The sequence below is a fragment of the Entelurus aequoreus genome, linkage group LG02, assembly GCF_033978785.1.
Source record: "Entelurus aequoreus isolate RoL-2023_Sb linkage group LG02, RoL_Eaeq_v1.1, whole genome shotgun sequence".
In the NCBI taxonomy this organism is placed as follows: domain Eukaryota; kingdom Metazoa; phylum Chordata; class Actinopteri; order Syngnathiformes; family Syngnathidae; genus Entelurus; species Entelurus aequoreus.
In genome coordinates, this window is record NC_084732.1 from 46925361 (window position 1) to 46997449 (window position 72089).

At 40.1% G+C, this 72089-nt stretch overlaps 1 protein-coding gene across 1 annotated transcript; it reads left to right on the top strand.

Annotated features, from left to right (window-relative positions):
• Positions 1–10538: 10538 nt before the first annotated feature.
• Positions 10539–41227, top strand: crispld2 (cysteine-rich secretory protein LCCL domain containing 2). Its single transcript, XM_062028078.1, has 15 exons — positions 10539–10658; positions 15022–15335; positions 17760–17878; positions 21813–21945; positions 24666–24781; positions 25115–25215; positions 27593–27772; positions 27862–27922; positions 29286–29352; positions 29430–29563; positions 29642–29685; positions 29765–29837; positions 29937–30012; positions 34059–34189; positions 39722–41227. Exons 2-15 carry the CDS (start codon positions 15084–15086, stop codon positions 39771–39773), a joined length of 1539 nt encoding a protein of 512 aa, XP_061884062.1. The 5' UTR covers positions 10539–10658; positions 15022–15083; the 3' UTR covers positions 39774–41227.
• Positions 41228–72089: the final 30862 nt, after the last annotated feature.

Genomic DNA, 72089 nt, shown 5'->3' on the forward strand with positions numbered 1-72089 from the left:
TTACACATACAAACTGTAGCACACAAAAAAGCACATTTAATAAAAAAAACATTATTATGGTCTTACCTTTACTTATAAATGAAGTCCATGCGCCGCTGTTGTGCTGGATTAATGCACCCCCGCCGTAGAATGCACCCTCTGACGGGAGTGTTATATCAACTAAAGCCCACACTTAAACTTTCCACTTGCAAGATTGAATCTATTTAAAAAAGTTATTTAATAAGAAGCCAAAAAGTGCAAAAACAATAATGTTCGTATTGGAGGAGTTGTGAATGAATGAAATATGAAATCCGTGCTGCAGTCTGCAGGTGTACCTAATGTTGTGGCCCTGCAGTCATTCACAACTCCTCCAACACAAACATGATTGTTTTTGCACTTTTTGGCTTCTTATTAAATAACTTTTTTAAATAGATTCAATCTTGCAAGTGGAAAGTTTAAGTGTGGGCTTTAGTTGATACAACGCTCCCGTCAGGGGGTGCATTCTACGGCGGGGGTGCATTCTCTACCACCAGGAGGCGGGATTACTGCGAGCCTCAGCCAGTGCGTCTTCGCAGCAGTTTTATGATTGCTCAGCACAAGAAATACTTACACACATACAGTTGTTGACAAAATACACTGTACATTATATACCTCAGCTAACTAAACTATGGAAATATATAATATAGTTCATATAACAATACGGTCCCACTGCACAGCAGGCCAGCAGTTAGCCGAGTCCGCAATCCATGTTGAGGCACAACGCAGTGACGTGCCTCAACATGGCTGCTGACCACCGCACCGTCTCTTCTCAGTATTTGAACGGAAAATGTGAAAATTCAGCGATTTTGAATAAAAATAATCTAAAACTGGTAAAGTTAAATGGAAAATAACTTTATAGTATAATCACTGGATACATATAACAATTTAATTAATTTTTTTTCTTTTTACATTTTTTTTCTTTCCATGATGGCATGTGAGGCGCCGCCTCACCTGCCTCCCCTGACTGCACGTCACTGTATTACAGTGGCCAAACATATTAAACATACTTGTTAAATAAAACCTCTGCCTTGATTTTAATGAATACTTATGCCTTCTATGCTACTTTTAATTTTGGTCATTATGGTGGTACTTGGAGAGCCACATTTTTTCTCAGGAGGTACTTGGTAAAAAATAAGTTTGAGATTCACTGCTGTATAATAAACAAACATAACAAGGAGGTGTTGGATCAACTTTCTATGTAATAACATACTAGCTGAACTATCCTCATATTCAGCCACTCTGCCGACATGCACACTTACTGTCACTAGTCATGTGGTGCACTCACAGTTTGAAATCACAAAACTCTTTAAATTTAACAGCCTGATTAGGAAGAAAAAATAGATCCACTTTATAGAGGTGTCAAAAAAAATCCATTATTATCCAATAAAAAAAAAAAAAAAAATCTAAAATCTAATTTGAAAAAATCTGTCCTGTCCAGCGACTCCGGAAAATCATATTGTAGATGTTGATGCCTAGATTTAGTCTGTGAATACTTCCATACTTGCCAACCCTCCCGTTTTTAGCGGGAGAATCCCGGTATTCAGCGCCTCTCCCGACAACCTCCCGGCAGAGATTTTCTCCCGACAAACTCCCGGTATTCAGCCGGAGCTGGAGGCCACGCCCCCTCCAGCTCAATGCGGATCTGAGTGGGGACAGCCTGTTCTCACGTCCGCTTTCCCACAATATAAACAGCTTGCCTGCCCAATGACGTCATAACATCTAGGGCTTTTAGAGAGTAGAGTGCACAACTGCGGCTGCGCACACAACAAGGAGACGAGGCAGAAGAACGAGGAAATTACAAACATGGCGACGCCGTCGACGAGCAAGATGAAGAAATATGCTTGCAAGTTCCAAAACGAATGGAAACAAGAATTTCAGTTCATCCAGGACAGTTCGAAGGGGAAGGTGTATGTTGCCTGTAAATTTTGCAAAACAGACTTCTCCATTGAACACGAAAATGATATACTCATCATGAACGGAGAAGTTAAACAGGGACAATGTTGCCATCTAGTGGATAGCCACCAGAACACTGAAATTCAAGTATTTATTTTATTTATAATGTATAATAAAAAAAAAATAAAATAAAAAAAAAATAAACAAAAAAAAAAAAAAAAAAATTATATATATATATATATATATATATATATATATATATATATATATATATATATATATATATATATATATATATATATATATATAGCTAGAATTAACTGAAAGTCAAGTATTTTATATATATATATATATATATATATATATATATATATATATATATATATATATATATATATATATATATATATATATATATATATATATATATATATATATATATATATATATATATATATGAAATACTCGAGTTGGTGAATTCTAGCTGTAAATAACCACGCCCCCAACCACACACCCCCGCCCCCTACCCCCCACCTCCCGATATTGGAGGTCTCAAGGTTGGCAAGTATGATACTTCTCTTGTTGCCTTATTTGTATTTGACTTTATTAAATGTTTATCACAGCTGTTTAACACAGCTGTTTATTTATTTCATGGAGGAATGTAGTTAAGTAAAGAACTGGCGACCAATGTTATTAAAAAAAGTTTGGATTTTGAATCGAGAATCATTTTGAATCGAGAATCAAATTGAATCATGTGGTGCCCAAATATTCACAGCCCAACCACTTTACCTTGTTGGTTAAAGGCCTACTGAAACCCACTACTACCGACCACGCAGTCTGATAGTTTATATATCAATGATGAAATCTTAACATTGCAACACATGCCAATACGGCCGGGTTAACTTATAAAGTGCAATTTTAAATTTCCCGGGGAACTTCCGGTTCAAAACGCCTTTGAGGATGACGTATGCGCGTGACGTCAATCGTATATAACGGAAGTATTCGGACTCCATTGAATCCAATACAAAATAGCTGTCTTCATCTCATTCTGGATGTATTCTGGACATCTGTGTTGGTGAATCTGTTGCAATTAGTTCATTGCATTATGGAGAAAGAAGCTGAGCAAGCAAAGAAGAAAGTCGGTGCGAAGCGGAGTATTTTGCGAGGGAAGTCAGCAACACAACACAGTCGGTGTTTCATTGTTTACATTCCCGAAAGATGCAGTCAAGATCGAAGAACTCGGACAACAGAGACTCTTACCAGGAGGACTTTGACTTCGTTAACAGACGCAGACGCGATACTGTGAGTACGCTTCCAAACATTTGATCGCTTGCTATAACTAGCTTGAGCTAGTAGCTAGTAGCTAGTAGCTAGGAGCTAGGAGCTAGGAGCTAGCATAACAAACACCTAGGTGTTTGTTATGCGGGATTAATTTGTGGCATATTAAATATAAGTCTGGTTGTGTTGTGGCTAATAGAGTATATATATATGTCTTGTGTTTATTTACTGTTGTAGTCATTCCCAGCTGAATATCAGTTCCCACCCGCGCGCTTCCAAACATTTAATTGCTTGCCCGTACGTGCGTGTCATGTACGTAACTTTGGTTAAATATATAAGCTTTATGAACCTTGGGTTAGGTGAACGGTTCTTTGGGCTGAGTGAGTGTGTGTGTTGTGCAGGTGTTTGAATTGTATTGGCTGGTTACATATACGGGATCCCGTCCCTATTACTCGCTCGAGCTATAACTAGCTCGAGCTAGTAGCTAGTAGCTAGGAGCTAGCATAAAAAACACCTAGGTGTTTTTATGTGGGATTAATTTGTGGCATATTAAATATAAGCCTGGTCGTGTTGTGGCTAATAGAGTATATATATGTCTTGTGTTTATTTACTGTTTTAGTCATTTCCAGCTGAATATCAGGTCACCCCCGGCTCTCACAGCATCTTCCCAGCATCTGAATCGCTTCCACTCCCCACTAGTCCTCAGAGGTGTGGACTCGAGTCACATGACTTGGACTCGAGTCAGACTCGAGTCATGAATTTGATGACTTTGGACTCGACTTGACAAAATGTAAAGAGACTTGCAACTCGACTTAGACTTTAACATCAATGACTTGTGACTTCACTTGGACTTGAGCCTTTTGACTTGACATGACTTGCTACTTTCCCCAAAACCCAAAGATTAAAAAGTTATTTGGGAGCGCGCCGCTCCGTATTTTTCCTTTTCTTCGTCTGTGTCTATCAGCGTGTTGTTCCTGTCAGCTGGTGTGCGCTCAGTACAACAGCCAATCAAATTACATCTACGCTATTTTCATCCCACAGCTCTCATCCAATCAAATTGCAGGACAACCAAAGAAGAAGAATTGTCAAACAATGCGGCAGTGAGAAACAATTATGCCAAAGTTAATTTCGTTCGGGTATTAAAACTACGACTCGGTCAACAAAAAACGAATAGCCCTATGCAAATCATGCAGTTGGAATATTATAGACGGAGACGTAACAACTTCCAATTTCGTTCGACATTTGAAGATGCACAAAGAAGGGTAAGTTTTGAATGTAAGCTAACGTTTATTGGCTAAGTAACGTGACTTTTATTTGCTGTGTAGTTAAATCGGTGAGGCTGTAAACTCACTGCTAACGTTATAACCATAGACATCTTATAAGGGTACGCAGCATCGCGCGCTACTGCCTACAGGCGCAGACGAGACGCGGGGCCGCCATCTTGGAGTGGTGATCCGCTCCACTAGTGCAATTCATTTGGCAGGAGCAATGAACTGTCAGCGCATTTAATTCATTTTACCTCACTGAATACCACTGATTTTCACGCGCTTTTTTGTTATATGTGTAGCTATGATAAAGGACACATGTTTTGGCGTGTTTTATTATTCATAGTTTGCTTAACAGTAATATAATATTCTTATACGCTATACGTGACCAGACGTCCGAGATCAAAACTGGGAATATAATCCCAGAGAAAGGGGAAAAAAACGGTCAGCTATTTTTAAATTGAAGAAATAATATGATTAGGTTATATATACATGCGTATATCCTACATAAACAATGTATGAATACATTAGATATCTATATATCTTATAGACTGTATCTCTGTTGCTGCAGCAGCAGAGAGTTTATTCTGTCTTGACACTTTGTATTGATATTTTGTATTACATTCTTCCCTTAAATGATAATGTTTACAGTGATTGTTTTATATGTATTTTTTATGTATGTCGCTTTGGATAAAAGCGTCTGCCAAATACTTCAACATAAACATATATAAACACCTGTAAGTCTTTATATCAGCTAAAACCACCAATCTGTTTCACTGGATTCAGAATAAAACCAAATTCTGTCTTACCCAACAATGTTAGTATTTGAATATTGTTACTTGAAGACTTATTCCTGGTTACAATTATACTGTTAAGAAAGTATTGTCTTATATTTTGCCTAAAATGAGAATGCATCATAATCAGTGGCGGCTGGTGAATTTTGTTTTAGGTGGGGCTGAAAGTTTGTAAACCAAACCCATGTAGGGGGGTCATCCTCCCCCAGAAGATTTCTTTGTGATTTTCACATACAAATATTAAAGATCTTTGCTCCTTCTCAACTCTGTGGTAATATTATTTTCATAAAATACAACCAATAGTACATTAATGTTAAATCTTACTTGTGAAAAGTAATCACCCGATTTCTATTTTCAACAGTCCGCTCATTTGAGTTGGAAAACGCTGAACACCATCTTTGTTTTCTACCTGTCAACTGTCAGTTTAGGCTGCTCGCCGGCTCCTCATCACCACTTCAAGATGGCGGCCAAATTGCTCGTGTCACAGCAGCCAATGCTGCGTCTACTTATAAGATGTCTATGGTTATAACGTCATTGTAAACACGGCAATATGTTGTTTCCACTGCAGTTCGCTACCTTATTCATACTTTTTGTCAAGTGATTTTTTTTAAGCAGGGTTGCATGAGGTACCTATACTTAACGTTACGTTAGTCAATGTATCACACACAGTAACGTAACGTTAGACGGCGATCAGCAGCACCGCGTATTTTAGCCACCTACAAAAACACAAACATAGTCAAATAAAGGTCAGTTAAAATGTATACTATATTAAGAATATGTGAACGTATTGCATAGGGCCCTGACATCTAAAAAGTACAACTCTGTTCATTGTTTTGTTCATGTTTTTGTTATGTTTTTCATATGTACGCACACATCAACACACATACAGTATGAGATGAGATCAATGAGATAAGGTAAGAACATGATAGAAACTGCTGTGGAACTACCGGTAGTTACAATGCAATGTGCCAAGGAAATACAATGTTAACACTTTTGTGCAAATAAGTACAGTTGCACTTGTTTTTTCAAATGTGTTTATTCTGTAAAGGAATGAGTTAAATGTTTAAAATGACTGGATAATAGTGCTATTATGAACTGCAATGTCAGCACTATTTTTTTTCCTGCAATTTCAAATGCACTTGTTTTAATAAATAAATACAGCGTTTTAAAAGCATACACAATCTGTGTAAATATATTAGTCTGTGGTTAAAAGGACTTGAAAGGACTCGAAATTCAAAATGCAGGACTTGGGACTTGACTTGAGACTTTCCAGTCTTGACTTTGGACTTGACTCGGGACTTGCCTGTCTTGACTCTGGACTTGACTCGAGACTTGAGGGCAAAGACTTGAGACTTACTTGTGACTTGCAAAGCAATGACTTGGTCCCACCTCTGCTAGTCCTTCACTTGCACTTTACTCATCCACAAATCTTTCTTCATCCTCGCTCAAATTAATGGGGAAATCGTCGCTTTCTCGGTCCGAATCTCTCTCACTTCATGCGGCCATCATTGTAAACAATAGAGAACTTTGCGTATATGTTCATTTGACTACGTCACGCTACTTCCGGTAGGGGCATGTCTTTTTTTATCAGATACCAAAAGTTGCGATCTTTATCGTCGTTGTTCTATACTAAATCCTTTCAGCAAAAATATGGCAATATCGCGAAATGATCAAGTATGACACATAGAATAGATCTGCTATCCCCGTTTAAATAAAAGAATTTCATTTCAGTAGGCCTTTAATCTTCTTTTGTGTGCATTGGTAGGGAGGGGTGTCGACAACGCTGTGGTTACGTTCTGAATTTTTCAAACCACACATTGCTTGTCCATTGCTTTAATTGGACTCATATTGAGCTAGCAAAACTAGAACATGATGTAAAAAGGCAAAATAAACCCCACTTAAAAAGCTCACAAAGTAACACAGTAGTTAACAACAGCATTGCAGTGCTGACTGAAGGAGCACTAAAGATCGATCAGCCCGCCAACAATGGATGTGCTGCCGGTCACAAAATGGCACCACTGCACACAATGAGTGGATAAAACGTTCGTACACTGAGACAAAGTTTGGGCAACAATGCATATTTTTATTTGGTTTGTGGTTCGTAAATCAACAAGTTTGTACAACAAGGGGTTCTTAAATCGAGGTATCACTGTGTATTTTTTTTTTTATACCGCACATCATTTAATGTGACCAGCCGTTTAATTCAATGTGGTCTTCCACATCATTTAATTGGCCCACCACATCATTTAATGTGACCAGCCATGTCATTCAACGTGGTCTTCCACATCATTTAAGGTGGCCAACCACATCATTTAATGTGACCAGCCGTATAATTCAATGTGGTCTTCCACATAATTTAATGTGGCCCACCACATCATTTTATGTGACCAGCCATGTCATTCAACGTGGTCTTCTACATCATTTAAGGTGACCCACCACGCCATTAAAGTGGTCTTACACATCATTTAAGGTGGCCCACCACATCCTTTAATGTGACCAGCCATGTCATTCAACGTGGCCTTCCACATCATTTAATCTGGCCCACCCCATCATTTAATGTGACCAGCCATATCATTCAACGTAGTCTTCCACGTCATTTAATGGCCCACCACGTCATTAAAGTGGTCTTCCACATCATTTAAGGTGGCCCACCACGTCATTTAATGTGACCAGCCGATTAATTCAATGTGGTCTTCCACATCATTTAAGTTGGCCCACGATATCATTTAATATGACCAGCCGTTTAATTCAATGTGGTCTTCCACATCAATTAAAGTGGCCCACCACATGTGACCAGCCATATCATTCAATGTGGCCCACCACATCATTTAATGTGACCAGCCGTTTAAGTCAATGTGGTCTTCCATATCATTTAATGTGGCCAGCCGTTTAATTCAATGTGGTCTTTCACATCATTTAAGGTGGCCCACCCCATCATTTAATGTGACCAGCCATATCATTCAACGTAGTCTTCCACATCATTTAAGCTGGCCCACCACATCATTAAAGTGGTCTTCCACATCATTTAATGTGGCCCACCACATCATTTAATGTGACCAGCCGTTTAATTCAATGTGGTCTTCCACATCATTTAATGTGGCCCACCATATCATTTAATATGACCAGCCGTTTAATTCAATGTGGTCTTCCACATCAATTAAATTGGCCCACCACATGTGACCAGCCATATCATTCAATGTGGTCTTTCACATCATTTAAGGTGGCCCACCACATCATTTAATGTGACCAGCCGTTTAAGTCAATGTGGTCTTCCATATCATTTAAGGTGGCCAGCCGTTTAATTCAATGTGGTCTTTCACATCATTTAAGGTGGCCCACCACATCATTTAATGTGACCAGCCGTTTAATTCAATGTGGTCTTCCACATCATTTAAGGTGGCCCACCACATGTGACCAGCCGTTTAATTCAATGTGGTCTTCCACATCATTTAAGGTGGCCCACCACATCATTTAATGTGACCAGCCGTTTAATTCAATGTGGTCTTCCACATTATTTAATGTGGCCCTCCCCGTCATTTAATGTGACCAGCCATGTCATTCAACGTGGTCTTCCACATCATTTAAATTGGCCCACCACATGTGACCAGTCATGTCATTCAACGTGGTCTGCAACATCATTTAAGGTGGCCCACCACATCATTTAATGTGACCAGCCGTTTAATTCAATGTGGTCTTCCACATCATTTTAGGTGGCCCTCCCCATCATTTAATGTGACCAGCCATATCATTCAGGGCAGCCATATCTGCGATGTGGCCCTCAATGAAACTAAGTTTGACACCCCTGTTTTAAATAATGCCATATTGGAATGTAAACCCAAAATAATAAAGAGTACTAAACCAGTAGTGTTTGAAGTAATGACATAACTGGATGCGACTTTAAGGTTTTACTACTTATGTATAAAATACTCAACGGTCTAGCTCCATTTCATCTTGCTGATTGTATTGTACCATATGTCCCCGTCATAAATCTGCGTTCTATAGGGGGCTGTAGAGCGTTTTCTATTCGGGCTCCAATACTCTGGAATGCCCTACCAGTAACGGTTAGAGATGCTACCTCAGTAGAAGCATTTAAGTCCCATTTTAAAACTCAATTGTATACTTTAGCCTTTAACCTCTAAAGGCTTAGTGGCCACATGCGTGGACAGGACTTTTTAGCTCTTATTTCCAAAATTGTGTACACTACTGAATTGGGGTCTTATGCCGCTTATGTGGACACTTATACTGCTATCTGGTGGTGTCAGAAGAGTATAACATATAATGGAATTTGGAAAAAAAAGTGTACAAATAAAAATTAGCATGTCACTAAACATGAAGTACACATTTGTGTACGTATGGACTAAGTACATCATATCAAAAGATGATTTTTAGTTTTTATTCTAATTAGGGTCCAATAAGCCCAAATAGCAAAGAGAAATAAAAAAAAAAGTATGTAAACAAACAGCTTGGGCTTTAAGAGGTTAAATAGACCCCTCTTTTAGACCAGTTGATCTGCAGTCTCTTTTCTGCTCTGCCCCCCCTCTCTTGAGTGGAGAGGTTATCAGGTGACCACAGACGAGGCGCTAGCTGTTCAAAGTCGGGACCGGGGGTGGACCGCTCATCTGTGCATCAGTTGGGGACGTCTCCATTCAAGATGATCTCCTGCTGGCCCCACTATGGATTGGACTCTCACACTATTAACTAGATCCACTCGACATCGCCCCCACATCTGCGGTCCCCTCCAAGGTTTCTCGTTGTTCCCATTGGGTTGAGGTTTTTTTTTGCCCTGATGCGGGATCTAAGCCGAGGATGTCGTTGTGGCTTGTGCAGCCCTTTGAGACATCTGTGATTAAGGGCTATATTAATAAACTTTGATTGATCGATTGATTGATCGTGTCCATTAGTACATGACCATATTTCAATGGATCATCATGTCTAAATGTTTGTCCCCTAATGACACATAGTAAATACTTCATGTTTATCTTTTTGTTCAGACTCCTCCAATATGACTTTCACCACAACAGAATTGAGAGAGAAGAGCATTTTTGACAAACTTCTTTGGAGATATCTGAGTCAGTGCTGCTGGACTCATTTTTTAGCGTGGTGATTAACATTAGTTGTAGTTTTCCTCCTGACGTGAGGCTGCTCCTGCTGCTGGTGTGCAGTCTGAGCCAGGAACATTTCAGGGAGGCTGGCGCGGGGGAGTGGGGAGATTTTTTTTTTTTCCCCACCCCTCCTCTGATCCTGAGGGGTCCTATCTCTATATAAGGCTTTTGGAGCTGCTCAAGGACTGAAGACCCACGCTCCTGCATATAGCCAACTTTTAGTAGATCTTCACACACACACGCACGCACGCACACGGGAATACAAGACAACTCTCCAGCAAGTGGATACTGACCAGGAACAATCAGAGGTGAGCGAGAACACTTTTTTCAGCTGTTTTGAGTAAACCTCTCGTTCTCCTTCTGCATTTGGTGCATCCTCAAGTTGATGCTCAATAATAAAGAATTGATAATGATGCTCTTCTTCAATGACTTTATTATAACATACCGTACTAGCTTATACTATAATATAAGATGCAGGAATGTTGCTTAGTGTAAGCATCTCTGATAAAAGTGATTGACAGGTGGTGGCTCACTTCTCGCCACCTTAGTCAGCTGGGGAAAAGACCCCGGCTTCCTTTAACCACGACACCTCCATGGTTGCAAATATTAAGAGGCTGCTAAAACCTACCCCAGCTAAATCAGGGTTATCATATTATTTTAGTAATTATTATCTGGGAGGCGCAAAAAGTTACCAAACATGGTTCCTTGCCTGATAAAGCGCAGCCATGCTTCATTATGTGGAAATGAATTATGTATTTATTTTTCAATTCAAAAACATGTTAAACGTCTCTGAAAAAGGTTGGATAAAATAATAATAATAAAAAAAAAAAAGGTAACACTTTAGTATGGGGAACATATTCTAGACTTAATTTAGAGTTATTTGGACACTAGGAGAACATATAACGGTTAGGGTTAGGGTTAATAATAAGCAATAATTCTGACGTTATTGAGGGAAGACTCTTAGTTAATGGCTTACTGGATGTATAATGAGGCCATGCAGAATAAGGTATTAATAAGTACTTAATAATGACTAATTAAGAGCCAATATGTTACTCATTTGCATGTTAATAAGCTACTAATTAATGGTGAATATGTTCCCCATACTAAAGTGTTACCAAAAAAAACAAAACGCTCTGCTTCTACCAACTCCTTTTCAGACATGTGGAATTGTGCAAGTGATATTCTTTATTGTACTTTTGTAAATCATGTTAAAAAAAAAGACTAAACCACTCGAGCAAACCTTCCTGAAAATGAGTGCAATCTACAAGAGGTCGGAATCTTTGTGTCAATTTGTCACTTTAACACGATTCTCGTAATATTTTATTGGCTATATAAATTGGAAGAAAACCTTATGAAAAATGATAACATGCTACAATAGCTCCTCTTGGGTGCTCAATAATTGTTTATTTTTTTAATCGAAAAATGGATTCTTAAAAAAAATAAATTGCCAAAACCAAATATTTTAATCGATTCTTGAAAATGATGAATCGATTTAAGTTCGTAATTATTAAAAGTGAATCGATTATTTTGAACATCTTTACAATCTACTCACGTCTTCACATTTGTGTAGCGTTGAGGTGAAGCGAAGGTCTTCTCATGGCCAGTTGTGGCTCCAGCTCGTCCGTGCCTGTCACTGGGGTCTAAAACTCAGGAGAGTGTGAGAAAGGCCCAAACAGAGAAGCTGCTCGAGGTTGAGTGTGAAGAAAGAGGGCAGCAGGAGCGACGGTGCAGGCAGGGTGTGGTGCCTGGCTCAGCTGCCCCGCTGGAAGCCCGTGCCCTGTCAGTGTTGGCACTCTGTGTTGGCGCAGCAGCTGATGCCAAACCTCAAGCTGACGTTTTTTTTTTGCAGCCTGAGGGAAAGTGAAGGTGAAGGGATACAAGGATTGAAGCAAAGAAGTGTGAGTCTTGTTTATTTTGTGATGTCTCGTCCTGCATGAACTCTCTACGCCATTGTTTACCACCACAACCGCCTTGACTCTGTTTTATTGATCATTATTATCCCAGACTGAATTTAATGATGGCGGTGTCTCTCCAGGATCATGTGAGCAACATGAAGAAAACCTCTGACTCACTTGAGAGGTCATGTATGTCATATACACCTTGAATATGAGATTACCTTTTTTCTATAGGGAAAAATATATTCCGAAGAGTTGGTAGGGCACAATGGGTCACAGTATTAGGTACACCTTCACATATGACCTCGGAATATTAGAAATATATTAATCAAACATTATGTGTTTTTATTGTTTAACATTATCATTGACATGTGCAGGTGTATCTAATGTTGTGTCCAGTGTGTATACAATGTCCAAATGAATTTAATGGTATTGAAAATGACTGTTTTGTTGTGTATTTATTAACACTGTGAGGACGTTCAATTTTATTTATCTTTAAAGATTTTGAAGGGTGTAAAAACATTTTGGATTCATATTTTTTTGCTCAGATGTCTCAATAAATTTCAGTCCAAAACAAATATCAATTATGTAATGTCTTTTTCTTTTAACTTTGACCCCTTTGAAAGGCCTTTTGATGAGATATGTCACATTATTATTAAATTAGGAAAACCACCCATGATATACAATTTTATACTAATTGAAAATGGTTTCATTTTTTTTCATTTATATTTTTATTCATCATTTTATTATTTCTAACCTAATTTGATCCAAAGGCCTTCAAAGGGTTAAAATGAAGTATGTTTTTAGGCTGAAGTTGATTGAGTGAAAAATGAATCTGAAATGTAATCTAAAATGTCCAAAAAATGAAGGTCTTTTATGTCCTGTTTGGCTTTGGGTTATTGTTGAATAACTGCGAGTGTATCGTACACCTGTGAAAGAATTGGACATTGAAATGTAAAAATCTTACATGGAAAAAAAACCCTCTCATGAAAATTGATGTATAATGATTTAAAAAAAATATGGCCCAAAATACAGCAAACATTTACTGAAAGGACAAACAAGTCAGCCTTTGTCCCCTGAGGGTTGAAAAAAAAAAAAAAAGTTATTTATCTTCACTAGGGAAGTGATTGTTGGATGAGGTGATCAATTTCCGAGTAATAGTGTAGGAGAAAACCAATGATAGGTTAGTAGTGATTTATGCACTGTAAAAGTTTACCAGGAATTCGCAGTACTCACAATAAAACATTGTAATCAAAATTTACTGTAATACTAAAACAAATGACTGTAAAAAATATGATACTCTTATATTTCACAGCAATTAACTGTTAATTCACACTAAGATTTACAGTACTGTATTTTCCGGACTATAAGTCGCTACTTTTTTTTCCACGCTTTGAACCATGCGGCTTATAAAACGGTGCGGCTTATTTATGGATTTAATTCCGCTACAGCCATAATCTTTTGTATTCAACAAATAGTTTTCATAAAACACACAGAGAGACACTGAAAAGGTGTGGTAAACCAAGTCATACTTACTAAACCGTCACGTTTGGTAGGAGTGTTTTCATGCATAGTTGTACGTGAATTGATTAACGTACAATTCACGTACACATTAACGTACACATTAACGTCATATTAAAGTTGAAAAACGTATTCGGGTGTTACCATTTAGTGGTCAATTGTACGGAATATGTACTGTACTGTGCAATCTACTAATAAAAGTTTCAATCAATCAATCAATCAACGTGCAATCGTAATGTAATCAAGCTTGGATCGTTAGCATTAGCTAAAATGCTAACATGTTTACGAGTGTCTATATTAGTATTATTAACTTACAATGGTATTCTTATTGTATTGTTTCATTTTCACTAATTCCTCAGTAAATTCACCAAAATGTCACTGCGGAGTTATAGAATCTGTTTAGCTGATTGGAGAGTTAGCTTCCACAGCTAGCGGGTCCATTACGATGACTTCTGTTTTGTTTGATCAGCCGTTATACTGCCGTGTGACAGGCAACAATTAAGGTATGCAAATAAATATTTACATAACTCATGAATAACTAATTTCACACCGTATCTGAGGCTTACAGTCTGGTGTGGCTAACACATGGAAAAGAAATGTATTCTAAAATTTAAAATAAAGCTTTATTTGTCCCCGGGGGACAACATCGCTCAGTGGCCTAGTGGTTAGAGTGTCCGCCCTGAGATCGGTAGGTCGTGGGTTCAAACCCCGGCCGAATCATACCAAAGACTATAAAAATGGGACCCATTACCACTCAGCATCGAGGGTTGGAATTGGGGGTTAAATCACCAAAAATGATTCCCGGGCGCGGGTACCACTGCTGCTCACTGCTCCCCTCACCTCCCAGGGGGTGAAGGTGATGGGTCAAATGCAGAGGATAATCTCACCCCACCAAGTGTGTGTGTGTGACAATCATTAGTACTTTAACTTTAACTTGAATTTGTTAGTTGTAACAGTTCAGTCCTGTGAAATATACAATTTAATGCAATTATTAGCCAGTAATGTGCTGTGAATTTACAATGAACATGTTTACAGTGTGATATCATAAGCAACACAACAAAGGTGATGGTGTTGCTATCTTCATTTCTGCTTCATGCAAAATTATTGGAATGCCATCTGTATTTGAACCCATGACTCATATTACATTGTGACATAATTGACAATAACTGGACGTGACACTACATCACATCTATGTGTAATCTCTCAATTGTTGTAAAAAAAAGGAAGTCACTGATGAAACGTTTTCTCCCTGCAGGTTACGTGCGGCCCACCTCTCCTCCTCTCATCTACACACAAGTCAAGCCTGACGTGTCAACGATGGCCTTCATCCCTCTCCTCTGCCTCCTGCTGCTCTCCTGGCTGGGCCCAGCAACGTCTCTCTTCCTGCCCGACTCCAAGGAACTCCGGCAGCTGCTGAGCCGCTACCAGGAAGAAGTAGGCCAGAACAGCACCGGCGGCGGCGGCAGAAGCAGGCGTGCCATCCGCTGGTCCGACCGGGAGGAGGTCCTCCAGCTGCACAACAAGCTCAGGGCCTCGGTCTACCCGAGTGCTTCCAACATGGAGCACATGGTGAGTGGGTGTTTCAAATGCACATGACATTGATTTCAACATGTCAGCAGAAAAGTACAATAATAAAGCACTGCAATAATAAAAGAGATTATTACCCAGCTACTTTTCTATAATAAAGCTGACTTTGTGCCTGTTTCATGCTGGAGAAGACCAGCCAGGGAGGGGAGGGGAGCATGCATGGCACAAGTGGGCAATTATTGTTGTTGGGACTCCCTGAAGGTTAGGCAGTGTGTTAGTGTTAGTGTGTGTGTGCGACCACCAAAAGGCTGGAAATTTACTGCTGGGCCGTCATCTCTGCTTTCCACGCAGTTTAGTTGATTTGTGGTGGACTTTGACCAGAAGCGCATTAGAAGGTTTTTGTTTTACGGCTATTCAAGTCAGCTGAACCACATCTGGACCGTACTGATTCTCGGTGGATGTTGAATACACAGAGGAACCTCGATTTATGAATTTAGCTGATTCTTGAACAGGGTTCGTAAATAGAAAAGTTCAGACATTGAAGCAGATTTTTACATAGGAAACGATGTAAACATGAATAATGGCTTGCAGCCACGACAAAAGTCCCCATTTTAGTAAAAGTGTGTACACTTAATACAATACTGTATAAAGTGTTAAATATTACTCTACGTCAAACAAAAATAACAAGGTGATGATGGATCAACGTTTCTATTTACCGTATTTTCTGGGTTCAGAGTACACTGGTATTCAAGCCGCAACCACCAAATTTGAGAAGAAAAATATATTTTTACATATTTTAACCGCTCTGGACTATTAGCTGGAGATATATACCGGCACGAAAGATTTTGTAAATGTTTATTTACATGTCTTAATCCAAATGGCGCCTGTAACATGGCAGTAAAACGATTGATCAAACAAAACAGTCATCGTCATGGACCCACTAGCGCCGGAATCTCGCCCTCTAATCAGCTAAACAGACCCAATAACTCCATGGTGACGTTTTGGTGAATTTACAAAAATGATACAATAAATAAAGAATGCCATTGTAGGTTAGTACTAACTCAAACACTTGTAAACGTGTTAGCACATTCGCTAATGTTAACAACGCTAGATTAATTACATTACAATAGCACGTACAAATATGCATTAAAACACTCAGGACGGTTTCGTAAGTTTAAACATTTTTAGTTATATTGTAAAACTTACAAACGTTGCTTAGATTGATAAAGGAAGAATCATTTTCAGCAAAAACATTATGGTTATACTTCCGGTCCAAGGTACGAAACAGGAAGTACATTTTCAACCCACAGCACCTGCAGTGAGCAAACTTGTTCAAAAAATGGCGCCATAACATAAACAATAACACATCTTTTCAGAGTCTCTGCCAGTGTAATATGAAAACTATTGGATGAATAAAAAACATTTTGGCCGCTAGCAAAGAAAAATCCATAAATTAGTTGTACCGTATCATAGGCCGCAGGTTTCAAAGCGTAGGAAAAAAGTAGCGGCTTATAGTCTGGAAAATACGGTGAAAACAAAGTCAATAAACTGAACTGTCCTTATTTATAGTCACACTGCTTACACTCACACACACAGTCACTAGCCCTGTGGTGCACTCAGTTTGAAATCACAAACTCCCTAACTTTAACAGCCAGGTTGCTACAATTATTAGGAACAACAAATGAAATCCACTTTACCTTGTTGGTTAATCTTCTTGGTGTGCAGCGGAAAAAAGGAGAAGGAGGAAGCGACGCAGTGTTGACAACGCTGTGGATACTTCCAAAATGTTTGAAACCACACATCACTTGTCCATTTCGGCTAGCGAAACTAGAAAAATGCTGTAAAAAGGCTTAAAAGCCCACAAAGTAGCAATTAGCACAGTAGTTAACGCCAGCACTAGACATCAATCAGCTCGCCTAAAATGAATGTGCTGCCTGGTTCAAAATGGCTGCTCTGCAGGCATACAATGGGTGGATGAAATGTTTGAACACGAGACAAGGTTCATACAACAGAGCATATTTTTATTCGGTCTGTTGTTTGCAAGTACGTATAGGAGGGGTTCGTAGATTGAAGTCCCGCCTTAAAACCTCTAAAGGCCTTATTTGGCCACCTTTTAGGTCTTATTTCCAAAATTGTGTACACTACTGAATTGGGGTCTTATGCCGACATGTGGACAGTTATACTGCTATCTGGTGGTGTCAGAAGAGTATAACATACAATGGAATTTGGTAAAAAAGTGTAAAAATAAGAATTAGCATGTTACTACACATGAAGTACACGTTTGTGTACTTATGGACTAAGTACATCATATCAAAATAGGATTTTTAGTTTTTATTCTAATTAGGGTCCAATAAGCCCAAATAGCAAAGAGAAATAAAAAAAGAATGTAAACAAACAGCTTGGGCCTTAAGAGGGTATAGTATACTGTGTATTTGCCTGCTCTAAAGTGTTTGGTGATGTCCACAGGTGTGGGACGATGAGCTGGAGAGGTCCGCCACTCACTGGGCCGAGGTGTGTCATTGGGATCACGGACCTCAGGACCTGCTCATGTCCATCGGACAGAACCTGGGAGTTCACTGGGGCAGGTAAGACGGCTCTGAGATGTTGCATGTTTTAATATAAAATACAATTATTCAAATATATTTAGTAACTACAGAAGCATAGACTCCCACCAAGGGTGAACTTTTAACAAAAGTGAACTGTTTGGTTTGTAGGCCATTTTGATCCTACATTGAGCTCCTACATTTACACCACTGCAACTTAAAAACAAAATGAAAAATAAATAAATATAAAAAGTAATCAAAAATATGTAGTGTACACATGGTCCTTGTAAGCAAAAGTAGATTTTCCTTGGTCTACCCCCCAAAAGGTTAATTGCAAATTGGTTAGTGCTAGTTAATAGAACTATGAGAATGTAAAATGGTTATGTAAATATAAAGGGACAAAGAGCAGACATCAAAAAAAGCCAAACGATATTTCATTAGTAGGATCAGCACTAAAATGCACAGCTTTCAATGTCCTGAAAGGTAACAAACGTGTAAAGGGAGAAAAAAAATGTGGATCAGCAGCCTAATTACAATTTGCATCAAAATGTTGTGAGGTAATGGATTTTTTCCCCCACACCTTCACAATACATTTCAAGAAACAACAATGAAAAGTTCCTGAGGTAACATACATAGGGCCTGATCTACTAAAGGTTTGCATGTACTTAAACGTGCAAATTTGATAGCACACGCAAAGCTGATATAGTTAGATCCTGCAAACAGGATCGCGTCTCTCAAGAGAGCAAAATTAGGAGCACAATCGATTTAACGTGCCTGTCTTCATGCATATGCAGAATATATTCTGATCATCAGAACACCCACAATGCTGGGAGGAGAAAATGCAAATACAGTCATTCAGCAAGCGCAATGTGATTTTTCAATGCTGAAACTGTTCAGCAGGCGCTGCTTTGTGTCTTTATTTAGCACGTTTGAAAGTTACGTGCAAACTGACACAGTTACGCACACGGCTGTGAGAAAGGAGGCCATTGCGCGGCAAAAACAGCTTGACAGAGAATTTTTTATCCTACATGTGTGTCAAGATATGAAGACTGTCAGAAATAAAACATATTAGAAATATCGTCTATTCTGCAATACCATTTTATATTCTTATAGGTGCTGGATGACTTAAGGCGCTGTTTGAAACAAACTAAAATGGTGCGTTTTGGTGTGTGCTGGTGTTTATTTCTAATGGTGTTTGTTTTTTCATATAGGAAATATATTATTATGATATATCTCCTCCATGAAAAAATATGCATATTTTTGCGCTTGGAACATTCCCGACGCATGAATGCATTGCGGTGTTGTGTTGTGCGTCTAGAAAATAGTTTGTGTTGTTTATATTGAGATTCTATATTGCGGAAAAGATGTTACATATTATACTGGAGATGTGTGCTGCTTGTTCAACATAGCAAAGGGGTTAAGGAGCATAAAAATTAATGTGGAGAATAATGAGTGTTTCCATGTGCACATAATGCCAGGAGTATATGCAAAAACCTAATTGAATTTTACACTTGTTATCAATTGTACACACAGTCTCACAGTCATAGTACACACAATTGTATAGTTTGTACATGTTGGTTAGCGCGTGGTATTTTAATCTTAGTACATCAGGCCCTAAATGTACTATTATGTATATGCTATCAAATAAGGCAAATAATGTGATCGTATATTTATTGCAAAGTAGCCAATTTCAATTAATCAACAGGATTGATTCAAATTAATAATTTCATTGAATTATCACACACTTTTGACAGTCAAATCTATTTAAAATAATCCTCAACAATATTATAAGGCTGACAAAATGGTTCATAATCTTATTAACCAATTAATTGTTTATCTTTTCAACAAACAGTTTGGTGAAGGCCCTTTTCTGTTGTGGTTTGGTGTGGAAGAACAAGTATTATCCCCCAGAGGACATGAGAAAATATGGCGTTCGCCATTCCTATACTAGTCCGTCCCAAAAGTGCTTGTTTAGTGGGGCTCGGGGCTTTTAAGCTCTTCCACCCCAAATTCACCCAAGCAGCCCTTTATGAACCTTGCATTGGACACTGGGAACAGAAATACCTTCTCTAAAACACCCTTTAGTACAGGGGTGGGCAATTAATTTTTACCGGGGGCCGCATGAGCAACACGAGCACTGCTGGAGGGCCACATCGACAATATTTCAATTAAATTTTGCTCAATATTATTTTTGATATATACCGTAAGATAAATAATAATAATAATAATAATAATAATAATTAATAATAATAGTAATACTTCAACATAGTGTGTGTAACGGCATTCCATGACTAATATAAATAAATTAACATTAATAATAAATGACAGTAAAATAAGCACACGTATGACTGAGGAGTCATAGTGTAACTTTGTGTGGTGTTTGAGTTGTCCGACTTTTTGTGTGGCCATAAACGCACCAGTGGTTTAGTGCTATGCGTGTTGGTGACAGATGACAAGTTGGTTTTGGCCTGGTTTGTACGGCAGAAAATTACTAGTTTTTCGAGATAGAAGTGTTTTACTTATGTTTTTGGTGTGGTTATGTCCGAATATAAACAGTTTTGCTCAATAAAGTGATCGATATAATTCCTGTCCTCGAAGCATCTCGATAGACGTTACAATAATTGAACGGTGTTCAATTGAACGGTGTTGACGAACACCGTTAGGGCCGCTTGTTGTCACTGTCACTCAAAGTTGCATTGCAAAATTACATAGAATAAATATGTTTATTTTGTTTAGAATTCAGATGGGATTTGATTTGGTGCGCGGCATATATTTGCTGCGCGCAGCAGATGCTTGAGCAGTGCGCAATTGCGCAGGCACGCACCTTAGAGGGAACGTTGCTTTGCAGTCCATGTCTTGTTGGAAACACGCCATTCTTCATCAACTTTTCTCTTTTTAGCGTCTCGGGTGTAAACCGTGCATCACTTGTCGCTGCATGTGCACCTTCACTCACAGGTTACACACGGACATACGCCCATAAATAATACTTTTCAAAATAAAAGCAGCACAGTTGTATTGCGCGCACGACATAGATGTTTTTTCAACTTTATTTTGTTATTTTATGATTGCAGCTGTTCACATTCACTCACAATCACGCACACGCATACGTCCACACGGAAGTAATACAAATAACGATTTTCAAAACAAAAGCAACACCGTTGTATTGCACACTCGACATAGATACTTTTTAAAATGTATTTTGTAATTTATAATTGGCCTCACGCGGGCCGGACAGGGACGCACAAAGGGCCGGATGCGGCCCGCGGGCCGCAGAATGCCCAGGTCTGCTTTAGTAGGACTACAGAACACAAATGGTGAGCCGGCAGTCCTAGATTAGGTCTAACATCAGTGACGTTTAACCTCAAAAATGTTCACGGTAACACACATCTTGTAGGAAGTCCTCCAAGAAAAAGAACATTTTCCCTCCATATCCCCTCCTTGTAATGTCCCAATACTTGCGTCCATACTTGTGTAAAGGTTGACTTTGTAATGAATGAATGTTTGTGTGTGTGTGTGTGTGCGCACACAGTAGGCATGACAGTGTGTTGCTATGACACCAGGTGCCCTTCCAGGAATCTGCTCTCATTCTCACAGAGCCGAGCATCCCTCCCCCCTTCATCCCCCCATCTTTTCTTCCTGTGCCAGCTCACCCAGTGTGAAGTCCCTTCTTTCCGCTCCCTTTGCACTCCCCCATCAAGCTCAGCACATTTCAATACCGTAAAAAGACATGTTTATATTGCGACCTCGCACTGGTTTGTCAGGCGGAGGGCTTGTGTTTAGTTTTGCTTTGATTCTTTGTTGTTTTTCTCAACCTAAATTTAATTTCCCATGTCTGTAAAGGGGAATAAAAGCATAATGAGGCTCATGTGGTGTTTCTAATGTCTGGCCAGGGCACCTGGCAGACCCCTCATATGATACCCCCTACATCCTGGCCCCTGATGGTGCTTGACTGAACCTAATGTTTGTGTGCGTGTAGATACCGCTCCCCCGCCTCACACATCCAGGCCTGGTACGATGAGGTGAAAGACTACACCTATCCTTACCCCCAGGAGTGCAACCCCTGGTGTCCTGATCGTTGTTCTGGGCCCATGTGCACCCACTACACCCAGGTGAGACAAGACCATACAAGCAAGAAAATAAATCTGTGCAGACCCGGCTCTAAATATATCTTGTGGCGTACCCTAGGGATCAATACTGGGACCAAAATTGTTGAATTGATATAAAAATAACATTTATAAAGTTACAAAGGACTTAAAGTTGGTATTATTTGCAGACAATACGGGCACAGTTTGTTCAGAAGAGAGAACACATAGAAGCTAATATGAATAATAACAGAAGAAATGAATAAATGAAAAAGATGGTTTGACAAAACCAGTTCATTTTTTAATATCAGTAAAAGTAAAATAATGCTATTCGGCAACAGCAGAAGAGAAAGTCAAACACAAATACAAATGAAAGAGTAGATATTGAAATTAATTCAAACTTCTAGGTGTGACAATGAAATCTCATATAGAAAATATACTACGTAAAGTGGCAATAAATATTTCTATAATATATTTTGGACCAAAGATCACTCCATATTCTCTACTGCTCGCTATTCTTACCATATCCAAGTTATTATTTTAAGTTAACAACTACAAAAGTATGCTTAATTCACGAACTGTGTTACAAAAAAGATGAATTAGAATAATATTTATTAGTTTGCACAATCGCTAATTTTCATCCGTTGTCCTAAGGCAGGTTAATACAGTAAACATTCAACAGGTCATGATACAAAAGAATACATAAATCACAAAACATTACACATTACAAGCATACCATAAGCACAGACCATGGACAAAAAACAAAACGGAACAAAAAACATGCAAATAATCTGAATAAGCGTGCATGTCTAATACACAATGTTGGCTATAGAGACAATTCAAACCCTTTATTTATTGAATCCAAAATATTGAAATTCAATGGTTAGGTGCATTTGCAAATAGCTGAAAATATGCACAAAGCAAACTACAACCTTCTATTCAAAAATGTACAACAATTCTTCACAACAAAAGAGGAGAAATATAACCTCAGAAAGAAATCTAACTCAAAACATTTGTATGCATGTTAAACACTTAAAACCTTTAGCTGCAGTATGAGGAATCAAATGACGTAATAGATTAAACAAAGAAGTCAAGCAATGTACTAATATGATCCACTTCAAAATTCAAGATTCAAGATTCAAGATGCTTTATTATTATTGTCCATTCTTTAACATGTACAATACACATAAGAACTGAAATTTCATTTTCGGCACAGTCCCACTAAGAGCAGACATACGTTACAGGGGGACAAGACGGGACCGCCAACGGATCAGCCACTTACAGCGCTCCTTAAAAAACACTTTAAGAATCTGTTGAAACAATTTCCGACGAGTTTCACTGGGACCGACAGCGTCCCAACAAGCATCGATCCCCCATGTAGAAACATCCTAACGACACACTATTAGTTAATTATTATTGTGTGCAGACAAAATGAGATGTGGGAGACCAAAACACAGCCAGCTCATTTTAGGGATGGGACGTAACACCAGGAAGCAGCAACTAAGATTTGTCTTTTACTCTCTAAAAAACAGGAATAGTGTTCAAAAAAGTCATGATGTACGCAATCAGTTTAACCTCCCAGGAGGAATATTAATATCAGACAATTCGACTCTGAGGTCGATCGTCCAATTGGGCTCCTCCGAATCGAATTGTCAAATCTCCCGACTGTTTTGAATGGTAAATGATAAATGGGTTATACTTGTATAGCGCTTTTCTACCGTCAAGGCACTCAAAGCTCTTTGACACTATTTCCACATTCACCCATTCACACACTGATGGCGGGAGCTGCCATGCAAGGCGCTAACCACGACCCATCAGGAGCAAGGGTGAAGTGTCTTGCTCAAGGACACAACGGATGTGACGAGGTTGGTAGAAGGTGGGGATCGAACCAGGAACCCTCAGGTTGCTGGCACGGCCACTCTCCCAACCGCGCCACGCCGTCCCCGAAAGACAGCCCTAACATCAATTTATATTTTCACTGAAATGACTACTGATTTTCCTTGTCGGATTATGCAGGGGACTCAAACGGGATTATATAGGTGTACCTAATGTTATGGCCTCTGAGTGTTGATGAACTTAGACAAAACTGTGCAGCGGCTAGGATGTGTTTAAAGAAACATCTGGACTCCTCCTCCCTCCGCCCTCACTCTGAAACCGGATCAGGGCCATCTGGTAGCCATTTCCACTCATTGACCTGGATTCTTCCAAAGATGCGGCAGCGAGGGGACACTCGGCGTCTCTTCCGTGCCTGTGCATGTGGTCGTCTAAAACTTCCACGAAACGCACACGCGCTCGTGCATATGTTTGTGCCTCCTAAGACGGCCGGTTTACGAAAGTAGCACACATGAGTCCGCATGCTGACTCACTGCTTCCAGTGGCCTCGAAACCTCTTTAGCAGGAAAAACGATAAACATTCCTGAGGAGGGAGAGCACGTATGTTTGAAGGGACGAGAGGAAAAGTGAGGAGGAGTTTTGGAAGGTCCAGTGTTGTCTTCCCCTTCAAATAACACATCATTCATCTCTCGCACCGCTGCGGCCGTTTTTTCCTTTAATAAGGTGTTTTATTTGACCTCGGAAGCTGCGGACTGCGATATTAAGGCTTGTTCCTTTTTGCATTAGAAGGATGTGTGTGTTCAGGCGAGACCACTCCACATGTCCCAGTGGCCTCATTAATCCTGCTTGCTTCCTCCTGGAATGACCTACTGACCCACAAGGTTTCCTCTTCTATATCCGCCGTCGTCTCACAGTTGGTGTGGGCCACGACCAGCAGAGTGGGCTGTGCCGTGCACGTGTGTCCAAGGATGAATGTGTGGGGAGATATCTGGGAGAACGCCGTCTACCTCGTGTGCAACTACTCCCCAAAGTAAGATTCCTGCCATTGACGCCTTGCATTTTTCCGCCAACAAAGTCCTGGCAGAAAACGCCGTTAACGTGCGTGCATGATGGCTTGACCGCTCATTTGAGCACTGAATGACATTTTCAGGCCGTTAAAATTCCTTCAGAAGTCAGAACACAGGAAAAGTATAATGAAGCACCGGGAAAGAAAAATAAGAGCATGTTTCCATGGCTTGCAGGGAGACAAGGAGAGGGTTTTTATTAGCCTCTTAGGAGGGTTGACCGCAGTGTTAAAGTCATTACGAGGACGCTGAACAGTGTCAGGGATAACTGACAACTATTCTGTCTCCTGCTCCTGCAGAGGAAACTGGATCGGGGAAGCCCCTTACAAGAATGGACGCCCTTGTTCCCAGTGCCCTCCCAGCTATGGAGGAGCTTGCAGGAACAACTTGTGCTACAAAGGTGATTTCTTCAAAGGCATTCCGAGAAAAGTCACGGAAACTCTGAAGGTCCAATTTGTTTTGTTCTACTTTTAAACTGGCATACAAGCAGGAAAAGAAGTGAATCAGTGTTAATATGGAAATGACTGATAAAAGACAAACGCAGAATGTGGGATTGGCAACATATGTGCCACAACGCTAGAAAGAACTAGAACATTTTGATGGGCCTGCTATCTGTGCCCTGTACCTCTGGCCTGGAGTCACTGGAAGCCGCCGTACTTATTAGACGGTGCAGAGTGTCTGAATCCGTGAGTTTTAGGTGTAACTGTACAAAACGAGCCACAGAGCTAGCCAAAAACAGTAGCATGTTTACATAAAAAATGCTAACACTTGGCATGTGTGCTAACGATAGCATGATAACAGTCAGCATGTTTCATATACCAAGTCATATGACTCAAAAGTGTATGGCTGCGGATATACAAAAAAAGTGTAAAAATCCATGAAAAAGTTATCAAGTCTAAGTTAGCTTGCTAGCATGTTATCGTTCACATGCTAACAGTTAACAAGTGTCACATACCAAGTTATATGACTCTGGTCTAAACGGTTGCAGAAGTAGCTAAAAAAGTTAGCATGCTAATGTGAGCATGTTAGCAAGCTAAGGATAGTATACTAACAGTTATCTTGTGTCACATACCAAGTTATATGACTCTAAGGTGTATGGCTGTGGAATTAGAGTAAAAAGTGTAACATTTTCCAAAAAAAGTTAGCACTTTAATGTTAGCATGCTAAAATTAGCATGCTAACAGTTAACAAGTGTCACATACCAAGTTATATGACTGCAAAATTAGCTCAAAAAGCTAGCACATTAATGTTAGGATGCAAACCGGTACGGTTCTCAACAATACCACTTTTCGTTACTTTGGTGCGTGTTCGTATGGTAATATATTTTACATTTGTTCAGTAATTAAAAATATATATACAAATATTGCGCCTGTCAAAAATATCGCAGTAATCACGTATATACGCAGGTTAATCGTGCAATGTATTTTGACCTGACATTAAGGTAAAGTAAAGGATCACTTTTAACTGAAAGGTGGCACAATTTATTGCATTCAAGTAAAACATTTAAAATACGTTAATGTATGACATTTTAACAATAAAATGTCATTGTGGTCTTTTTTAAGTTAGTTAAAATTATGCAATCGAGTTATAACTTCTTAATAATCATGATTACCGATAGAGCTGGGCGATATGGACCAAAACTGATACAGTGGTATTTTTAGTTTTAATACCGTATTTCGTATATATGTGTTGCAAAATGAGTTACACAGAAAGTTTCTGTAAATGTTTATTTACAAACAAACGGTTGTTGTAACACGACAGTAAAAACGGTTGATCAAACATAACAAAAGTCATCATCATGGACCCCCAATTAGCTAAACTCCACGGTGATGTCTTAGTCAATTTACTGAGGAGTTTCTAAAACTAAAACAATACAAAATAAATGCCGTTGTAAGTTAATAATACTAACAGTGACACTCGTAAACTTGCTAGCATATTAGCTAATGCTAACGACGCTAGCATAATTACATAATGATAGCACGTACAAAATATGCATGAAAACACTCCTACAGACGTCACACATGAGGCGGTTTAGTCAGTATAAACAGTTTTAGTTATACTGTGAAACTTACAAATGTTGCTTGGAGTGATGAATGAAGAATCCATAAAAGTAAAAACGCTAAGGACAGCTAGAAGACTGAATGGCACTCTACTTTGAAAGCACTACCGGTGAGCAAACTTTTTAAAAAGATGGTGCCATAGCACAAAAAATTCAACACATTCTCATTGTATTTGCTTTTTTTAATTTTTTTTTTTTTTTGGAAAACTAATTTTATCATGCAATTTATTTTGACCGTACAAGCAGTATAAGACCAATGCATACGTCATTACAAAAATGAGTGAGGAAATTTCGACTGGTGTGCTCGCTGAAAATTTCACCCCAAAACCCAGCCTGAAAGAACTTTAGATACAATTGTTACCAAGTTGTGTGCAAGTAAATGACAAGCATTCAAGTATAATGTTTAAAAATGTTCTTGGATGATATTCCAACAATAAAATTTAATGTATGTACAAATATTGTTTTTTTTCTTAAACACATTTTTATTAAGCAACCAAGTGATTAATCGGATTCAAAAAAAAAAATCCTCATTTGACAGTCCTAATACAATACTGTTTGATGGTATGTGAATCGGTACAAGGTAGCACAACAGAATTGGGTCGGTACCTATAAAAGTAGTGAATTTGGTACCTATCCCTCCTGGTTACATTGAAATATTGCTTTGACAGTCCACTGTATACCTTTCATCTGACTTGACCAGCTTTTTATCCAATGTTAGAATCCCAGCGCTCTGAGACGGAGGATATGAACGAGGTGGAAAAGCCTCAGGTGCCCGTCGTACCTCGTACCACCGCCAAACCTGCACCCAAACCCAAACCTTCACCTCCGAGGAAACCAGTCTCCAGACCGTCTGATCCGAGCACCCCGTCCTCAAAGAATCCTAGCAGCACCTACTTGGGTACCAATGAACCACCACCCAGACATTATCACAAATACACCTTTGCAATGTTACACATCTCTTTATTTTTACTTTGACTTATTTTGCAGCTCAGAGCATAAAGTGTGAGACTAGACTGAGAGACAAGTGCAGAGGAGTCACCTGCAACAGGTACTCTTTTTTTCCATCTCAGTTACATTTGCACGAGCTTATGACATGCAACAAAAGAATAAAAAATAAAAAAAATAAAAATTGATAATGTCCAAAAGGTATACATTTAACAGTATGTTTGTTATTGTGGTTGAAGTCCAATGGCAGCTGTTTCTAATATTTTAGATACCTTATTTAGCTATATAAACGGCACACAATTACTTTTTAATTTATTTTAATATTAAGTAAATAGAATCAAGATATTTAGAAATATTAAACAAACATAAACATACATTTTAAATTGCAGTCATTATTATAATTTATTGCTAATCCTCATTATGATTTTATATTTAAAAATGTTCAAAGGGAATAGAAGAAATATGTTTCTGAATTAAGTAAATATAATTTAAATATTTAAAAAAAAAGTAAAATATGAACAGTCATTATTATCAACTCTTGCTAACATTGTCAACTGTAATGCGATAAATCATTGTTTTTTATAATTTAAAAATGTTCAAAAGGAAAAGAAGGTTGATAAGTTTAAAATTAGGTAAATATAATTACAATTTTTAAAAACAAAAAATATGAACATACATTTATAATGTCAGTCATTATTATCAATTATTGCTAATATTGTATACTCTTATGCAATAACTCATATTTGTTTATATTTTCAAATGTTCAAAGAAAATATAATTAATATGTCTAAAATTAAGTAAATATAGTTAGAATACTATAACAATTATATATGTGAACATACATCTAATATGAAAGTCATAATGATGAATTATTGCTAATATTGTAACTGTAACACAATAGCTCATTATCTTATCATTTTTTATACTTAACAATGTTCAAATAGAATATATGATTTATACATTATTCCTACAAGCATACAGGTTAAAATAGCAATAATTAATTATGGTACATTTTTGTTACTAAGCGATGGATGAGTTAACAAAAAAAAAACAATTATTTTATTGCATTTTAAAAATGTATTTTAAAATTTTTTAAATTTTAAAATTTTAATTTATACAATATTTACATTATTGTCTTCCAATCATGAATTATTATTAACGATTGTAACTAAGCATTCTTAAGTAATATAATAAATACTTATTCTGGCATTTAATTGTTTTGTAACATAACATAACATAACATAGTAGAAGAAAAAAGAAAATTAACCTCGATAAACAAAACATTAGAAAGAGCTCACAGTATGTCGTTGTTGTACAATGCAAACTACAACCATAAAAATAAACATATCGTTCAATAAATACCCCTTTAGTTAAAACTGAGCCATTATTACCTTTTGAAAAGGATCTGATTGAACAGGTGTACTTATTGTTGTTGCATCCAGGTGACTTTGTCTCTGACTTTGCAGATATAAGTGCCCTGCTAACTGCCTGAATAGAAAAGGAAAAGTTTGGGGAACGCTCTACTATGATGTGGTGAGTGTGCTTACTAGAAAAATGAACATCTCATTGAAACAAATAGTGACCGAAAGAGGCTCTTTGTCATTGTAAAGCAATCAAGTATTTGCCGTGCTGCCATTCACTTTGGTGCCATCGACAACAATGGTGGCCTTGTAGACGTTACAAGGATGGAGACCAAGTTCCCCTTTTTTGTCAAAGCCAACAAAAACGGCGTGGAGTCTTTCAGGTAGTCCATTTTAAACAGAATAATCACTTTTACTGGTATTTCTGGCTTTCTAACGTGACATTTTAATATATTTGACAGTAAATATAAACCAGGAAATGCATTTATGCTGGCCAAAGTACAAGGTAAGAGAACACGTTCAGACAAACAAAGGATGACATGCACGTCCACTAACTAAACTAAACTTTCTTGTGTCTTTAACAGAAACAAATACAGATTGCTACACCACCGTTGCGGAGATTTGCCCGTTCAAAAAGCCTCTGTCACATTGTCCAAGGTGCATCGTCACATACTCACTAAATATAACTTATGCTGGATAGAAGTGTACGCTATCCTGTTGCTGCAGCTCCATTCTAACATCTGATTGGTTCCTCAGGGTCATCTGTCCTTCTGACTGCAAGAGTCAGCCCTCCTATTGGTCACCAGTCATTGGCAACAACATCTACACAGACGTAAGTGAGGATGTATTGGCAACACCGTGATGGGTCCATGTGGGTGCATGGGTGTATAGTATTATAATGACATGATTGCACCCTTTACAGTACAATGGTTTAACTCAACAACTAAAAAAAATAGCTTGGAGTCCAATAATTGCATTATTAAAGTACTGTACACATATTTTTACTGGAGGGCTAAAGAGAGTCTCTGCATAACTGACTGAGTCTATAATCAAGAAAAGTAAGAAATGAAGAACTCAAAGATAACACAACAAAAAGTTGTATATACATTATAAATATACATACACATATATACTGTATCTATATATATGTATTTATATATGTGTATATAAGTATGTATATATATTATATATGTATTTATATGTATATATATAATATATTATACTATATATATATGCATATATATGTATGTGGTGGGTAGAGCAGCCATGCCAGAAATTTGAGGGTTGCAGGTTCGCTCCCCGCCTCTTGCCATCCAAATCACTGCCGTTGCCCCCAGTGCCGCTCACACTGGCAGATGAATGATGGGTGGTGGTGGTCGGAGGGGCCGTAGGCGCGAACTGGCAACCACACTTCCGCCAGTCTACCCCAGGGTAGCTGTGGCTACAAATGTAGCTTACCACCACCAGGTGTGAATGAATGATGGGTTCTCACTTCTCTGTGAAGCGCTTTGAGTGTCTAGAAAAGCGCTTTGTAAATCTAATCCATCCATCCATCCATTTCTACCGCTTGTCCCTTTTGGGGTCGCGGGGGGTGCTGGAGCCTATCTCAGCTGCATTCGGGCGGAAGGTCGCCACCTCATCGCAGGGCCAACACAGATAGACAGACAACATTCATTCATTTTATATATATACTGTGTGTATATATATATATATATGTATATATATATATATATATATATATATATATATATATATATATATATATATATATATATATATATATATATATATATATATATATATATATATATATATATATATATATATATATATATATATACATATATATATACAGTGTGTATATATAAGAGGCTGTAAAGTAATTAGTAATAAAACTAGATAAAGTATCTAAGTAAATTCAATATCTAAATTACTACACTAACTTTAGAACTGTCTAAAGGAAAGTCACGGTAACTTTTAGTTTAAAATTCTAAGGATAAAACTATGATTCCTTCTTATTATTTATTCTATATCGTGCTCAACTGTGAGAGTGTGTGTGTGCTGATCATGTTTAAACAGATGCTTTTTTACACAAGAACCAAGGTCCTGGACATTAATTCAATACCAAATTGAAAAGGGAAGTTTGCCAAACATGATAAACATATAACAATACAGTACAAACTGCATCAATAAAGAGCGATTTTTGGGGAAATTTGCCAATACGCTGTCATATGGACCCTTGCTTGCCAGCACACACAAAACACACTCACATGTATGCACGCACACACGATGACCCTGTGTTCGCTACACAGCACAGCGCTGATTATAAGGTGACTGTAATATATATGTATATTTTTTTCGGATTTCAGGCGATGGTCTCGAGTCCCATTAGGCTACTGTTTATTTACCTGAATCACTGCAGATTTTGGTGTATTTTGAAAGGTTTAGTGGCAAATATATAAGCGATCATGAAAAAAATATTTAAAATGGGATGGAGTGGGGGCAGAACGGAGGACAGGGGTTAGTACGTGTGCCTCACAATACGAAGGTCCTGGGTTCAATCCCGGGCTCGGGATCTTTCTGTGTGGAGTTTGCATGTTCTCCCCATGACTGCGTGGGTTCCCTCCGGGTACTCCGGCTTCCTCCCACTTCCAAAAACATGCACCTGGGGATAGGTTGATTTGCAACACTAAATTGGCCCTAGTGTGTGAATGTTGTCTGCCTATCTGTGTTGGCCCTGTGATGAGGTGGCGACTTGTCCAGGGTGTACCCCGCCTTCTGCCCGATTGTAGCTGAGATAGGCTCCAGCACCCCCCGCAACCCCGAAGGGAATAAGCGGTAGGAAATGGATGGATGGATGGAAGATATATTTAGTTATATTTAGGCACAGCAACCACAGAAGAACACAACTAATGCAATCTCTTGTCCTTTCTTTATATTTTGTTCTGCTATCAAACACTACTAATATAGTAGTAGAGAAGGAACTCGATTGCATCACAGAAAGTCCCTCAAACAAATCAAATGTTCAAACAAACATTTTACAAAGTGATCGCTGCAGACACGAACATGGCCCGATTGTATTCCACAAGAAGATGAAAGTGATATTTTTAAGAGACATTTCCATTGAAACACTTTCATTTTTATTCTGACTTTTTTACCTTTGTAAGCCACTCCTTTTAGGACTCTATGAAAGCTCTTTCCTATCACTGGAACACCCATGAACAGAACAGCAATATGGCATTCTCTGTTCAAACTCTACATTCACTCTCACTTGTTTTAACGCTACGCTAAAACTGCTTGAACATCGTGTGGATTAAACTGGATTAAGACATTGACTCAGTACCTTTCCATGCTACAGTACAGTGTACAGTACAGTATACTGTACTGTAGCAGAGGTTCCTTTGTGTCCCAGTCAGAGACAACATTCATAATTGGAGTCTTGAGCTGAAATATTTTTAAATTAAATTATCTTTTAAAGCCGAACTGCACTTTTGTAATTTTGTAATTTTTCCTATCCTTCCCAGTCTTTGTGTAAGACAGCACATATTAAAGCGCTTAAAAAAACATCCAAACACCTCCATTAGGGTTTTATATACATGATGTAAATATATATGTAATGTAGTAACAGGCACATTTATAATAACATTTAATATTTACATATTTTGATCATTTTAAGTATAAGCAGCACATTAATTTCATGAATGCATCACAATGTTTGCTTTTTCCTTCAACAACATCACTTATTACTGCTCATTGTAGACATCATGAGAGCCAACAAACATAATAAAACACCACTTACTATGCAATATCTGCTGTTACTGGGATTCCATAGAATGTTTATATATTCCTGTTTAGATGAAGGATGACTCATAGTCCTCACAAAGAAAAAAGGGGGGTGGAAACAAGCATCTTGTTGGGTCTTTTTCTCCATTGCCTGGTCTAAATTGGCTGTCAAAGTGTACCAACTTTTGTTTTTATGTCCACATCATTTTACTATCCAGATGATAGGCCTAATTTATAATCAAGAATAAACTTTCACGAGCTCCGAGGTGAGAAAGCAGCTCAGCAGCTGATGATGTCAAATCAGTAGCAAAAGGAAGTTACCTCTCCCTGATCAATGCGCCGCTAAAAATAGGTCCTTAATATTAACGCTTATAATAACAATATCGTTAATACTTGTACTTAATATTCAAGTCATGAAATGCAAATGCAGTATTGTTGCTGCTTTTTGGATGGTTATTTTCTTGGGTTTTATGGTTTGAATAAACAAAATAGACACAATGACGTCATGGCTCCCTTGTAAGCTGCCTTTTATGTACGAGTTAGAATGCATAAAAAAAAAGAGATATGTGTTCCTGTCTCTCATAAGAATTGTGAATAATGGGCAAAATTCCAAAAAAATGCAGTTCCCCTGTAAGGGGAGAAAAATACTGAGAAGCGATGACGGCATGACATGACTTCCTGTACCCGAAACAACACAAATACTCTTTGTTCATCCTCACTGGGACTTCTTGTAAAAAGCATGTTGAAAGTGGATTGCTTTAGTGCGAAACAGACTAAACAGTGATGTGCAAAAATTCACGTCACCTTCCTGACGCAGCATGTTGAGTTTACGACTGGCACTGACACATCACGTCTATGTGAAGTTTCATAGGCTTTTCTTTTTTTTTTTTTTACCTGGTATGAACTTCTCCTTGAGATGACATCCAGCTGGCTGCACATCAAAGCAGCTCAGGGACAGCTGGACTGTCCACCTCATTACCCGTCAACACATCCCAGCACTGGGCTGCAAATGTGACCTGGGATGTATGAGCGGAGCTGTGTTCGAACAGGAATATGTGGACCTGGTGCTAAAATGTTCACTCTTTTTCTTGACAGAACTCCAGTATTTGTAAGGCAGCCATCCATGCAGGGGTGATCCCACCAGACGGGGGCTTTGTGGACGTCCTGCCTCTGGACAAGAGAAAGAATTATGTTGGTGTCTTGAAAAACGGCATCCAGTCTGAAAGGTAATTCGGACATTTGTCATGTTTTTAACACCCTTCATTTGTTCACCTTGTAACAAAATAGAAGCCTTTTTTATTTTGGCCCTGAACTTTGTTTTCAAGTCTCATTCTCGGTGAATAATCTTTAATGACAGCAGGTTAGTATTATGAATATGTACACCAACCAAATTAGGATTCTTCAGCCTTGGCAAGATCTGTTCAGTCCTGCATTTTTTTCTCTGTTTTGAGCAGCACACAGCCTGAGGAGTTTTCTTTTTACAAATGGAGTTCATAAACTTAACTTGTTTTACATTTTATTGCAGATGTTACCTCCGCTCATTTGATTCATGTACTTTAACAGTCAAGTGATTGTGCGCAAAATGCAGTAAATTGTACAGATAAATAGATACATATTATCAGGCTTTGTTATCTGTGTTGGTCTGGACCCCGAGATACAGAGACGCCAGGCATGTGCAGAAAATAAGCTTGTTTTGTTAGGGAACACGCAGTTAAGAGTAGCTGCTCAGTGGCCTTGTGGTTAGAGCAGTGGTTCTTAACCTGGGTTCGATCGAACCCTAGGGGTTCGGTGAGTCGGCCTCAGGGGTTCGGCGGAGGTCAAGACACACCCGACTCATCGCGTAAATAAAAACTTCTCCCTATCGGCGTATTATGGATACCCTCAAACAATGTTCCCTCTAATTTTCCATCTGATTTGCAGGTGTGTAATTTGTTGTGGTTCCTTTTGTGCACCAGTAAAAAAAACATATAACTTTGTCTTGAATTTGAAAAAAAAAAAGCTTTTATTTTTCACTAAAGAAGGGTTCGGTGAATGCGCATATGAAACTGCTGGGGTTTGGTACCTCCAACAAGGTTAAGAACCACTGGGTTAGAGTGTCCCTCTGAGACTGGAAGGTCGTGAGTTCGAACCCCCGCCGAGTCATACCAAAGACTATAAAAACCCATTGCCTCCCTGCTTGGCACTCAGTGTCAAGGGTTGGAATTGGGGGTTTAAACACCAAAATAATTCCCGAGCGTGGCCCCCGCTCCTGCTCACTGCTCCCCTCACCTCCCAGGGGGTGAACATGGGGATGGGTCAAATGCAGAGCTTCATTTCACCACACTTAGTGTGTGTGTGACTATCGTTGGTACTTTAACTTGAACTAAACTTAACACAAAAAACATAGATGTGCAGCTGGGAAGTGCACAAAGAGCAAGCATGTGTATGAAGAGCAAAGCAAAATGATCCTGTCCCATCCAGAAGACATAAGAAGAATCTTGATTGGCAACCAGGGACAGGTGAGGGAGCCAGTGCTCAGACCAGAGGAGTGGTGGCAAATGGAGGCAAAAAGGAAGTAGAACAAAAATAGGAGTGCTGGACGGAAAATACAAAAAATAAATAATATATGTCTTGTTTGATTATGACATTTTCAACAGTAATTTAATTCAGAGTACTCTATGACAAACAATAGTTAAAAACCTCTAGTTCAAATGTATAATTTCTGGCCTTAGGATTGTACTTGAATATATTTTTATTATTATCATTATTAACAATTCTATTATTTTTTTTCCCGCAAGAAAGATGTTAAAAAGCCAAGGAGCCTCACGTTTCTATTGAAACAATGACAACAGGTCACATAATGGCAGTTGCACGCAACACACAACAATAGCTGCACGTCAAATTGGAAAGAAAGAGATGCCATTTGAATTTAGGTCGCATTATTTGTATGCTGAAATCTACCAGCTGAGAACCAGACTGCCGCCCCCGGCTAAATGAATGGTGACTGTTGGGGGTACAGGCACAACAACGTCCAAAACAATCACAAACCACCAAAACACATGCGACTTCACAAAACACAACACTCAAGTGTGGGGTGAACGTGCAGCACCGTCCAAAACACATTCAATACAGGGAAAACACAACGGATGAAACCGGGAGTCAGCGTACTACTAGGAAGTAAACCCCAGAGATATGAATACCTCTGATGCTGCTGTCCATTGGAACGATGCATTAACGCAGCTGCCATCTTGAGCAGGGGGAACCCGGTTTCTATTTACTGCATAAGTCAACCGAGACAAAGTCTATCAATGGCTACAATTTTGCTTGTTACAAAACCCCTGCTCAAGATGGCGTCCATGTTAACATGCCTGACAAGCCTGCAGGCAGCATGTACGTGTCCATATCTCTGAGTAAGCCCTACCAGTGGCACCAGGTCTGAGAGGGATGCATAAAAACCTGAGCCCAGAAGAAAGTTGGCCGAGTGAAAAGATAAATGTTCTGTACTTGTACAACTTGTTTAAATAATATTATAGAGCAGTGGTTCTTAACCTTGTTGGAGGTACCGAACCCCACCAGTTTAATATGCGCATTCATCGAACCCTTCTTTTGTGAAAAATACAATGATTTGTTTTTTTTCAAATTCAAGACAAAGTTGTATGTTTTTTTTACTGGTGCACATAATGAACCGTGCATGAACATCACCTTGTTCAAAGAATGAAACCCACACAGTGCATGAACTCACAACAAGTGACACACCTGCAAATCAGTGTGACTTCTGTTGTTGCCTTTGAGAGGCCAGTTCAGAAATGCGCGGCTTTACCTTGGAAAGTGCCACTCTGTCATTTTCACAGCAAAGTCTGTTCCTTTTTCTTTGTTTTCCACCCAGATATACAATACTGGTGGTACACAGCTCATGAAAAACAATATTTTTTGTTTTTGTCATTGTAAGTGGGCCAAAACACTTATATTACAAAATAATCTCAAGCAAATGACTGCTGTTATTTGATTATAATAATAAAACATGTAACTTGTTATTTAGTCAGGTTTGGGACAGGTGTGCTGCGGGTGTGGCTGTGGGTGTGGCAATCGAACCCAGGTTAAGAACCACTGTTATAGAGCTACCGATTTAATGAGTTGTGTTTTGCATGTGTTTTAGGCCAAATATTCCCTATACATTTTATTTTGAGGCACATCTACCCCCAATAGAATTTTTTTCCCACACTTTTTTTAATACTTTTTTAAATCTAACTTGAATTTATTGATGCATATTTTGGACTCCAACAAATTAAATAATCATATGAAATAATTACAATTTAGTGCAAAATATGAAATCTAACATCATTAAAACTTATATTTGCACATATTCCTGACAGACTGGTATTTTATCCCTACTTTATATAAAATTACCAGCCCAGCATTAACACTGTGCGCCACAGGAGTCAATGAAGCGGTTTGGAGAAATTTTCCATTATATTCTTTGGAACATTTCATATGGAGCGTCATTAATTGACACAAATTGCACTACTTGCACTTCACATAAAGATCTGACTCTGGTCATAAACATCCGGCACAAGTCGCAAAATCTAACATCATATTTATCTTTAGAACCGTACTCATGTGCCGCCAAATAACTTCTGTGGACACAGAATGGTTTGGAAATGGTTCATTCGAGGTGTGCGCAGAAGAAAGATGCTTTTATTCATCTCATGATTAATGTCTTCTTGAACTGTACAAGGGGCTTCCTGCATGTTTCTCACATCCTTCTCAGTCTGTGGCCGGCTCAGACGGTGCAAAAGTAGGCGAGGAAGGCCCTGTGGCCGGTGCTGCTGTAAGAGTAATGGTGTGGTTTGCTGTGTGGATGGGCCACACATGGGATCTTTGCTTACTTTACAGCCTGGTATTTCAATGGAGTGTGCAAAGTGATGTTTGGGCCAAAATACTCTTGACTGCTTGGACTACAATGAAAGCGTAAAAGCCCACACTTGTGGCATCCGGTAGGGGGTCAGTAAATGGCTGAGTGGAAGTCGATGCTGTGGGCCAGCATCATGGCAGCTTGGCAGGACTCACAGTGTATCTGATTACTTGAGGCTGTCAACCACCTAATCAGTGCTTTCCTATAAGAATAATTATGTGTGATATGATACCAGGTGTGCGGGCATATCTCAATCATGAACAAAGGTGCTGCTTCAAGGTCTCTCAACTAATGAACTCATCATAAAGTCATTATGACAGCATACAACATGTGTTAGCTGGTAAGGTCAGTGCCAGTAATATGTCCCATTTACCACCTTGGCCTTGTTTCTTCTGGCGAATAAGATTAAATAATGTTGGAAATACTTATTTTGCATTAAACCAGAGCTATTGTTCAAGGTAACTTACAAATTGCATTGCTGTTGCATTGCTGGTTAAAAGATGCCATGCCAATTCATAACCAGCTTATTTTGCAGTTAATACCAAATTGTACACCTACATTTGATTAAATAAACTGAAAATAACACCATAAACATAAATAATATTAATAACACAAAGACTTAACTTTGTTTTGGAAATACAATGGAATTACTTCAAATAAAATGACATAAAATGTAATTAATGAGATATTAATTTGCTAACGATTATGCTCTTCAGACTCAGAGAGAAGCTGTAACTTTTAGGTAAATAATAGAATAGAATGGAATAAAATAGAATATGTGATGATGTGGCGACTTGTCCAGGTTGTACCCCGCCTTCCGCCGAATGCAGCTGAGATAGGCTCCAGCACCCCCCGCGACCCCAAGAAGGACAAGCGGTAGAAAATGGATGGATGGATAATAAACCTTTTCTACCGCTTATCCTGTTCACAGTCAGGCTGTCACATCCCAGCTAAACTAAACTAAACTACAATTAATTTAAATTAATTAAATAAACAAAAATCTAGACAAAAAAGAAAAATAAGGACCATCACTACCAAAATCATATCTTTTATTACTATGCAAAATGTACACTGACTACTCTTAAGCATGTCAACGGAAATAAGAAACAAATAATAAAAATGGTTCCTGAAATGAGGCCACATAATGCCCTAGTTTTATACAAATATGAAATAACCGTAACAAAATAAACAACTACACTAAAATACAAATCTAAATAAAAATAAAACGAAGACCAATTAACTAAATTTGAAACACCTAAAACAAACAAATTAAATGAAATAAAAAAATTGCATGCAAAATGTGGATTTCAACAGTAACATATTGCAATGTAAAGAAAAAAGAAAAAAATGTTATCCATCATCACCGCCAAAATCATATATATTTTATACTGCTATGCAAGCTGTACAGGGACTACTCTTAAGTATGTCTACGTTGTATTTCTATAGCATTGTCCCTTGAGAGCAATAATAAAAACGGTTCTTGAAAATGAAAAATGTCCTAGTATATGCAAATCTAAGATAACTGTAATAACATAAATAAGAAACAGTTCAATCAAATCAAATTACATTAATGGCTACAATAGATTTCAACAACAATTCATAAAACATTTTAACCACCAAAATCATGGGTGTGATTTTTACATTTATTTGCTCGCTCACAAACAGAAAAACAGAACGATGAAAAAATACTGACTTAGCTTAGCTTAGCAAGTTACTCTTGTTGCGTTCCAACAATCCTTATCACGAGCAGTACCCACCTTACTCTCTTCAAGGGATGACACTTTTTTTGACCATCTTTTTAAAAGATGATGTATTCTTGCAAATCACATCCTGCTTTCCAAATTGTAATATCTTGGCTGTATTGCAGTAAGAGCAACACAGATGGAGGCTCCTTCCGTGTCTTCGCCGTGAGGGAGTGAGACGTCCGTCAAGATGTCCTAAAGTCATCTCAGCTGCTCATGAATGAATGGATCAGGACGTGCTCATAGGTTTGATTCCACAGCCAATCACGTGCCTTCAGTGGAAGCAGAGTGTCTTGATTCGGTGACTCTATCCCTCTTTAAGTAGATACATGGTACAAAATTACGTGGTTTTCCACATGGAGATATCTTTAGAAATGCTTAATGTGTGAGTGAGGTTGTAAATTATAATGAATTGAACAGCTGGTGCTGGGTCTATGTCATTTTTGAGGTATGTTTACATTAATTTCATTTTTTTTTTTAACGCAGGAATGTATACTTTATTTAATCAGCGTGTACATAGTATATGATATTTTGTTTTTCTTTGAAAAGAATACCATACAGTATAATTACATTTTTGTGTTTATCTTTTATTGTCCCTTCTTGCTCTGCTGGACACTCTTTATTTGCCAACTGTAAAATTTAATGCAATGAACATGCTTTTATTTTGAAATGAAGGATGAGTATGTTTCAGCACATTGGATATGTGCACAGGATGCACAGAAGGTGTTGTGTAATGCGGAGTCCATAAGTGCCAGATGTTAAGAATGTTTAAGAATGTTTTCTGGTTATATTTCATGACCATAAGTCGCTTTTGCTTCTCCTTTTTTTTTTTTTTTTTTTTACAATTCTTGATTATGTCATGAAAAAATGCTAGATTAACTTTCCCTACCCTCACAAGACAGATGAATGTGTCACATAAGCATTTCATATCAGGTCATAATTTGAATTGTTTGCTTCGCGTTGTCATTAAGTATCACTGATAAATTATATACTGGTAAATATACTGATATTCTATCAGTATATGCACTTTTGTAATGTTTTACAAAATGATTCATTCAAACGCAGCAAGCACAAGACATTAAAACAAAGTTGAGAACTTGTTGAATTAGGTCCGGACGTTGAGCAACTCAAACATAATGTTGAGACAACAACGTTTAATCAATGTTGGGTTCTGACGTTGATTTAACCATTGAAATTTGGTCATTTCCCAACCTACAACGTGGATCCAACGTGAGACACCAACATTGTCTCTATTTACAACTATTTTGCAACGTTGTTTCAAAGTCAGTTTTAAAGGACATGTATATATAATCAACGTTGTATCAATGTCTTCTGTGTGCTTGGAAATGTATCCTTATTAGAAAATTGGACACAATCGCTAAATCCACTAAGAAAAGCGTATATCCGTATTCTACCTCAGTCCTATCGCTATGCTTGGCCTTCAGGTCTTTAACATATAGCAGTTGTAATAGCAAGTATGATGGCTTTTGTAAAGTTGCGGGAACTGTTAATAATATCAATGTGTATTTTTTGTAGCAAGGTCATGGTTACAAAGTGTTACTTATATGCAGGCATGTATAAACGGTTTCTCTATTTTGTTTTTGCACAATTTGAAAATAAAATCTACATTTAAACAACAGTGTTTCCTATTTGTTTTTATATCAGCCAGAAAATGAGGTACTCCAATCTTGTTAAGATCTCTGGTCTGGATCCCGGGATGCAGAGCAAGGAAGGGGATGTGCAGGCTAGAAGTCTGTTTATTTAGGGAAATACAGATAGTGCAAAACAGTTCTATTGCAGTATGAAAGTGCATAGAAGACAAACACTTGTGGAGCACAATGATCCAGCACCAGCGAGGAGCAACAGGTGAAACAAAAAAGGATGACATTAATTAATGGAAAAGAGGTTAAGAGCAGAAAGTGGAATCCAACAGGAAGTAGAACCAGAATAGGAACACCAGGACAGGGAATGAGCGAACACTAGTTCAAAACTGTCATGTGAGATCATGACAAATCCATCATAACATCTGCCTTTATCAATATTATCATTCTCTCAATCACAGCTTTGTTTATTTATGTAGTTTTAGGGTCCAGTGGTGTACTATTGGACTGCCTTATACTAAGAGCTTTTTTGTAGAACTAAACTTGTGAACACATTGAGGAGCGGTAGCACTGTGCCTCTATAATCAAGACACGACCTCTTGGCACGGGCAGAAATATGCAATAACGATTCCAGATTCATCAAATCCAGATGATGTGATGTGATTATATTTTTATAGCAGTTGATGCCATATGGACTGTGAAATAAGTATGTGAGGAAAAATAATCATCAGCCACATTCTCCAATCCAATACAACAATTACTAAGAATTGTGCTTGATAAAGATAATAATAAATGCACTTTCCTCTCTCTTGTCTTCATAGTGATGGATCAAAGCAATAATAATTGCTTGTGCTGCGAGAAGTATGTTACAAGAAACTCTCTGAGAATTTACCATTTGACACATGTACCACAAATATTACAACTCCAAGAATGCATTGAAAAACAGCTTGTGTTGGTACAATAGAAGTCCCCCACCCCCTTTCATGATGCTGACACCGAATGATGCAAACATGGTAAAGGTACTGTACATTTTATATATTTTTAAAGGTAATGTAGATTTAAAACACATGTGTAATCATAATTAGCAGTGATGGGCAAGATACTTTGAAAATGTAATAAGCTGAGCTACAAGTTACTCTCGATTAAATGTAGCGAAGGATTTGCAGTCCATTTTCTCTCTTTGTAGGTTGTAGTTTTGATGTAAGCTAGCTCGCTACATGGGGCTAAAAGTAGCTAAGCTACAGGAAAAGCTTCTCGTTAAAAAAGTATCTAAGCTACCGCCAAGCTACTGGAAAATGTAGTTAAGCTCATATAGCACATTTAAGCTACATATTTACTGCCCATCATTGATAATTAGTGTACATATCATGTAAAAAACTTATGAAAGTCTTGTAAGCATTTTATCTTGCTCGCTTTCAGCTTTAAGCATGTAACATGAGATGATGTAAATGACATCAATTATGCCCATACATAACGCACATGCATTAGCTTTGTGTGTTTTTAGCTAATGATAGCAATTTGGAAACGTTTAGCTACTAACGTTAGCTATCATTAAATGTATAGTCTATCGCAGTGATTCTCAACTATGTTATGCGGGCTCCATCTAATGTTATGCCAAAAAATCACTTACCATATTTTCTGGACTATATATTACCGGTGTACTATATAGTCTACTATATATACTATATATATGGTTATAAGCCGCACCCACTAAATTTTAGTTGAAAAAATATTTTTCCAAATATCAGCCAATATAAGTCGCAGATGTAGACGTTGTAAACATTTATACAAATTTTGTAAATGTTTATTCACATACCTTAATTGTTTCCAAACGGTGTCTGTAACACGGCAGTAAAACGGCTGATCAAACAAAACAAAACTCATCGTCATGGACCCACTAGCTGCGGAAGCTAGCTCTCCAATAAGCAACACAGACTCAATAACTCCACGATGACATCTTGGTGAATTTACTGAGGTATTTGTGAAACTGGAACAATACAAATAGAATGCCATTGTAAGTTAACAATACTCACACAGACACCCGTAAACGTGTTGGCATATTAGCTAATGCTAACGATGCTAGCTTCATTACATTACGATAGCAGGTACAAATATGCATGAAAACACTCCTACAGACATCACATATGACATATTTTTAATTTTCCTGAGGGAACTCTCCTAAAGGAATCAATAAAGTACTATCTATCTATCTATCAACTCTGCTTGAGTTTGATGAAAACTATTGAACACAAAACACTTTGACCGTTGGAGAAGAAAAATCCATGAACTAGCCACACCGGGTTGAAAGCGTAGAGAAAAAAAAGGGTTATAGTCCGAAATATACAGTAAATAAACATTCAAGCACACTGTTACTGTTCAAACTGTGTGTAATGTTAGTGTCCAAACATACTAAAATGTACCTTAACGCTAAGAAAACGGAAATGCTGATTATTGGTCGTGCTCGACACAGGCACCTATGTAATAATACCACCTTAACATTTGACAACAAAACAATTACACAAAGCAACTCGGTAAAGAATCTCAGTATTATCTTCGACCCAATTCTCTCATTTGAGTCACAGATTAAGAGTGCTACTAAAAGAGCCTTCTTTCTCGTTATTCCTATTGGGTTGAGTTTTTTCTTGCTCTGATGTGGGATCTGAGCCGAGGATGTCGTTGTGGCTTGTGCAGCACTTTGAGACATCTGTGATTAAGGGCTATATAAGTAAACTTTGATTGATTGATTGAGAAGAGCATGCAAACTCCACAGGGAGATGACCAAATAAAGATTCAAACACTTGATCTCCAGACATTGCATCCAACCTGTTACCCACTAGGAAATTGCACCACCCCATTTGAGGACATGGACATACAGTACTTAAGATTAGTCAGTGTACAGCATTCACAGCTAGCCTAAGAAAATGACCCAGCACATTGCCATTTTTGTCTAGATAGCTGGCAACACAAGTCTGCACTACAATAATTGTGTCTTGCCTGCAGTCAAGAATGAATGATTATAGGGTCAAGCATGGTCTAGGACTGCATGAGTGCTGCCGGCACATGGCAGAAGTGGATTATTAAGGAAAACATATTTTTCAACCTGTACTGTGACATTTTGACGCAGGCTATGATTCCCTCTCGGGTTGCAAAGTGTGTGTTTCAATTGCAACATGAGAAAAGTAATAAAATGTTTGCTGACATACGAAAGCTGTACTCACTTTTGAGGGATAGTGTACCTAAAATCAGGGCGCCAGGTCAATGTGGGGATTAATTCATTATCATCCCCAAACGAAATTGGGTACCAAGGCCCACGAGCAGAACAGCTAAGCCAACGATCAATTGATCAGAGAGAGAATATCTGTAGTCCTGGGAAAACCTAACATGCTCCTGCTTTTGCCAAGGCTAAAGACAAAAGTTACATCAGAATCCTTACTGGACAATATCAATACAGAATTGCTAATTATCTCTACCAAGAACATTACCGAGACCAATCAGCTGATATGTGCAACAGCATCAGTCTTCCTTGAAATGCTTTACTACAAGATGAACAGCACGAGCAGCCGAAAAGATTAAGAACAACCTCCATGGAGGAGCGGGCATAATACAAACCCCGTTTCCATATGAGTTGGGAAATTGTTTTAGATGTAAATATAAACGGAATACAATGATTTGCAAATCATTTTCAACCCATATTCAATTGAATGCACTACAAAGACAAGATATTTTATGTTCAAACTCATAAACTTTATTTATTTTTTGCAAATAATAATTAACTTAGAATTTCATGGCTGCAACACGTGCCAAAGTAGTTGGGAAAGGGCATGTTCACCACTGTGTTACATGGCCTTTCCTTTTAACAACACTCAGTAAACGTTTGGGAACTGAGGAGACACATTTTTTAAGCTTCTCAGGTGGAATTCTTTCCCATTCTTGCTTGATGTACAGCTTAAGTTGTTCAACAGTCCAGGGGTCTCCGTTGTGGTATTTTAGGCTTCATAATGCGCCACACATTTTCAATGGGAGACAGGTCTGGACTACAGGCAGGCCAGTCTAGTACCCGCACTCTTTTACTATGAAGCCACGTTGATGTAACACGTGGCTTGGCATTGTCTTGCTGAAATAAGCAGGGGCGTCCATGGTAACGTTGCTTGGATGGCAACATATGTTGCTCCAAAACCTGTATGTACCTTTCAGCATTAATGGCGCCTTCACAAATGTGTAAGTTACCCATGTCTTGGGCACTAATACACCCCCATACCATCACAGATGCTGGCTTTTCAACTTTGCGCCTATACAAATCTGGATGGTTCTTTTCCTCTTTGGTCCGGAGGACACAACGTCCACAGTTTCCAAAAACAATTTGAAATGTGGACTTGTCAGACCACAGAACACTTTTCCACTTTGTATCAGTCCATCTTAGATGAGCTCAGGCCCAGCGAAGCCGACGGCGTTTCTGGGTGTTGTTGATAAACGGTTTTCGCCTTGCATAGGAGAGTTTTAACTTGCACTTACACATGTAGCGACCAACTGTAGTTACTGACAGTGGGTTTCTGAAGTGTTCCTGAGCCCATGTGGTGATATCCTTTACACACTGATGTCGCTTGTTGACGCAGTACAGCCTAAGGCAGGGGTCACCAACCCTTTTAAAACCAAGAGCTACTTCTTGGGTACTGATTAATGCGAAGGGCTACCAGTTTGATACACACTTAAATAAATTGCCAGAATTAGCCAATTTTCTCAATTTACCTTTAACTCTATGTTATTATTAATAATTAATGATATTTATCTTTGTGGAAACACTGATCATATTAATGATTTCTCACATTAAAGGCCTACTGAAAGCCACTACTACCGACCACGCAGTCTGATAGTTTATATATCAATGATGAAATCTTAACATTGCAACACATGCCAATACGGCCGGGTTAATTTATAAAGTGACATTTTAAAATTCCCGGGAAATATCCGGCTGAAACATCGCGGTATGATGACGTATGCGCGTGACGAAGTCCGAGTAACGGAAGTTATGGTACCCCGTAGAATCCTATACAAAAAGCTCTGTTTTCATTTCATAATTCCACAGTATTCTGGACATCTTTTGCAATTTTTTTAATGAAAAATGATGGCTGCAAAGAAGACAGTTGTAGGTGGGATCAGTGTATTAGCAGCGGACTACAGCAACACAACCAGGAGGACTTTGTTGGAGCGCTAGCCGCGCTAGCCGCGCTAGCCGTGCTAGCCGCGCTAGCCGCCGACTTCACCTTGACTTCGTACGTCTCCGGTCCGCCAAACGCATCGGGTGAAGTCGTTCGTCCTTCTGCCGATCGCTGGAACGCAGGTGAGCACGGGTGTTGATGAGCAAATGAGGGCTGGCTGGCGTAGGTGGAGAGCTAATGTTTTTAGCATAGCTCTGTGCAGTCTGGTTGCTAAGTTAGCTTCAATGGCGTCGTTAGCACAGCATTGTTAACCTTCGCCAGCCTGGAAAGCATTAACCGTGTATTTACATGTCCACGGTTTAATAGTATTGTTGATTTTCTATCTATACTTCCCGTCAGGGGTTTATTTCTTTTGTTTCTATATGCAGTTAAAGCAAGATGCTATCACGTTAGCTCGTAGCTAAAGCATTTCGCCGATGTATTGTCGTGGAGATAAAAGGCACTGAATGTCCATTTCGCGTTCTCGACTCTCATTTTCAAGAGGATATAGTATCCGAGGTGGTTTAAAATACAAATCTGTGATCTACAATAGAAAAAGGAGAGTGTGGAATCCAATGAGCCAGCTTGTACCTAAGTTACGGTCAGAGCGAAAAAAGATACGTCCATCGCTGCCTCTCAAGTCATTCACTGTAACGTTCCTCATCTACGAATCTTTCATCCTCGCTCAAATTAATGGGGTAATCATCACTTTCTCGGTCCGAATCTCTCTCGCTCCATTGTAAACAATGGGGAATTGTGAGGAATCCTAGCTCCTGTGACGTCACGCTACTTCCGGTACAGGCAAGGCTTTTTTTTATCAGCGAGCAAAAGTTGCGAACTTTATCGTCGATTTTCTCTACTAAATCCTTTCAGCAAAAATATGGCAATATCGCGAAATGATCAAGTATGACACATAGAATGGATCTGCTATTCCCGTTTAAATAAAAAAAAATCATTTCAGTAGGCCTTTAAATATATATAGAAACAGATAAATATCAATATGCAACACTTTATTTTTATATTTTCTCTAAGTGCACATTTTTCAAATTGAACATTTTCAAATGATCACTTCTAAGACAGTCTTGTGAAATTACAATATCCCATTTTAACTAGCTAGCCACTAACATTTTTTTTTAACAAATCATGAATTACTTTGCACCATGTTTGTACAAATAATAACTCATGTAAAATAAAAATAAATAAATAAATAATTTTTGGAACATCATTAGTATTTTTTCCTGATTAAGATTAATTTGAGAATTTTGATGACATGTTTTAAATAGGTTAAAATCCAATCTGCACTTTGTTAGAATATATAACAAATTGGACCAAGCTATATTTCTAACAAAGACAAATCATTATTTCTTCTAGATTTTCCAGAACAAACATTTTAAAAGAAATTCAAAAGACCTTGAAATAAGATTTAAATTTGATTCTACAGATTTTCTAGATTTGCCGGAATATTTTTTTAAAATTTTAATCATAATAAGTTTGAAGAAATATTTCACAAATATTCTTCGTCGAAAAAACAGAAGCTAAAATGAAGAATTAAATTAAAATGTATTTATTATTCTTTACAATAACATTTTTTTTTTTACTTGAACATTGATTTAAATTGTCAGGAAAGAAGAGGAAGGAATTCAAAAGGTAAAAAGGTATATGTGTTTAAAAATCCTAAAATCATTTTTAAGGTTGTATTTTTTCTCTAAAATTGTCTTTCTGAAAGTTATAAGAAGCAAAGTAAAAAAATAAATGAATTTATTTAAACAAGTGAAGACCAAGTCTTTAAAATATTTTCTTGGATTTTCAAATTCTTTTTTGAATTTTGTCTCTCTTAGAATTAAAAATGTCGAGCAAAGCGAGACCAGCTTGCTAGTTGTGGGGAGGCGGGGCCGGCGGACCGACGGCGCCCGCTCCAAGATGGCGGCGAGGAGGCGTGGACGAGCGAGCGGCAAGGTGGGGCGCGCTGGGAGCGACGCCGCAATCAGCATAAGGTGCGTGGAGCGCGCAGCTGTGGACAGTGCAATCACCCTCTCGGACCGTATAAAAGGGTGAGAGACGTGAACATCAAGGGAGGAGACGGAGAAAGACGGCGGACGGGAGGAAACCATCCTCTGCTGCCACATAAATGACGGCGACGTGCTGCTGAAAAGCAGACGGCGGACGCAGGGGCGGATTAAGAAATTTTGGCCCCCTGGGCCTGACATGGTCTTGGCCCCTCAACCCCCCGCGCGTGTGGGCGCACACACACGCACGCACTATGCAAGAAATACTGTATACTGTGAACAGACATGCACACTGTACTGTACAGAAGAGTGCACATACTGCACACACACTATTAGGTATACCACACAGACACTGACAAGCACAGGTTTCACACAGACACAGGGGGAGGGGATAAATGGCCTAAAAATAAACATTTTTGAAAATGATTACGCCCACTTCAGTGATGGTGCATTGGGTCATTTGAGAGATATTATGTATTGGAAGTTGGTAGCTATCATGAAATAAACCCCCCAACCCACCCAAAAAACTAAATCGGACATGATTTTTGCCCCCTTTTCCTCCCTTCTATCATTAAAAATAAAATAATATCTTAGGAAAACACATTGGCATAACGGCAGCTGTGCAGCAAATTGAGGCTCAAAGTCTGTATCTATTTGTGGTTAAGCTTGAGGAGAAGGAGAAAGGTAAAATGATAACATGCATCGGAGAGCACCACAAAGAAAGGTGTAGGCCAGTTCATGGTACAAGGGCTGCATGCAGGTCAAGATAGCCCATTTCCAAGAATGCTATAGTGGCTGGACAGGCACTGGACATGTCCTGAACTCAGTGTCAGACGTGGCTGCCGAATACTTGGATGAAGTGAAGCAGCTGACAGATCTCATGCTGCCCCATCTGAAGACTGTCCTGGCCAGGCAGAGGATGGATGAGGAGACCTTCCCAATGGACCCTGTCAGTGAACAGGCTAGTAACATTGATGGCACCCCTGTGCACAACATTGGGATGGAGAGACAATGTGGCAAGGTGGACTACAAACTGAAGAAGTTGGGCACACTGAACGCAGTCAATAGGTCAATAATTTTACAGAAGAGCCAGGAGCTTCAGAGGTTTCAAGGCAGCAGCACAAGCAAAAAGGGAGGTTGAACTCAACTGGAGTAAATTCATGAAGGCAAAATTCGAGAGTAGGGCAGATGAGAAACAAGAGATGGCTCAAAGAAAGGAGAGTAAGAGACTAGACATGCTGGACACACTGAAATCTTTTGATGGCCCCTTCACGATAGTGGGGAAGTTGAAAAGTTCCTTGTGGATGAAAGTCTGCACAAGAATGCAAAGCTGCAGAGAATGAAGCTTGAGGTTCAGTTTGCCAGAGAAAGCACCAAGCTTCTGCCTAAAGTCAATCCTATCTTCACAATCCAGGTGACACTTCCCAGAAATGGCAAAAGTGCAATTCTCCAAGTCATAATGGATACTTAGAATTTTATGGTGGTGGTAAGTATTCATGAAAACAGGTAGCCTAACATTAGTGAATGGGTGAATTCTGGAAATAACCTAAAAATCTTACACAGTGCACCTTTAAGCAAGGGGTTTCTTTCGTGCTTTCAATTTTGCAAAATCATCCACCACATCATTGAAGTCCAACTCTCTTGTCAGCTCACTCTCAATTGCCATTAGAGATAACGCATTTAATCTTTTCTGAGTCATTCTTGTGCGCAGCTCATTTTTTACTCTTGACAAAAGAGAGAATGAGCGTTCTCCCTCACAGTTACTGACCGGTAGAGTGAGAAAAATCTGTAGCGCAATGTATGTATTAGGAAACGTAGGCTGTAGTCCAAAATGTATTATTGTTTTGAGCAGTCCTGAAGGGGTCCTCTCCTCATCAGTGTTGTTGAGCTGTATAAAAGATTTGAACTGTATAAGCTCCTGTCCAAGACTTTCATTGAGGTCAGATGGGTATGATTCAGTGAGAATCTTGGCCTTGTGAAGGACTGAAGCATTGGACTCTGTATCCAAAGAGAAAAGGACACTGAACAAATTGTTCAGATGTTTGTAGGCCTCCAGACGGTGATTAAGGCTTGAACTCAGTTGATCAATAGAGGCAATAAATGTCTCTATTTGAAACAGTTGCCTTCCCTCAAGCACAACATCTGGGGATGCTGATTCATCAGCAAACTTTTTACGTTTCCTCGTCCGTTCAGCCCTGTAAGATGGGGTGCCACCCAACATGTTTAAGGCTTTCTGCTCAAAATGATCAAATAGATCTCTTTGGGAGAGAACAAAGGTGCGCAGAGATTCCAGCAATCTAACTGCTGTACCAAGGTCCATGTCTGCTTTTTGAAGTTGCAGACTTGTGGCCTGAAATCTGGACAGAACAGTGTCCCAAAAGCCTGCCATGAAGGCCATCTCAAGTGAATCCAGCTTCCGCACTAGACTGTCAGCTTCAGTTCGTGTGTCTCGTTTCTCTGTGTCATCAGTGGAAATAACCTGTAGTGCTGCTTTTATTTTACTGTAGTTCTGCCACAGTGCTTTGGTAGATTCTGCACGGCAACTCCAACGCGTGTTGGATAAAGCTTTAAGTGTGAGATCTATGTTGGAATTGCCAAATACCCTGTCCCATCGGTGTGTGGATGCAGTTGTGAAGTTGTAAATAGACTGAATCAAGTCAAAATACTTAGAGACTTCATTTCCACATCTGTCAATGCTGTTGACTCCCACCAAATTCAAAGAGTGAGCTGCACATGGAATATAGTGTATTAATGGGTTGCTTTTCTTTAAGTGAGCCTGCAACCCATTATACCTCCCTGACATGTTGCTGGCATTATCATAAGCCTGCCCCCTGCAATTTGACAGCTCTAACCCTAGATTTTCCAACACAGACATGACACAGTTAGCCAAACTTTCACCTGTATGGCTAGTAATGGGCTCAAAACCCACAAAGCGTTCAACAACACTGCCCTCTTTGCTAACAAAACGGAATATGAATGTCAATTGGTCCACATGAGATAAATCTGGGGTTGAATCCACAATGATAGAGTAGTATTTGCTTGCTTGCAGTTCATCTGCTATAGCCTGTTTGGTTTTTGCACCCATCAATTCAATGAATTCCTCACAAATGGTGGAGGACAGATATGAGGTATTACCTCGACCCATCTGCCCAAACTTTCTGATGTGATCCTTTAGAAAGGGATCAAATTCAGCCAGGACCTCCAGAATACCAAGGTAGTTCCCATTGAGAGGAGACCCTAACGATTCATTTTTACCCCTAAATGCAAGGCCCCTTTCTGCAAGGAATTTAATGACTGCAACAACTCTTTGTAACACCTGCCTCCAATAGCTGCTCTCTGCCTGAAACTGTTTGAACAGGTCTGCATCAACTGTGGCACCTTTGGCGCGGTTCAAGACTGCTTGCATGCAGGTTATGTGCTCAGCACTTCGCTCATGTTCACCAAATCTTTCTGAGTGTTTCCAATCACAATAGCCTGTCACAAAAGAATGCGTTTTTGGGGAAAACAGTTTGCATGCAAAGCAGTAAACATTACCAGTAGAGGGAGAGTACATCAGCCACTCTCTTTGTACTCGTTGTCCATTGGGCAAGTGTGAAGTAAAATGTTCATTGTTTAGGCATCGGGTTTTGCCTCCTAGCCCACTGTTCCTCACAGAAGCTGGATAATGGCTGTGACGGTTGTGAAATGATTTTGCACCTCTTTGAATAAGAACTTCCTTCATTGACTCAGTGAGGGTCTCAGCCCATTTAGCGGGATCACTAGGTAGAGTTGTCACTGTAGATGGTGTTGAAGAAAGATTCAGCTCATTTTCTATGCTGTCCAGAGGTGCAGTGACCTCACATTCATCCGAGCAACTGGCTACTGCTGAATTGGTTGAATCATAAGCATCAGAAGCATTTGGTTCAGTGTCTACACTTGTAGTGGTCTCAGGATCTTGGGAGCTACATGCTAGCTCAGGTGCATTGCTAACCTTAGCTGAATTTGCAGTAGCATTTATAGAATTGCTTTCAGCAGATGTCTTTGTACTGAAGAAGCTGGAGATATTTGGAACACTCTCAAGTAAAACTGATTCCTTTTTTTTCTTTTCTTGCTGAATTTTTTTTCTAGCTCCTCCACTTAAACGTTTATGATCCATATTTCCCTTCTTTCTTTGCACATTGGCTCTTTGCCTATCACAACAGATAAACCAACTATGTGTGTGTGTGTGTGTGTGTGTGTGTGTGTGTGTGTGTGAGTTTGTTTGTGTGTTTATGATCGGTGCTGCTTCCTTCAAGTGTGTGAGGTGATTTAGAAAACTAGCAACCCAGCATCAACACTCCAAAGCAGAGAATAACAGCTTACTAGCATAGACAATTGAGAGCAGAGAATCAACTGATTCGTCTGATAGACAGCAGGAGAGCAGAGTGGTCAGTGATGATCGAATCAAGAAAATGTCTAAATGGCAAGGGAACAGACTGATTTGTACTGAGGAGAAAGAGAGAGAGAGCCAATTACAGTGAAATATATTCCAAAAGAGCCAAGTGACTAGCTGAAGGCAGGGACAAATGCCTTGGAGTGACCAACAAGAGTGCAAAGTACCAAATGGCAAAATGTGGAAAGACCAACAGGCAGATCTGCTTTTACCTCTTATCTTCACAACCAAAAAGTTGCTAAATGATGTTTTCAGTCGCTAGCCAGGTATGGCCAAAAGACGCGAAATCTAGCGGCAAAGTCGGTCAATCACACTGACAGTGAAACAAATATTTTGAAAAGATAATAATTGTACACCTTTGTGCACTTTAGTCTTCTATCTAAATATTTTCACAAAGGACACCAAGGCAGCTTGCTAGCTATGATGGGAGCAACAATGTCTGATAGACAGCAGGAGAGCAGAGTGGTCAGTGATGATCCAATCAAGAAAATGTCTAAATGGCAAGGGAACAGACTGATTTGTACTGAGGAGAAAGAGAGAGCCAAGTACAGTTAAATATATTCCAGAGCCAAGTGACTAACTGAAGGCAAAGACAACAGCCAGATACCTTAGCAGAGACCAACAAGAATTCAAAGTACCTAATAGCAAGATGGCGAGACCAACACAATAAATTGTATTAGGATTTAATTTATTAACGTTAATCTTAACAGCCAAAAAGTTGCTGAATAATGTTTGTAGTCGCTAGCCAGGTATGCCCAAAACAAGAGTCGCTAAACCTAGCAGCAAAGTTGCTTAATTGCAACACACTCTAGGATTCAGGGGAATTAAGGATAATAAAGATATTAATTGTACAACTTTTTGTACTTTTTTTCTAGTTTTTTGAGTCGCCAGCCATGTATGGCCAAAAGTCGCTAATTGAATGCCAACGTTGCTTAATCGCCAACACACTGGGACTCACTGAAGGACTGACTGAATAAAAAAGATAATTAAGATAATTGTGTACTTTTCTCTTCTGATATTTTCTCTAAGGACCCCAAGCTATCTGCAAGCAGCAATAATGTCTGACAGACAGGAGAGCAGAGTGGTCAGTGATGAATGGCAAGGGAACAGGCTGATTTGTACTGAGGAGAAAGAGAGAGAGAGAGCCAATTACAGTGAAATATATTCCAAAAGAGCCAAGTGACTAGCTGAAGGCAGGGACAAATGCCTTGGAGTGACCAAGAAGAGTGCAAAGTACCAAATGGCAAAATGTGGGAAGACCAACAAGAAGATCTGCTTTTACCACTTATCTTCACAACCAAAAAGTCGCTAAATGATGTTTTTAGTCGCTAGCCAGGTATGGCCAAAAGACGCGAAATCTAGCGGCAAAGTCGGTCAATCACACAGTGAAACAAATAATTTTAAAAAGATAGTAATCGTACAATGTCTTGTACTTTTGTCTTCTTTCTTAATATTTCTCAAAGGACACCAAAATGTCGCTATCTGCAGGCAGCTTGCTAGCTATGATGGCAGCAACAATGTACCTTAGAGTGACTGACCAACAAGAGCTCAAAGTACCTAATGGCAAAATGTGGAGAGACAGACACAATAAATTGCATTAAGATGAAGAGAACTGTTGCTATTATTAATCTTAACATCAACCAGAAAGTCGCTAAATGTCACCAGCCAGGTATGGCCAAAAGTCGCTTAATTGGCCACACACAGTAACAGAGAAACTAACAAAAAAAAGATCATAAAGATAATAGTTGTACAACTGTGTGTACTTTTGTCTTCTTTCTAAATATTTTCCCAAAGGACACCAAAATGTTGCTATCTGCAGGCGGGAGCGTGCCTATGTTCCCCGGGTCCTATGTTCCCCGGGTCCTATGTTCCCCGGTTGTTCCTGGGTCTTTGTATGCGACCGGGGAACTTAGGACCCTTTTTCTAAAAAAGGGTCCTATGTTCCCTGCATTGTATCTGGCGAAATTGCGAAATTGTGCCCTGACCAAAACCATCCCTAAACCTAACCTGTCACAGGGCGTTGTGGAGCACTTTTTTTTGGCGAAATTGTGCCCTGACCAAAACTATCCCTAAACCTAACCTGTCACAGGGCGTTGTGGAGCACTTTTTTGGCGAAATTGTGCCCTGACCAAAACCATCTCTAAACCTAACCTGTCACAGGGCGTGCGGCAGCAGATAGAGCAACTCAAACGCGAACTTCCTTCCTTCGACAACTTAAACGCGTCTCTGTCATGCGTGTCTGCGTGCGTCTTACTTAGTCGCGCATTGGAAGCAGCGGGGAACATAGAACCCTTTTCTGGAAAAAGTGTTGTACGTTCCCCGCAGCGGGGAACATAGAACCCTTTTTTTTAAAAAGGGTCCTTAGTTCCCCGGTAGAGGGGAACATAGGACCCGGGTAACATAGGGACGGGGAACATAGGGATGACCCGCTGCAGGCAGCTTGCTAGCTATGATGGCAGCAACGATGTCTGCCAGACAGGAGAGAGTGGTCAGTGACGATCGAATCGAGAAAATGACAAAATGGGTCAAAGACCAAAAAGTTATTAACTGACAGCAGTGACAAATGTCAGACTGTAAACTTTCTCGAAAGAAAAGGACAAAATGGGAAGATGCTGATAATAACAGCAAAATGGAAAATATAAGAATTTCCAAGTAATGCTCAACTCAAGTGTGTGTGTGTGTGTGTGTGTGCGCGCGTTAAACTTCTTGTTGAATGATTTCAAATTATCTCTGAGTCTGAACTGAGGGAAAGGAAACCAAATTTTGAGCAGTCTCTCACGAGTTCAAAATACCAAATGAGGAGATTCTAAAAGAACAGACCGGTTTATGAAAGACTTGATGGGGGAGGGGCACAGCTAAGAATACTTGAGTGAGATTCTGTGATCCAAATTCGAGATAGAGCTTTTTGATAATGATAATTTGTCAGAGTAAGGTTGTGTAATCAAAATTTGAGAATGAGCTTTGTCAATCAATCAAGAATATTTGCATTAAGTTCTGTGATCAAAATTCAGAAACAACCTTTAATAATTGATAAAGAATATGTGAGTGAGGTTGTGTGATCCATCCAATTTGAGAATTAGCTTTGATAATAATGATTGAGAGCCTCTGGCCCTCTGTGGATCATGGCCGCGGGGCCAATTTTGCCTGGCCCCTTGGGGCCTCTGTGGGTCGTGGCCGCGGGGCCAAGTTGGCCTGGCCCCTTGGGGCCTCTGACCCTCTATGGATCGGGGCCAAGTTGGCCTGACCCCTCGGGGCCTCTGGCCCTCTATGGATCATGGCCGCGGGGCCAAGTTGGCCTGACCCCTTAGGACCTCAGGCCCTCTGTGGGTCGCGGCCGCGGGGCCAAGTTGACCTGGCCCCTTGGGGCCTCTTACCCTCTATGGATCGTGGCCGCGGGGCCAAGTTGACCTGGCCCCTTGGGGCCTCTGGCCTTCTGTGGCTCGCGGCCGCGGGGCCAAGTTGGCCTGGCCCTTTGGGGCCTCTGGCCTTCTGTGGGTCGTGGCCGCGGGGCCAAGTTGGCCTGGCCCCTTGGGGCCTCTGACCGTCTATGGATCGTGGCCGCGGGGCCAAGTTGACCTGGCCCCCTGGGGCCTCTGACCCTCTATGGATCGTGGCCGCGGGGCCAAGTTGGCCTGGCCCCTTGGGGCCTCTGACCGTCTATGGATCATGGCCGCGGGGCCATGTTGGCCTGGCCCCTTGGGGCCTCTGGCCCTCTGTGGGTCGCGGCCGCGGGGCCAAGTTGACCTGGCCCCTTGGGGCCTCTTACCCTCTATGGATCATGGCCGCGGGGCCAAGTTGGCCTGGCCCCTTGGGGCTTAAGATTATTATTTTTGCAAAAGTAGTTTTGCTTGGGTCGCGGCCGCGGGGCCAAGTTGGCCTGGCCCCTTGGGGCCTCTGGCCCCCTGGGCCTGGGCCCGGTAGGCCCGGTCATTAATCCACCTATGGGCGGACGGGAGGAAACCATTCGTGTGCTCATGTGAGAAAAAAGGCAGCTGCTGAAAAGCACGCAAAAGACTCTGTGATTGAAATAATAAAGAAGTCTAAACCGTCTCACGACAATGTCTTCCCTGGATTGTCCTGAGAACCCGCACGACAGTTAGGACTGTCACACTAGTAAATAAATACAATTTAAAAAATAGAGGCAGCTCACTGGTAAGTGCTGCTATTTGAGCTATTTTTAGAACAGGCCAGCGGGCGACTCATCTGGTCCTTACGGGCGACGTGGTGCCCGCGGTCACCGCGTTGGTGACTCCTGGCCTAAGGGATCGAAGGTCGCAGGCTTAGCTGCTTACGTGCAGTGATTTCTCCAGATTCTCTGAACCCTTTGATGATATTATGGACCGTAGATGGTGAAATCCCTAAATTCCTTGCAATAGCTGGTTGAGAAAGGTTTTTCTTAAACTGTTCAACAATTTGCTCATGCATTTGTTGACAAAGTGGTGACCCTCGCCCCATCCTTGTTTGTGAATGACTGAGCATTTCATAGAATCTACTTTTATACCCAATCATGACACCCACCTGTTCCCAATTTGCCTGTTCACCTGTGGGATGTTCCAAATAAGTCTTTGATGAGCATTCCTCAACTATATCAGTATTTATTGCCACCTTTCCCAACTTTTTTGTCACGTGTTGCTGGCATCAAATTCTAAAGTTAATGATTATTTGCAAAAAAAAAAAAGTTTATCAGTTTGAACATCAAATATGTTGTCTTTGTAGCATATTCAACTGAATATGGGTTGACAATGATTTGCAAATCATTGTATTCCGTTTATATTTACATCTAACACAATTTCCCAACTCATATGGAAACGGGGTTTGTACCTTGGAGATTGAAACAAATGCATGCCACTAATTTAAGACAAGAAAGCTCCTTACATTTACACCCTAAGTCCAACATTTTGAGGCTATACACAAACCAAAAAGAGGGACGCAGAGGACTAGTGAGTGTCACAGGCACTATACAGGAGGAAGATGGCCACTAGGGTTGCCCTGCTAAGTGAATGCTTCAGGCAACAGAAGCCCTTTAAGGAGGAGGAGTCAAGTGGACTGTCAAGGAAGACAAGTCGCAGCATGGAATGTACCAGCGACAAATTGAAGAAGTGACTGACATCGAGAAAACATACCAGTCGCAGGAAAAGACTGGACTATAAGACAGAACAGAAGTACTAATCATGGCAGCAAAAGAACAGGCCCGAAACACAAGATCAATAGAGGCCAGGGTCTACCACATCAGACAGGACCCCAAGTGAGGCAGTGCAAAGAAGCCCCTTAGACAGTGCAGCACATCACAGTAGAAAATGGGTTTAATCCAATAGTGAAGAATGTGTTAAAGGCCTACTGAAACCCACTACTACCGACCACGCAGTCTGATAGTTTATATATCAATGATGAAATCTTAACATTATAACACATGCCAATACGGCCGGGTTAACTTATAAAGTGACATTTTAAATTTGCCGCTAAACTTCCGGTTCGAAACGCCTCTGAGGATGACGTATGCGCGTGACGTAGCCCGGCGAACACGGGTATGCCTTCCACATTGAAGCCAATACGAAAAAGCTCTGTTTTCATTTCATAATTCCACAGTATTCTGGACATCTGTGTTCGTGAATCTGTTGCAATCATGTTCATTGCATTATGGAGAAGGAAGCTGAGCAAGCAAAGAAGAAAGTTGTCGGTGCGAAATGGACGTATTTTTCGAACGTAGTCAGCAACAACAGTACACAGCCGGCGCTTCTTTGTTTACTTTCCCGAAAGATGCAGTCAAGATGGAAGAACTCGGATAACAGAGACTCTAACCAGGAGGACTTTTGACTTCGATACACAGACGCCTGTAGAGAACTGGGACAACACAGACTCTTACCAGGATTACTTTGATTTGGATGACAAAGACGCAGACGTGCTACTGTGAGTATGCAGCTTTGGCTTCTAAACATTTGATCGCTTGACCGTATGTGCGCAACTTTTTTTTGCGTATGTACGTAACATTTTTAAAATATATAAGCTTTATGAACCTTGGGTTAGGTGAACGGTCTTTTGGGCTGAGTGATTGTGTGTGTTGATCAGGTGTTTGAATTGTATTGGCGTGTTCTCTGGAGCTAGGAGCTAGCATAGGAGCTAGGAGCTAGCATAACAAACACGCAGGTGTTTTTATGCAGGATTAATTTGTGGCATATTAAATATAAGCCTGGTTGTGTTGTGGCTAATAGAGTATATATATGTCTTGTGTTTATTTACTGTTGTAGTCATTCCCAGCTGAATATCAGGTACCGTGAGTATGCAGCCTTGGCTGCTAAACATTTGATAGCTTGACCGTACGTGCGCGTCACGTACGTAACTTTTTAAAAATATATAAGCTTTATGAACCTTGGGTTAGGTCAGGGGTGGGCAATTAATTTTTACCGGGGGCCGCATGAGCAACCCGAGCACTGCTGGAGGGCCACACCGACAATATTTCAATTAAATTTTGCACAAATTATTTTTGATATACCGTAAGATAGATAATAATAATAATAATAATAATAATAATATTTTCATTCAACCTAACTTGTCTTTATACAAAAGCGGATGGCTTTTGATGGTTTTATTTTTAACACTTTCTTACACAACACTCCCTGATGTATATTACAATACAAAAATTTCAATTTCTGTCACTTCATCCTGCATCCTCTTTGTTGTGAACGTAGCACGTCTGTAAGGTGATTAGCGAAGAAGGAGGAAGCATTGCTGTTGCGGAAATGAGGAGTGAGGATTGGTTTTCCTTTTGGAAAGAACGAGATAAGTTGAGCTGTGTTAGTATAGCATGCTCAATAAAAGTTTAAAAAGAGCGTCAGACTTGGTGTGCACTTCTTCTGGACGCTAACAATTGATGTCACAAGTGGGATGAAATGCCTCCCAGTTCGCCTTGCCATCAAACCTGGGAGTCTTCATTGAGGGCGGAATTCCCCCGTGGCAAGCAGCGTGGCTGCACCTGTAAACTCTCTCTCTCTCTCTCTCTCTCTCTCTCTCTCTCTCTCTCTGCCGCGAGCTCCTCACGTGGCACGTACCTCCCGATGACGTAGCACACAAGCAGTGCAGTATGCGCAAAGTTTTACTTCTGACACCAATTGTAGCGTCCAGAAGAAGTGCACAGCAAGCCTGACACAATTTTTAAACTTTTATTGAGCAAGCTAAACTAACACAGCTCAACCTATCTCGTTCCTTCCACACGCACGTCTCACTTCTCATTTACGCAACTCAAGAAGACAACATCTACTTCAGCAGGTCGTTACACTATATTCTTTAAACACAGCAACATGTGTACCACAAATAAGCACACGGCTTTACCTTTACTTGGCAGTCCATGTCTTTTTTAAAACACGCCATTCGTCATCAACTTTTCTCTTTTTAGCGTCTCGGGGATAACCGGGCTGTGCGCCTTCCCTCACAGGACATACGCACATATAACACTTTTCAAAATAAAAGCAGCACAGTTGTATTGCACGCACGACAAAGATGTTTTTTTAAATGTATTTTGTATTTGCGATTGCCGCTGCGCGCACGAGCATACGTCCACACGGAAGTAATACAAATAACGCTTTTCAAAACAAAAGCAGCACCGTTGTATTGCACACTCGAAATAGATACGTTTTTAAATTTATTTTGTAATTTATAATTGGCCTCACGCGGGCCGGACAGGGACGTACAAAGGGCCGGATGCGGCCCGCGGGCCGCAGAATGCCCAGGTCTGGGTTAGGTGAACGGTCTTTTGGGCTGAGTGATTGTGTGTGTTGATCAGGTGTTTGAATTGTATTGGCGTGTTCTATGGAGCTAGGACCTAGCAGAGGAGCTAGGAGCTAGCGTAACAAACACGCAGGTGTTTTTATGCAGGATTAATTTGTGGCATATCAAATATAAGCCTGGTTGTGTTGTGGCTAATAGAGTATATATATGTCTTGTGTTTATTTACTGTTGTAGTCATTCCCAGCTGAATATCAGGTCACCCCCGGCTCTCACAGCATCTTCCCTATCTGAATAGCTTCAACTCCCCACTAGTCCTTCACTTGCACTTTACTCATCCACAAATCTTTCATCCTCGCTCAAATTAATGGGGAAATTGTCGCTTTCTCGGTCCGAATCTCTCTCACTTCATGCGGCCATCATTGTAAACAATAGGGAACTTTGCGTATATGTTCAACTGACTACGTCACGCTACTTCCGGTAGGGGCAAGCCTTTTTTTTATCAGATACCAAAAGTTGCAATCTTTATCGTCGTTGTTCTATACTAAATCCTTTCAGCAAAAATATGGCAATATCGCGAAATGATCAAGTATGACACATAGAATAGATCTGCTATCCCCGTTTAAATAAAAAAAATTCATTTCAGTAGGCCTTTAAAGCTACACAAAAATGACTCAGATCTTCTTTTTTAACTACAAAACTGCAGTGCTGCTTAGAATAATACCTCGAAACCACTCATGCGTTGCTCATCACTATCGAGACTGGTTTGGCTTTCTTTGTTTTGTCCTTGGCATGAGAGGCAGCACAGTGAATCCTTGGCTCTATTCCTTCAGCACTTCTGGCTCAGAGGCAAGAGAACAAAGGCTGTGAGAGGATGATCAGGAATATGCGGTAATTCGGTGCAGTCAACCAGTGTGCATCGGAGCGCTCCCACAAAGCTGTGGATTCATCTACATGCTCCATATTGTGGTATAGAATGACAAGAGCTCAGTCATTGGCGCCGACGGTCACACAAAGTTTTTCTTCTCTCCCTTTGACGCACTTTCATTCTGGGAAGGGAGCATTGAGGATTCACAGCACATTACTCAAAGAGTTTGCACCTTTCGTATCACTCAGCATTTTGTGGCTCACACCATGATCCTCTTTTATCCCCCAATCACTGATGAATAGACATTTAGAGGATGATTAGGAAAATCTTGAAATCATTCTGTTGGTTTTTCCTGAAGATGGGGTAAATATGTCTTCTAATAATCCACATGTTTGTGGCATGTCTCTCATTATTTATTTAGGAAAATCAAACTCACATGTCAAATAGGGTACAAACTAAATCATCCTTCGATCTAATGTGATGTGGGAGTAGACAGACAGCACCTTGGCTCAGAATCAGAATCAGAATCAGCTTTATTGTCATTACGCAGGGTAACGAGATTGATGCCATTCCATACAGTGCGATAAAACAAGTGTGCACTCTATACAGAGGGTGAAATGAATATGTACATGAACATCTACATGAAACTGGGTGGTTGGTGGAATGGGTTATTGCACCGAAGAGAAGGCAGTTATGAGGGTCAATGGGGAAGTCTGTTCAGGGTGGTTATGGCCCTGGCGAAGAAGCTGTTTTTTAGCCTGTTCGTCTTGGTTTTAATGCACCTGTAGCGCTTCCCAGAGGGCAGCAGGTGGAACAGGTCAGAGCCAGGGTCAGTGCTGTCCTTGATGATGGCACTGGCTCTGTTGAGGCAGCGGGAGGTGTAGATGTCCATCAGAGAGGGGAGAGGGCGGCCCATGATCTTTTGAGCCGTCTTGACCACTCTTTGCAGCCTCTCCCTGTCTGCTGCAGTGCAGCTGCCGTACCATACTGTAATACAGTAGGTCAGCAGGCTCTCGATGGACGAGCGGTAGAAGGTCAGCAGCAGGTCAGGCTTCAGGTTGTACTTCCCGAGGACTCTCAGGAAGTGTAGCCGCTGCTGAGCCTTCTTGATGATTGCTGTGGTGTTGACTGTCCAGGAAAAGTCGTTGGAGATGTGGACTCCAAGGTGCCTTAAGGAGTGGACTCCCTCCACACGCTCGCCGTTGATGTAGAGGGGGGCAGGGTCGGTGCTGCTCCTCCTGAAGTCGACGATGATCTCTCTGGTCTTGCGAGAGCGAGGTTGTTCTCCGAAGACCAGGCCGTCAGCTTCAGGACCTCCTCCCTGTAGGCAGCCTCGTCACCCCTGGAGATGAGCCCGACCACTGTGGTATCGTCAGCAAACTTGACGATAAGGTTGTCACTGTGGGCTGGACTGCAGTCATGGGTGTAGAGACAGTAGAGGAGGGGGCTCAGCACACAGCCCTGTGGGGAGCCGATGTTAAGCGTGCGGGTGGATGAGAGGTGGGGGCAAAGTCTCACATTCTGGGGTCGGTCCGTTAGGAAGTCCCTTATCCAGGCGTTTGTGAGAGGGGGGAGGCCAAGAGTGTCCAGTTTATTGCAGAGTCTGTCCGGGATTATTGTATTGAAGGCAGAACTATAATCCACAGAGAGCATCCGGACGTAGCTCTGCTGCTGCTCCAGGTGGTTCAGAGCAGAGTGGAGAGCAACAGCGACGGCGTCCTCTGTGGATCTGTTCGCCCGGTATGCGAACTGGTGGGGTCAAAGTCTGGAGGGATATGGTCCTTGATGTGCTGGAGAACCAGTCTCTCGAAGCACTTCATGATTACCGGAGTGAGGGCCACTGGTCGGTAATCATTCAGGCTGGTGATGGGAGACTTCTTCGGCACCAGGATTATTGTAGATTACTTCAGGCAGGATGGGATGACTGCCTGAGTCAGGGAGAGGTTGAAGATCCTGGTGAGGGGGGGAGCGAGCTGGTGGGCGCACGCCCTGAGCACCTTTCCAGGTACTCCGTCTGGTCCGGCAGCCTTCCTGGGGTTCCCAGCCAGGAGCACTCGTCTGACACTGTGCTCCTGTACAGTGAGTGGAGTGGTGCCGGAGCCCGGTGGGGCGGGGGCAGGGCTGGAGCAGATGAGTGTCGCTGGGGGGTATCGAAACGGGCAAAGAAACAGTTAAGCTCCTCTGCCAGTGTCGCACTCTGATCAGCAGTTGTCACATTGCAGCCTCTGTAGTTCCTGATGTCATGAATGCCCCGCCACACCTCCCGTGAGTTATTGCTGGACAGATGGGACTCTATGCACCTCCTGTGGTCCGCCTTTGCTTATTTAATCCCTCTCTTCAGGTCGGCTCTAGCAGCACTGTACAGTGCCCTGTCCCCTGACCTGAAGGCTGCGTCGCGGGCCCTGAGGAGTGTGCGGACTTGGCTGGTCATCCAGGGTTTCTTGTTGGGGTAAACCAGGATGGTTTTTTCCACAGTCACATTCCCGATGCAAAACTGTATGTAGTCCAGCACCGTTCCTGTGGCTGTCTCCAGCTCCTGTTGTTGGAAGAGGTCCCAATTCGTGTGTTGGAAGCAGTCCTGAAGTTTGGGGAGTGCATCGTCAGGCCAGGTCATAACAGTCTTTGTGATGGGCCTGGCCTGGCGTCTGATGGGGGTGTAGGTAGGAGAGAGCAGGAGGGAAAGATGGTCTGACTCATCGCTAATAGCGATGGTCTCATCGCTATTAACAAGAGCAGGTTCTACCTGAGCCAGCGTTCCGAGCGTTGCAAGTTGTTACCTTATTAATGAAGTCAACCTCTACTGGATCAACATCAAAATAAATGTAATGGCCCCTCCCGGTCATGTCCTGTGTTGGTTTTGTTGTTATTCTCCTAGTTCTGTTTCCAGCGCTCCTTGCTGTTTTTTGTTTACGTTCTTGATACTTTGAGCGCTTTCGGTTTGTTGCTTAGCGTCTCCACTTGCCGCCACCACTAATCACTCCCCTTTACATGTTCGTGTGACCCTGCCAGTATTTGCGAGATTTTTGTTTGCCCTTGGTGCATACTTGCCGGCCCTCCCAAATTTTCCGGGAGACTCCCGAATTTCAGTGCCTCGCCCTAAAATCTCCCGGGAGAACCATTCTCCCGATTTCCAGCCGGACTTAAGGCACACCCCCTCCAGGTCCGTGCGGACCTGAGTGAGGACAGCCTGTCGTCACGTCCGCAAGGCCAACGGTTTACGTTGTATTGCGCACCCGGACGGCAAGTGTGGGAGTCGGTTCTGAAGTATGAAGTAAAGAGACGTAACTTCGTCACCTCGCCTGGTTATTGACTCCAACCCAGAATATTACACTGCCCATACCTATGCTCCTTCAAAGGCTGTGCTACTGGCTGCAAAGCATTGCACTTTCAAATACAACAATGAGTAGAGGAGTGTTATGTGTGTGTGTGTATGTGTAAATAAATGAACACTGAAATTCAAGTATTTATTTTATTTATATGTATATATATAAATATAATAAAATACATATATATATAGATAGCTAGAATTAACTGAAAGTCAAGTATTTATTTTATTGTGAATGGCCGCCCGGATCTGAACCCGAGTGGTGTTTTGTTATTGGACTTTTGTGCTCGTCACAGATTGTCCATAACAAGGGTCTGCTGGGAACGTTTGGCAGAGTCTCCTGTCAGAGAGAGTTTCAATTCCCACCTCCGGAAGAACTTTGAACATGTCCCGAGGGAGGTGCTGGACCATGTTCCGCAGCTCTATTGTCGAGGCGGCTGATTGGAGCTGTGGCCGCAAGGTAGTTGGTGCCTGTCGTGGCGGTAATCCTAGAACCCGTTGGTGGACACCAGCGGTGAGGGATGCCGTCAAGCTGAAGAAGGAGTCCTATTGGGTTCTTTTGGCTCATAGGACTCCGGAGGCAGCGGACAGGTACCGACAGGCCAAGCGGTGTGCGGCTTCAGCGGTTGCAGAGGCAAAAACTCTGACAAGGAAGGAGTTCGGGGAAGCCATGGAAAATGACTTCCGGACGGCTTCAAAGCGATTCTGGACCACCATCCGCCGCCCCAGGAAGGTGAAGCAGTGCACTGTAAACACCGTGTATGGTGCGGATGGTGTTCTGCTGACCTCGACTGTGGATGTTGTGGATCGGTGGAGGCAATACTTCGAAGACCTCCTCAATCCCACCAACACATCTTCCTATGAGGAAGCAGTGCCTTGGGAATCTATGGTGGGCTCTTCCATGTCTGTGGCCGAGGTTGCTGAGGTAGTTAAAAAGCTCCTCGGTGGCAAAGCCCCGGGGGTGGATGAGATCCGCCCGGAGTTCCTTAAAGCTCTGGATGCTTTGGGGCTGTCTTGGTTGACAAGAATCTTCAGCATCGCGTGGACATCGGGGGCGGTACCTCTGGATTGGCAGACCAGGGTGGTGGTTCCTCTCTTTAAGTAGGGGAACCGGAGGGTGTGTTCCAACTATCATGGGATCACACTCCTCAGCCTTCCCGGTAAGGTATATTCAGGTGTACTGGAGAGGAGGCTACGCCGGCTAGTCGAACCTCGGATTCAGGAGGAACAGTGTAGTTTTTGTGCTGGTCTTGGGGAAATATATGTGCTGTATGAACTTTACGGAGGTGAACGGTACTTTGGACTGTGGGATTGAGTGTGTTGTGCGGGTGTTTGAGTTGTATTGGTGGGTTATATGGACGGGAGGGGGGAGGTGTTTGTTATGTGGATTAATTTGTGGCATATTAAATATAAGCCTGGTTGTGTTGTGGCTAATAGAGTATATATATGTCTTGTGTTTATTTACTGTTTTAGTCATTCCCAGCTGAATATCAGGTCCCACCCGCCTCTCACAGCATCTTCCCTATCTGAATCGCTTCCACTGCCCTCTAATCCTTCGCTCTCACTTTCCTCGTCCACAAATCTTTCATCCTCGCTCAAATTAACGGGGTAATCGTCGCTTTCTCGGTCCGAATCGCTCACGCTGCTGATTGAAAACAATGTGCAGATGTGAGGAGCTCTACAACCTGTGACGTCACGCTACTTCCGGTACAGGCAAGGCTTTTTTTATCAGCGACCACAAGTTGCGAACTTTATCGTCAGTGTTCTCTACTAAATCCTTTCAGCAAAAATATGGCAATATCGCAAAATGATCAAGTATGACACATAGAATGGATCTGCTATCCCCGTTTAAATAAGAAAATTTCATTTCAGTAGGCCTTTAAATTTGAATTTATTTATAACATGCTTTAAAAAATGCATATCCTCTGGAATTATAACTGCTAATAGCCACAAACAGGAGGATACACTTTTTATTCAGGATACAATTTGAAAAATAGTTAAAAGGTTTTATGGAATATTAAATGAACATCATACTAAGAATGCAAATAATGTATGTGTTCGGAAATAGATGACTGACTTAAACATTTTAGAAAAAGACATATCATGGAATGATATTTGGAAAAATGCCAATAAGAAGGGGTGTGAATCTTTGGGCACATAACGATTCGATCCAATTCCTCAGTTGACGATTCGATTCAGAATTGATTCTTGATTCAACACAATTCTTGACTCAAACCGATTCTCACAAAGTATTATTTGGTATATTAATTAGAATGACAATTTTATAAAAACATGTTTTTGCATGGAGATGGCCTGAAAACATATTTTTAAAATTAGATTTTTATTATAAAAAAATGTAAATTACACTTTTTTTAAAACCATTTTTTAATATTATTAATCCATTTTTGAAATGTATTACAATCAGGGCTGTCAAGTGATTATTTTAAAAATCTGATTAATCACACTCTTAAACTGTGATAACTGTGTTTTTTATTTGCTTGCATAAATAACATTTGGTTAAGAAGATTACCCCAATATTTGGATACAAATGCAATTTGGTAGTCAGAATGTAATACATTAACTGTAAGTCAATGATTTGCTCAAAACTTGGTGACAGTAAGAATTAAGTGCACATTTTGAAAGTATTCACAATAATATAGCAAACAAGGTACAGATGTACACTAAAATATAAAGTATAGTAAACATGCTCATAAACAACTTAATGTAGTCCACCATTTTCTCTTCTTTAGTTTAAACAGTTGTTGAAACAAACAAGCTTGTTTACCATTTCAGATGCCAATATATATATGTTTTGAAATTAGATATTTATAAAGAAAGATTTTGAAAATGTTTATTTACATAGCTTAATTGTTTCCCAACGATGCCCGTAACACAGCAGTGATACTGTTACGGCAGTAAAACGTGTGATCAAACAAAACAGAAAAGTAATTTACTGTATGTCTTTATTCATCTTTTATGATAATCATACCATATTATAATAAGTATATAATCATATAATAATATTACTATATCTTATTTATAATAAGGTTCAAGATGTAATCAGGATTCTTCTTCCTTATACTTTGTAAACACTGAGCTTGAATAGTTTCTTAAAGTGGATAATTTTAGTACATTGTTTGATTTCTTTGCTGAAGCCATTCCATACTTTAGCCGTTAGCAAAGAAAAATCCGTAGATTAGTCGCACCTTTGTATAAACTGCAGGGTTCAAAGCTGGAAAAAAAGTACAAGTTTATAGTCCAGAAAATACGGTAATTATAAAATCTGATAATATTGACTATTTAAACACTGTTACCCATAGACTAATAAAAATAGGTACGCCCCTCACATATTTCAAAAATACCTACTAAATTGAGACGGAGCCGAAAAGAAGCTACTTTTAGCATTCTAAAACTGTGTCATAAAATACTTGGAATCAATCCTATTATATCTGTGAATCAACCTCTTTCGTACAATTCTAACATCATTATTAATAAAAAAGTGATCAAATTGATTGAATGGAAAGATAAACAATAGACAACGTTGATCTTTTTTTTGGTCCAACTTGTTGTGATTACTTACAGATGTCCAAAATAAATTCACATTCAGCCGGTAGATGCAACTTGATGCTCTTGTTTGTGTTGCACAGTTGGTTTATCCTTGATGTAATTGTGCCTCTCCAGGGTATGACAGATCATCTGTGATGATATGAATGACATCTTCTTGCAGCACTTGGTCTTCACAGATGTTAAGTGGTTTAGCAAAGGCATATGTTTAAATTAACTGTGCTACTTTTGTTGACAACATTGACGCAGGTAAACTGCTAGCGTAGCATTCTCCTATGATTGTTGTCGGTGTAGCATTCATGCTATCAATGCCATCCTCGAGTACGTGTTTTCGTTTTGAGATGGTGTTTTAAACTTGATGTGCCCCGATTATAAGAACGTTTGTCCCTGCAATACCAATAAGGTACCTCAGTTCTATCTAAAGTACTGTTCCGAAGCGAAATTGCCTGCCTCTCGTCGCGATGACATGCCGTGTAAAAAATGCGCGCGTCTTCCAGATTAAGCCTTAACTCGAAATGTTAACCTGGATGTGATTAATCTTCACTCATATATCATTATTATTCACATGCGTTAACGTTGACAGCCCTAATTAATATTGAACTTAGTCAATTTAACATCTTGACTAGATTGTATTTTACACACTCTCAGTTGTTTACAATGGGTACAGTAGATAGTAAATTATGCATAAAGTGTCAGGCAGCTGACGGAACTCCTACTTATTTACTGTGGGGATGAGAATAAAAACAGTTGTGATTGTTGTGGTCTCAAACAACAAAAGAAGCAATCACATTCTTAAATATAAACATCCTAATGACAACACACATTTGTATTCTTGGAGATCTGCATTAATTTAGTAATGTGTCAGAAAAGAACAAAATAGTATTTTTGTCTATATGTATCATAACAAAAACAATAATATATAAAAATAAACAGATAGATGTTAATAGTCAAACTAATATTGACAAAATGGGACATCCTGAAGAGATGTCGGAAAGCAGCTTAAAGATGGTCTGTAAGACATAATCGATCCAAATTATGACCAAAGAACCACCATTAAAAGCAATGTAGACCACAAGGAAGTGTTTTAAATGTGGGGGGACAAAAAAATCAGAATATCACCCCTTAAAGCTGCGGGGATAATTTGAGTGGGATAGTAACTCTCTCAGCACATCGCCTGAAAAGCGTCCACTCTTATCCCCCACTCTACTGATTGTGGGAGATAGCATAACTTGGAATATTGTCTTTTTCAACACCATTACTCGCTGCTATCTCAGTTTTATTGACTAGCTGTCAGCCCTCTTCAGTTGGCGCAATGTACACGTTGGACCTGATGAGACGGAAAGAAGCCATACAGAAAAGACTAAAACATAATTTGAAGTCCTCTTCAGTCCGTCAATACTTTACATTATTTTTACATTGTTTAATACAACTATTGCATTGTTTTTCAGACAATATTTATTATCTACACACATTTTATTTTAAATGCATGTTACATGTATACATTGTGATGTTTTGTAGGATCCCAAGCACAGATTAAATTAATTGCAATGCATTTCAATAGGCAGGGCTGATTAGAGATACACGTTGAAGTACCACAGTAATTGATTCCTGTGTTCCACATAACTTTGATCAAACGATCAATATTTTCCATTAAGTAGATAATGGCTGCCTTTGTCTTAAAAAGTTACATAAATCCCACTGTGATCAAAGTAGTCTAAATATATATTGTTCCTCCTAACAAAAGAAAAACAATAAAAAAACAACACATTTTTGTTTCCTAGCATCCCTCAGAGGAGCCGGCACATTATCACTGGCTCATCATGGTCGGATGATTCTTATGAACCGCCTTTGTTGACTATTTTCTCTTTTTGGGAGCGTATGAAGCCAATGAGCGGAGAGTTGGACTCCACTTTTGTCTCAGTGAAGCAATAAAACCAATGGAAATGTTCAACCGACATAAACAACTAAGAGCGGACTGTTATTGTTAGTGGAAATAGTAGAATACTCAAAGGATTTGCTCTAGTACACAGTGAACACCAGTGAAACCCAGAAGACAGACAGACAAGTTAAACACAAGCAAAAGCAAGATCAAAGACAGGGGACTGACCCCATCCTACTACGAGGTTTAAGTTTCCACACTCATGCTCCAGTATTGATAACACATATCTCGACATTCACCTTTATACTACATAGTAAACACAAACACATTGCTCGCTATACATCTACTAAATCTATCTGGTGTTCCACATTGATCAATCTCCAGACCTTGTTGGCTGAATACAATAGGCCTTATTAAAAATGCTGAATACGCAACTATTGTCCATCTAGAAAAGATTAGAGTGTCAAATACAACTATTGTTGCAAAGGATGTATAGAGGTGCATGACGCTGAAGTTAAACAACTGTTGCCCTATTCCTTTGCGTTATGTGTTATTAATCTCTAAAATTTGAATTTGTTCAAGTGTTTGTTCCACTGAGTGTTTTTGTCAATGTTACATAAGCGTTCTACAGTATGTCAAGCCTTGCACAGCACATGTCACGTTGTGGAGAGGGTTATAAACATTCCCTCCAGCTACCACTGCATCCATCAGACGCTTCTTATGAGTAGGTGGAAAACTAGGCTCACATAATTTGACCCTCCTCATCTGGAAAAAAAAAACAATACCTGTAACTGCCAACCCTCAGCTTAATGCTGTTAACATTAATTGCAGGACACCCAATAGAGAACAGAACACAGATGGGATGCATTCATCACACGTGTAGAGGAAGACCACTTTAGAATGAAGCTGGAGAGGTTCTATAACAACACTCACTGCTGTAATGTAAATTGTTGCAAAGGATGTATAGAGGTGCATGACGCTGAAGTTAAACAACTGTTGCCCTATTCCTTTGCGTTATGTGTTATTTTTGTTACACGCACGCAATGTTAAAGGGGCTATTTGCAAATTGCTCAAAGTTATATTTTTCAAACCAAACTAATAAGAACCACCACTGGATAGCTTTAAATGTTTATATTTTTCACAATGCTTACAACACAAAAGTTAGCGCCCTCTAGGCAGCCACACAAGTGTTGCAAGCAGCCCCTCTAAGTATCTATAGAGAGTGGCTTGATTCCAAAAGAGTGTTGGCAACTAGTTGTAATGACAATAGAGCCATATATATATATAGCTTTCTTGCTGCCAACAGTTAGAAAATGGTATTCTTTATATGAGTTTGGGTTCACCAAAACAATTGACACAGATATCTGAATTGTTTATTCTCAAATGTTCTGCACACCTTATTCAGGGGTATCATTCAACCCGAGTTCTTCACAGAAATGGCCTTAGAGTGTCTTTCCATCCATCCATCCATCCAATTTTTACCGCTTGTCCCTATCAGGGTCGCGGGGGGTGCTGGAGCCTATCTCAGCTGCATTCGGGCAGAAGGCTGGGTACACCCCGGACAAGTCGCCACCTCATCACAGGGCCAACACAGATAGACAGACAACATTCACACTCACATTCACACACTAGGGCCAAATTAGTGTTGCCAATCAACCTATCCCCAGGTGTATGTCTTTGGAGGTGGGAGGAGGCCGGAGTACCCGGAGGGAACCCATGCAGTCACGGGGAGAACATGCAAAACTCCACACAGAGAGATCCCGAGACCAGGATCGAACCCAGGACCTTTCGTATTGTGAGGCACACATACTAACCCCTGTACCACCGTGCTACCCTAGAGTGTCATTACAGTTGATTTAATTAGATTGGATAAGATTAACTCTGATGTTGTTGTAGTTAGATCAAGTGTTCATTTTAATAACAGA

What these genes read in the sequence shown, in the direction of transcription:
- crispld2 (XM_062028078.1), top strand. Translation starts at nt 15,084, where the DNA reads ATGGCCTTCATCCCTCTCCTCTGCCTCCTGCTGCTCTCCTGGCTGGGC. An exon ending in CTTCCAACATGGAGCACATG is followed by an intron (nt 15,336 to 17,759) that starts GTGAGTGGGTGT and finishes TGATGTCCACAG; the next exon opens with GTGTGGGACGATGAGCTGGA. An exon ending in CCTCTGTCACATTGTCCAAG is followed by an intron (nt 29,838 to 29,936) that starts GTGCATCGTCAC and finishes TTGGTTCCTCAG; the next exon opens with GGTCATCTGTCCTTCTGACT.